General features: G+C 44.9%; 1 protein-coding gene across 1 annotated transcript; it reads right to left on the reverse strand.

Annotated features, from left to right (window-relative positions):
- Positions 1 to 1,453: 1,453 nt before the first annotated feature.
- rpl19 (ribosomal protein L19) lies at positions 1,454 to 11,257 on the reverse strand. The gene is made up of 6 exons (XM_070864681.1): positions 11,199 to 11,257; positions 7,688 to 7,794; positions 6,501 to 6,623; positions 3,238 to 3,358; positions 2,028 to 2,138; positions 1,454 to 1,633 (listed from the first exon to the last, which is right to left on the reverse strand). Exons 1-6 carry the CDS (start codon positions 11,201 to 11,203, stop codon positions 1,510 to 1,512), a joined length of 591 nt encoding a protein of 196 aa, XP_070720782.1. The 5' UTR covers positions 11,204 to 11,257; the 3' UTR covers positions 1,454 to 1,509.
- Between the last annotated feature and the right edge of the window lie 60,832 nt (positions 11,258 to 72,089).

A 72,089-nucleotide genomic window follows, 5' to 3' on the forward strand; every position in this document is an offset into this window, starting at 1 on the left:
AGCACGAGTATGGCATCTTCAGAACAGATGCAGCGGGGAGAAACGGAAGAATGCAATAGACCTTACAGAAAGCGGTGCGATAGGTAGTCCAGGTAGCTGTGAGCTTATAGTGGTGGTTGGTCAATAGCCTATCCCCAGAAATGGAGACAGAGAAGTCAAGGAAGGGAAGAGCCAAAGATGGATCATGTGAAGGTGAGGGGGGTGGAAATTGGAAGCAAAGAGAATTAAATTTTCCAGGTCTGGGCGAGAGCAGGAATGGCACCGTTATCAATGTACCAGAAAATGATCAGCAAGGGGACCAGAGTAGGAGTGGAACAAAGAACATTTCACATGCCACAAAAAGGCAGGCATAGCACGGAACCACAGCAACTTTAATGTGGAGGAAGTTAGGAGTCAAAGGAAAAGTTGTTCAACGCGGGAACAAGTTCAGCCAGGTGGAGAAGGGTGGTGGATGAGGACTGGTTGGGCCTCTGTTCAAGAAGCAGAGCACCCTCAAGCTGTTCTGGTGGGGGATGGAGGTATAGACTGATTGGACGTCCAGTGAAAAAGGAGATGATGGTTGGAGCCAGGAAACTGTTTGGTAGAGGGGTGAATGTAGGTGGGAAAACACTGGACAAGGGGAGTAAGAGTTGCAATTGAAAGCACTAAGTTCCATGGAGCACTCCACCAAGTTTCCAGGCTGAACACCAGGCCACATCCTCCGGTCCACTCAACAGCCATCACCGCCCTCCCCCCAGCACCTTCCCGTGTAAGCGAAGGAGATGCAACATTTGACCGTTTACCTCCATCCTTCCCACCGTCTCAGGCCCCAAACACTCCTTCCAGGTGAAACAGCAATTTACTTGTACTACTTGCAATTTAGTATACGGTATTCGCTGCTCACAATGGGAATACCAAACGCAGTTTGGGTGACCGATTTGAGTTACACCTACGTTCAGTCCGTAAGAGCGACCCTGAGCTTCCGGTCGCTTGTCACTTTCATTTCCCCGCTCCACTCCCACTCTGACCTCCCTGTTTTCAGCCTCTTACACTTCCAACGAAGCTCAAGGAATAGCACCTCATCTTTCGATTAGGCACTTTACAGTCTTCTGGACTCGAATTCAACAATTTCAGACCATAACTTCTGCCCCTATTTTTTTTTTCCAGGTGGCAGCTGTCTGATTCTGCCACCCCCATTTTCAACATGTAACCACTCCTGCCTTCCACCCCATCACAGACTGTCCCTTTTGTCTCCCCCCACCTCTGAAGCCAGTTAGCATCGGTCACATCTTACTTTTCCAGTTCTAACGAAGGGTCACAGACGCAAAACATTAACTCTTTCTCCACAGATCCTGCCTGACCCGCTGAGTGTTTCCAGTATTGTGTGTTTTCTAAGGGGCCCAAACGTTCATTGTATAATTGCACTTGAAACTGATATTAACTATTAGCACAAATACTTCAACAGCCAAGCTGGTACAATAACCAATTTTTTTTTTTTATTAGTTTGCAAGTCTGTACAAGGAGATCAGTTTATTTTTTCGACTCTTCTTCCTTGGACAGAGTCTTAATGATCTCTTCCTTCTTGGCCTGCAGACGCTCTTCACGGCGCTTACGAGCTTCCTTGGTCCTGGTCCTGCGAGCTTCAGCTTGGTCACTGCAACACAATGAACTCTGGTCAGCACTCGCACTAGTTTGAGTTCCTCTTAAAAATTGATACCATATTAAACATTCAATGTTTCTAAAGAGCAAAGCATCTAACTAGTTTAGGTTTTGGCTAGAATAGCATATGATCACAGATCAACACCCACAGCAATGCAAGTGTGAAGAGAATCAATTCTTAATTCAACCTCTCTGGAAGGTTGAGATTCACAATCACAAAATACTTAAAAAAATACACTCAATAAAGTGCACACGCTCAAAACACTCCAGTTAGAAAATAGGTAGAGTTAGTTGCATCAGTCTCAAGAGCCGAACACAATTAAGGCCCCAAATTGAACTCTGGACTGCAATTCCAAAATGCCTCTTGCAGATGTTTGCAAAGTACTTACGCCAGAAGCTTCTTGCGAGCCTTATCTGCCTTCAGCTTGTGAATGTGCTCCATCAAGATACGTTTATTCTTGAACACATTACCCTTCACCTTCAGATACAGGCTGTGGTACCTACAGAGGTGCAACAGGGAAAAATATAGTTCACACAATTGCATGTTAGTAGCATCATAATTGAACTCTGTTGTTGAAGGATGGAGCAACTCAGTTTATTTCATAAGTGAGGAATGCTCATTATCTACAAGATGAATGCATCCTAAGAAATTAAGTACAAATTTCCAATCTTGGTAAGAACTAGTCATGCAGGATTTCTGGAAGCAGGTCTGAAATATTTAACACAAGGACTAAGAATTTGCATTTCTGAAACCTAAATTTAGAAATTTGACCCATCACTGCCACATTACCCATCATAGGCCTTACCCTGGATTTCTAATTATTCAAATCAAAGGGGAATTCGAGCCATTTCAATGTCACTTACCAGAATAAGTTTTGAGCATGGAAGTGTTCTGAAGTAAATAAATCTACAAATATAAGCCACAGACTACCAGCAAATCCAGAGACTGGGCTACGCAAATGCATTAACTGACATCTCCACTTGGCTGCCTATCAGAGCTGCCAAATACACGACCATTTGAGGCGTAGAAGCAGAGATTTACATGGGCACACCATACGTCGAAACGGAAGCTGCCCGGGCTGTACCAGTAGATAACTAATTTGAAATGCAAAAACCAAGCAGGCTAGCCTGGTAAATTTGTGGAAAGACAAACCATAATTCAGCACATCACTAATAAACTCATGTTAAGCAATCTCAAAAGGCTATACAGAGCAGAGATCTCTGTTGCGAATGGAAGTGACTTTGTATTCAAAACCAGGACAATTCTATCGCACAAGATTGCAGGTAAATGGTTGTTGGGTAATTTTGCTTAGAACGTCCTGGTGAGAACGATTCCAGTGGACTCAGTTAGCTGATGTCAGTCAGGGACACAGTGGGGGCACATTATTAATTGTCCCAGCACCCCAGATTAGGGAGGAATTAAAGACAGACTGCCCAACAACTGATAGAAACAAACGTGGGTATCAGGTCAAGACAGGAGACATAAGATTCTTATGAGTAACTACTTGAGCAAGGTAGAAGTCGGCAGGCAGACCAAACCCAACCACCACCTTTGGGAAAGGAATCGCTCTGCCAGGGATAATCATCAAGGAACCTTACATGTGGCGATCGATCTTCTTAGACTCCCTGTATCTGCGAAGCAGACGCCTCAGAATTCTCATTCTCCTCATCCAGGACAGTTTCTCAGGCATACGGGCATTGGCTGTACCCTTTCTCTTACCTAATCAGAGACACACGAAGAGCACATTTAACAGACTAAACTTCAATCGCAGAAACACAATGCAACCAAAGCCAACCTACACAATTAATACCAAATTGAACTGGTAAGAAGTGGCGATCAAATGTCCCGTGCCCGTCAGACCGCACCTCGAGTACTGCGTCCAGTGAGAAACAAGATGCAAACACTGGAGGGCAAAGAGCTAAAAGGCCAATACCTAGTATATAAGTTATGAGGAAACGCAAGAGATACCTGGGCTTCTCAGTCTGTAAAAGGCACCCATGGTGTTCTTAGAGACATACAAGATAGTTCAGGGTATGGAAGAGGTACGGTTGGAATACAATTTGCATCTCTAACCAGCGTACTAAGCTCAAATAAAGGAGACTATGAAGATATGAGGGCAGAGTTGGCTAAAGTGGACTGGGAAAATAGATTAAAGTGTAGGACGATTGATGAACAGTGGTGTGTATTTAAGGAGATATTTTTCACAACTCTCAAGAAAAATATATTCCAGTGAGGAGGAAAGGGTGTAAGAGAAAAGATAGCCATCTGTGGCTAAGTAAAGAAATAAAGGACGGTATCCAATTAATAACAAGGGCATACAATGTGGCCAAAACTAGTGGGAGGACAGAAGACTGGGAAGCTTTTAAAAGCCAGCAAAGAATGACTAAAAAAATGATTAAGAAGAAAGGGAAGATAGACTATGAAAGTAAACTAGCACAAAATATAAAAACAGATAGCAAGAGTTTCTATAGGTATATAAAAAAGAAAAAAAAAAAGTGGCTAAAGTAAATGTTGGTCCCTTAGAGAGGACGAGACCAGGGAATTAGTAATGGGGAACAAGGAGATGGTAGAAATTCTGAACAAATATTTTGTATCAGTCTTTACGGCAGAGGACACTAACAATATCCCAACAGTGGATAGTCAAAGGGATCTTGGGGGGGGGGGGGGGGGGGGGGGTGGTGAAAGGAACTTAACACAACTAAGGAGGTGGTACTCAGTAAGATAATGGGACTAAAGGCAGATAAATTCCCTGGACCTGATGGCTTGCATCCTAGGGTCTTGAGAAGAAGCGGCAAGGAAAGTGCATGTATTGGTTGTAATTTACCAAAATTCCCTGGATTCTGGAGAGGTCCCAGCAGATTGGAAAACTGCAAATGTAACATCCCTAGTTAAAAAAGGAAGCAGACAAAAAGCAGGAAACTATAGACCAGTTAACCTAACATTTGTGATTGGGAAAATGTAGGAGTCCATTATTAAAGAAGCAGTAGCAGGACATTTGGAAAAGCATAATTTGGTCAGGCAGAGTCAGCGTGGATTTATGAAGGGGAAGTCATTTTTAACCAATCTGCTGGAATTCTTTGAGGATGTAATGGTCAGGGTGGATAAAGGGGAACCAGTGGATGGGGTGTATTTGGACTTCCAGAAGGCATTTGACAAGGTGCCACTTAAAAGGTTACTGCACAAGATAAAAGTTCACGGGGTTGGGGCTAATATATTAGCATGGACAGAGGATTGGCTAACTAACAGAAAACAGAGAATGGTTCAATCTCGGGTTGGCAATCAGTAACTAGTGGGGTGCCGCAGGGATCAGTGCTGGGATCCCAACTAACTATACACAATCTATATTAATGACTTGGAAGAAGGAACCAAGTGTAACAGACAAAGTTTGCTGATGATAGAAAGATGGGAGGAAAAGCAATGTGTGAGGACAAAAAAAATCTGCAAAAGAACAGATAGGCTATGAGCAGGCAGAAATTTGGCAGATGGGAGTATAATGTTGGAAAATGTGAGGTCATGCACTGTGGCAGAAAAAAAAAATCAAAGAGCAAGTTATTATTTAAATGAAGATTGCAAAGTGCTGCAGTGCAGCAGGACCTGGGGGTACTTGTGCATGAAACACAAAAGGTTAGTACGCAGGTACAGCAAAGGGGATGGAGTATAAAAGCAGGAAAGTCTTGCTACAGTTATACAGGGTATTGGCGAGGCCACACTTGGAATACTGCGTGCAGTTTTGGTTTCTATATTTACGAAAGGATATACTTGCTTTGGAGGCAGTTCAGAGAAGGCTCACTAGGTTGATTCCGGAGACGAGGGGGTTGACTTATGAGGAAAGGTTGAGGTGGTTGGGCCTCTACTCATTGGAATTCAGAAGAATGAGGGATGATCTTATCGAAATGTATAAGATTATGAGGGAGCTTGACAAGGTGGATGTAGAGAGGATGTTTCCAATGATAGGGGAGACTAGAACTAGGGGACATAATCTTAGAATAAGGGGCCGCCCGTTTAAAACTGAAATGAGGAGGAATTTCTTCTGAGGGTTGTAAATCTGTGGAATTCACTGCCTCAGAGAACTGTGGAAGCTGGGACATTGAATAAATTTAAGACAGAGATAGACAGTTTCTTAAACAATAAGAGAATAAGGGGTTATGGGGAGCGGGCAGGGAAGTGGACCAGAGTCCATGATCGGATCAGCCATGATTGTATTAAATGGCAGGCTCGAGGGGCCGTATGGCCTATTCCTGTTCCTATTTCTTATTTGGCACTTCACAAGAACATAGTCAGACAAACTTGTGAATTTCTAACCACTAACCTTGCATCTCATGTCACAAAGGATAGATCGTGTAGCAGATCTATAAAATTGTGTTATTGAGCACCCCTGTGCTAAATTTCACCAACTAAAAGCATCTTTGCTGGACTCACTTCGACTTGGCAGGAGTGAAGACTCTGCCGTAACCCACTGAGTGCCCTCCCCAGACTACAACGTCTTCTGGACAAGAGCGCCTCAATAAAACTCCCAGAAAAAAGGGGATTGAAGGCACCCAGAGACTAAGGCAGTTTATCTTGCAGGTACTTGACGGGTACTATCTACTGCATTTCTAAACTCTCTTTGGTGGTAGTGGTAGGTCACCCAGAGAACAGGGAGAAGGGTTAAGTTCATTGCTAAAAGTAGTCACTGGTAATCTTTTATTTGGCAACTGAAAAATTAAGTATTTTTAAATTTCACTGCACTAGACTGTTTATAGTTATTACAATCCATTCTCCACACACCACCAGAATAAGACTTACACAAAACAGGAGCCACACAAGATGAGATTCTCATGACATTTGTATTCCCTACAGTAACGGGAAAAGCATTATTTACCGATGCCCATGTGCCGGCCCTTCCTGCGTGCAAGGGTGTTCTTCCTGCATCGAGCACGCGAGTGCACGGTCACGGGCTTGCGGATAATCAGACCATCTTTGACCAATTTTCTGATCTGCTGGCCTGCAGAGGGGAAGAAAGTTTGTTGGACACAATAACTCCTCATGCTCCCTCAATGTACCCGGTAAGTAAACAACGTTTTATACATCAAGGTCGACACCAGAACACAAGTGAAATCGCTTGCCTAGATCATACTCAATATCTAAATCTGGATGCTCTAAGTTGTAGGATTTCCAAGCTAAAGCTGCAGTTTCAACTCTCAATGGCAAAGAGTCTCATTATACCCAATTGCAATAAACTTAGTGTACACATTCAAGGCTCCAAATTAAATACAGCCCCCTTGCTATAGATGTTAACATGGCAAAAATCTTAGAACACGAAGGGTTAGAAAACATAGACGATCCTTAATATAGATGAGTGGTAAAACAAAAAAAACTTGTATTTAGCTAACTTCTTTCACATCCTTAGGATGGCCTGAAACACTTCGCAATGAACAAAGCAGTTTTTGAAGTGCAGTCATTGCTGTAATGTAGGTAAATCGAGCAGCCGATTTGCACACAGAAAGGCCCCACGAAGAACAATAAGATAAGCGACCAGACAATTTGTTTTAGTGATACAGGTCGAGAGATAAATGTTAGCCAAGACACCAAGAGAACTCCCCTGCTTTTGAATCGTGCAATGGAATCTATTGCATCCACTAGAGGGAGCAGACAAGGTCTAGACTTGTCTGAACGATCATGCCTCAGACAGTACAGCATTCACTCAGTACTGCACCGAGATTCACTCAGTACTACACGCAGGCTGCACAGAATAGCTTTAAAAAAAAGCCATCCAGGCCTACCCGATCTGACACACCTAATGGGATGAACCACAAAGATTACTGGCAGAAGCAAAGACATTCATTGAATTTATTTAAGGTGGATAGATTTTTGAATGATGAGTCAAGGATTATGGGGAACGGGCAGGGAAGTGGAGCTGAGGCAAAGATCAGATCAGCCATGATCTTATTGAATGACAGAGCAGGCTCAAGGGGCCAAATAGCCTACTCCTGCTCCTATTTCTTGTGTTCTTATTGAGGAAAACAGCTGCAGACTTATCATCTTGGTTAGAATAAAACTCTTACTTACGAGAATTGGCATTGGCAATCTCATTGGTTTCATTGGGATCCAACCAAACCTTCTTTTTGCCACAGCGCAAAACGCTGGAGGCAAGTCTCTTCTGAAGCCTGAGCATACTGTATTCAAAAAGCACAACACTGATTGATTAGCTTTCTAAATACTTGACATTGATAGACACATTGTTTCTCGTTGCCCGGGTACATAACTGAATTCTGACAGTTGTAGGCTGAGCTACTGGCATAAAACAACAATTCAATCAATCAACAACCATCAAAGCACAGACCACTGACCTGCCCAAAGGCTAGCTGAATTGTACCAATGCAGAATATGCCGCTGGCCTTTCTCTCCCAATTCCCCTCTAGTTACACATTAGATACAATAAATTAACAGTTTTACCAGAGAAGCAAAGTGTTCATACATTACGTGTACTTTGAAACTGAGAAATCAGATAGTGAAGATATCAAGATCCAAGAGTTCTTAATATACAAAAATAGGGAAACTGGGATCCATCCAATCAGGAAATGTGCAGGAATTTGGAGGGCAAGGGAACAGCAGCGACAAGTACACAGAGCAAAGCTCTGGAAGAAAAAACTATTACTTGATCAGTGCCATTGGTTTACAGCAACTGAATAATCAAACCTCATTTATGTATTTTTATTAGTGATTTGAGAATCACATTCCATCCAATTTTCCATTAAAGTAAACAACAAAACCAATAATGTACATTGTAAGTCAGTTTCAAAAGATGGAAATTTTAATCTATAGCAGTAGGAATCAGAGATGGGATGCAGTACAGTAACTAGTACCCAGGGTTGAATTCACCCCCCCAGTAATGAGACGAAAGGCTCAAACAGCTGGAAGCATTGCAAGTGGAATGAACTTGGGCAGGTTTAAAGTGTTATTTTCCAGTCGACACTTGCTCACTGTAGAATTCCCCATAATTCATTACTGCATGAACAAGCTGGAGTACAAATAATAAAAATTCTATACTGTGGTGTAGGGATAGGGTGTGCATGGTTGAGAGCTTTGCACTGCATCGAACTAGCACTGACGGTAATCACTGCAGTACAAATATACTTTTAATTTCTTGGCTGCTACCCATAAAGAAATGCAACAATGTTGCACCAGTCCCAACCACTGCCACACTGGACAGATTTAAACTGGGTTTGTATAAAGACTCCCTCGTCAAATCAGTAAGCTGTTACTTGACGTGTTATCAAAAAATACCATTTGAAGCGTCATTCCGCCAGAGGTCACCCTGTAGAAACTAGGACACTTAACTGCCAGCTACCAAAACCTAAAACAAAATTAAACTGGAGATACTATTCAGTTTGTAAAGACACACTTTGCAGGAAAACGACAAAACAAATGAAATAACCGAACAGAAAACCTCTAATGTTACTGCAACTTCTTGTCAATATGAACATCTTTAAGCTTTACAAATGCAATCTGCCTAGTTTCCAGAGAGGAATGAACCATTTGTCACGTGTGACACCAACTCCATTTTAAAAGTGATAGGATAAGTTTATAAGGCCTTTATTGCAAGGGAGTTGGAATGCAAGAGTAAGGAAGTCCTGCTGCAATTGTAAGGGGCTTTGGTGAGACCACTCCTGGAGCACTGTGCACAGTTCTGGTTTCTGTACCCAAGGAAGGATATACTCATCTTAGAGAGGGTGCAATGCAGGTTCACTAGATTGATTCCTGGGATGTCCATTGAGAATGGAATAGAATGGGCCTAGACTCAAGGAATGAGGGGTGATCTCATTGAAACAAAATTCTTCAAGGGCTTGACAGGGTAGATGCTGAGGCGCTGTTTTTCCTGGCTGAAGAGTCTAGAACTAGGGGTCGTCTCAGGACAAGGGGTCAGCCATTTAGGACTGAGATGAGGGGTCAGCCATTTAGGACTGAGATGAGATAGAATTTCTTCACTCAGGGGGTCTTGAATGCCCCAAAGCTGTGGATGCTCAGTTGATATATATTCAAGACGGAGATCAGTAGATGTTTGGGCACGAAGGGATATGGGGATTGGGTGGGAAAGTAGGGTTGAGGTAAAAGTTCAACCATGATCTTACTGAATGGCAGAGCAGTCTTGAGCAGCCGTTTGGTCCACTCCTGCTCCTATTTCTTATGTTCTAATGACCAGTGATGTTGGTTGAGGGATAAATATTGGCCAGGACATCAGGGAGAACTCCCCTGGTTTTCTTTAAAATAGTGCCATGGGATCTGGGCATCAAGCAGTAAAGTGGAGTTGAGGGAGATCAGCCATTGAAAACCAGAGCAGGCTAGAGGGGTAGTATGGCCGACTCTCATCTGTTATGTTCTTATACAGGTACACCGTCTGAAATCCAGAATCCTCGGGACGGAGTCCGTGCCTGATTTGGGGTTTTTCTGGATTTGAGACAAGAAAATCAACACAGGTTGTACTTCCCTTATCCAGAACCCTTGGGACCTGGCCTGTTCTGGATAAGGGAATGTCAACCTGTAGTCTGAAATCCAGAATCCTAGGGATTGAATCCATGCAGGATTTTGGACCTCACCGCTCGCCAAAATGTCTGGTTTTCAGCGTTTCAATTCAGGACGTTGTACCTGTAACCTGAAATACGAGTTCCTTTGTTTTATGCATAGAGCCCTAGAGCAAGGAAGTTATACTCGACCATTATAGATCACTCATTAGCCCTCAGCTGGAATACTGTGGCCAATTCTGGGCACCACACTTTAGGAAGGTGCCAATGTTTTGGAGACGCAACAGAGGAGATGAAGTAGAATGATACCAGGATTGCAGGATTTCAGTTATATGGAGAGAGTGGAGAAGCTGGGATTATTCTTCCAAGAGCAGCAAAGGTGATGGGGAGATTTAACAGAAGTATTCAAAATCACAAAGAGTTAAGAGAAACTGGCAGAAGGCTTGGTAACCAGGGGACACAAATTTAAGGTATTCCTCACAGACATAATTGACAATCACGGGGAGATGATAACTTTCTACGTTTAAAAAAATAAATAATGATCTGAATGCACTGCCTGAAAGGGTGATGGAAGCAGATTCAATAGCAACTTTCAAAAAGGATTGGGATATTGAAAAATCTGCAGGGCTATGGGGAAAAGGGAGCAATTGGATAACTCAATGAATCAGCACGGGCACGATGGGCGGAATATAAAACCCAGTGTGTCCCACCCCTTCCCTCCAACTGGAACAGGAGCGGAGCGAACGGTTGCTGAGCCCAGCCCCAGAGTGTCTCCTTCCAGGCCCGGGAAGAGGGAGGCCGCGGAGTCCAGTTTATAGCCGAACCCAGCTCGGGTTTAGAGCCGAAGGGGGAGGGGAGCAGCGTCGGCCGCATGTTAGGCCCGGGTTGCCTGGATCACTAGGCCGCGAGCTCGGATCGCATTCCCGAGGCCTCGGCTTCGCACTCCCCGTCCCACGAGGCAAGGTGCGCGGCCGCCGAAAACTTGTTTTCCCCGAGCGTCCCTCTCTCCCCGGGCTGCCCGCCCTCTGGGCTCTCCGCTCCCCGCTTCGCCCGCTCACCTCATGGCGGCTCCGTGTCGCTGGCCGAAAAAGACCGAGCATGCGCAGAGCCCACCGCTCATACATCCCCCGGGAGAAACCAAGCGCTACGGAGATGGGTGGACAGACACCGCGATCACCTCGATCACAGCCCGCCAGCAGCCCTTACCTGCACGGAAATTTCACAATAACAAGAAATTAGAATCTAGCTACCTTTTTATATGTTTACTTTTATTCCACTTCTCGAATAGCGGCTTAAATTCCCAAAACTAACTTTCTGCACCCCCATAGAGCGAAATGCTACATTCTATCCACGTTTGACGTGATGCCGTCACGCCGCGCTGGTCCAAGCAGGAACCAAATGAGCTTCATGTTGTTGCAATTCTCATCAAAGGTGAATGAGGATGGCTGATGTGTTGAGTGTTCCAGCATTTTCAGTTCATATTTTAGATTTCCAGCATCCGCAGTATTTTGCCCTAGCTACAATACAGAAATGGCAAAATGCATCTATATATAAAAATATATATGGGGGAAGATATTTGGAGAGGACAAGAGGTGTCATCAAACAAAAGCGCCCAAATCATAAAAAAAAGCAAAGGAAACTTAACAAGTTTAATAATATTAACAACTTGTATTTATATCGTGCCTTTAACATAGTAAAATATTCCAAGGCATGTCATCATCATCATGGGCAGTCCCTCAGGATCGAGGATGATTTGCTTCCACACTAAAAATGAGTACTTAGGTGACTGATGAACTCATTTTAAATGGTGGAAGATGCCTGTGTGTGTATTCTTTTAACACCAGCCACCACACGGGCTTGACAGAGCAAGGTCTTGGTTCTGTGGCAAGGGGATCCAAATCGACTGGAGACCAGGCTCCGCCACACGTGCCAATGCATACACACAAATTCAAATATACTCCTACTCTCCTTCCACAGCACCTCTCTCTACGTGGAATTCATAGTGCACAATGTGAGTCTTCAAGGCATGTCTCAGGAGCATTATAAAACAAAATTTGACACCGAGCCACATAAGGAGATATTAGGACAGAATAGGTATTGAGGAGCGCCTTAAAGGAGGGTTGTGGGGTTGGAGGAGGTTACTGAGATATGGAAGGGCAAGGTCATGGAGGAATTTGAAAACAAGAATAAAAATTGAGCTGCTTAACCGGGAGCCAATGTAGGTCAGCGAGCACAGGGGTGATGGGTGAAATGGACTTTGTGCGAGTTAGGACACGGGCAGCTGAGTTAAGTTATATACTGCAGATGATGGAAATCTGAAATATAAACAGATAATGCTGGAAACACTCAGCAGGTCAGGTAGCATCTGTGGAGAGAGTGAGGCAGAGTTAACATTTCAGATTGATGAACTTTTGTCAACACAGGTAGTGGAAATTAAATAAAAATTTTACAACCCAAGTTCACTATGTACTCCAGACCCCATGGTGCCCAATGGTTGCAGACCGGTTGCATAGACTATTTCCCCCAGAACAAGGAGGCATAACTTTAAATTTAGAGCTAGGCCATTTAGGGGTGATGTCAGGAAGCACTTCTTCACAAAGGGTAGTAGAAATCTCCACCCAAAAAGCTGTTGAGGCTGGGGGTCAAAATTTCAAAACTGAGATTGATAGATTTTTGTTAGACAAGGGTAATAAAGGTTATGGAATCAAGGTGGGTAGATGGAGTTAAGATAAAGATCAGCCATGATCTAATTAAATGGTGGAACAGGCTCAAGAGGGAGGACATTTTTTTTAATTACAATGTAAATATTTGTTTCAATTATATAAATCTTACCACATACATTAGAAAGTACAAGAATAAGTAGTGTGAGCAATTGGAGTGTTAGCCAACCCTAGAGGTACAGAGAAGAAAATTGGTGGAGTCTATTAATAAACTAATTGACTGGCTACATGTTAACATAGCTGATTAACATAGACTGAGGGAAATAGCTGAAAAAATAAATGTCTTCTTCACCTCTAATCAAAAGATGCAGAGGTCACACTGGGGATAGTTTACAACAGAGCTCATTTTGAAAATGCAGTTACATGTTTTAAACTGCTCATACCATTTCCATTTGCAAACATACCAACTTTTAAGACAACAAATTAAAAAAAAGCCAAGCTCAAGATTCAGGACCGCTTGATGACTGGGTGGGTAAATGCATCAGTTCACCTGGCACAGAGCCATACAGAGCAGAAAGGGTTGTTCCGGGGTCTGATCTCAGTGCAGCAATGCAGAGGTGCAACAAAGAGCCTGAGTATGAGTAATAATCAGCAAAGGTTCTCACTTTGAACACTAAACAGTGACATGCCCCACTGTAAGGTGTTATCATTAGGCGAGGACTGGATCAGAATATACTCAGCTGTGGTGACTTTCACCATTAAGAATCTTGCCACTGCTCACTCTCCACACAGGATCAATAACCCACTTGTGTGAGATACTGAAAATCCATAGAAATAGACCCCAGCAAGAATCCCTGCTGACAGAAGAGGAAAGGAGAAATAGAAATTGAGACACAAAAACCCCACTGGAAAAGTGATCCGACCGTGGCTAACAAGAGAAGTTAAAGATAGTATTAGATCAAAGGAAGAGGCTTATAATGTTGCCAAAAATGAGCAGTAAGCCTGAGGATTGGGAGGATTTTAGAATTCAGCAAAGGAGGATCAAGAAATTGATAAAGAAAGGGAAAGTAGAATATGAGAGAGCGAGAGACATAAAAACAGACTGCAAAAGCTTCTATAGGTAAATAAAAAGGAAAAGATTAATGAAAGTAAATGTGGGTCCCCTGCAGGCTGAGACAGAAGAAATTATAATGCGGAATAAGAAATTGGGAGAGAAATTAAACAAATACTTTGTGTCTGTCTTCACAGAAGAAGACACAAAAAACCTCCCAGAAATCGTGTAGTACTAAGGGTCTAGCGAGAATGAGGAACTGAAAAAAATTTGTATTAGTTAAAAAATGGTAATGGGACTGAAAGCCGATAAATCCCCTGGACCTGATGGCCTACATCCTAGGGTATTGAAAGAGGTGCCGATAGAGATAGTGGATGATGCATTGGTTGTCATCTTCCAAAATTCTAGAACTGTTTCCGCAGATTGAAAGGTAGCAAATGTAACCCCACTATTTAAGAAAGGGAGAGAGAAAATGGAGAACTACAGACCAGTTAGCCTGACATCAGTAGTAAGGAAAATACTAGAATCTATTATTAAGGATGTGGTAACAGGGTACTTAGAAAATAATAATAGGATTGGGCAGAGTCAACACAGATTTATGAAAGGGAAATCATGTTTGACAAATCTGTTAAAGTTTTTTGAGGTTGTAGAATAGATAAGGGGGGACCACTGGATGTGATGTATTTGGATTTTCAGAAGGCATTCGATAAGGTTCCACACAAGAGGTTATTAAACAAAATTAGAGCTCTTGGGATTGGGGTAATATACTAGCATGGATTGAGGATTGGTTAATGGACAGTAAACAGAGAGTAGGAACCAAGGAATCATTTGTGGGTTGGCAGGCTGTAACTAGTCGGATGCCGCAAGGATCGGTGCTTGGGCCCCAGCTATTCACAATCTATATCAATGATGTGGATGGGGGGGACCAAATGTAATATATCCAAGTTTGTTGATGATACATAGAAACATAGAAACATAGAAAATAGGTGCAGGAGTAGGCCATTCAGCCCTTCTAGCCTGCACCGCCATTCAATGAGTTCATGGCTGAACATGCAACTTCAGTACCCTATTCCTGTTTTCTAGCCATACCCTTTGATCCCCCGAGTAGTAAGGACTTCATCTAGCTCCCTTTTGAATATATTTAGTGAATTGGCCTCAACTACTTTCTGTGGTAGAGAATTCCACAGGTTCACCACTCTCTGGGTGAAGAAGTTTTTCCTCATCTCGGTCCTAAATGGCTTACCCCTTATCCTTAGACTGTGACCCCTGGTTCTGGACTTCCCCAACATTGGGAACATTCTTCCTGCATCTAACCTGTCTAAACCCGTCAGAATTTTAAACGTTTCTATGAGGTCCCCTCTCATTCTTCTGAACTCCAGTGAATACAAGCCCAGTTGATCCAGTCTTTCTTGATAGGTCAGTCCCACCATCCCGGGAATCAGTCTGGTGAATCTTCGCTGCACTCCCTCAATAGCAAGAATGTCCTTCCTCAAGTTAGGAGACCAAAACTGTACACAATACTCCAGGTGTGGCCTCACCAAGGCCCTGTACAACTGTAGCAACACCTCCCTGCCCCTGTACTCAAATCCCCTCGCTATGAAGGCCAACATGCCATTTGCTTTCTTAACCGCCTGCTGTACCTGCATGCCAACCTTCAATGACTGATGTACCATGACACCCAGGTCTCGTTGCACCTCCCCTTTTCCTAATCTGTCACCATTCAGATAATAGTCTGTCTCTCTGTTTTTACCACCAAAGTGGATAACCTCACATTTATCCACATTTTACTTCATCTGCCATGCATTTGCCCACTCACCTAACCTATCCAAGTCACTCTGCAGCCTCATAGCATCCTCCTCGCAGCTCACACTGCCACCCAACTTAGTGTCATCCGCAAATTTGGAGATACTACATTTAATCCTCTCGTCTAAATCATTAATGTACAATGTAAACAGCTGGGACCCCTTGCACTGGGGCCCCTTGCACAGAACCTTGCGGTACCCCACTAGTCACTGCCTGCCATTCTGAAAACTCCGCATTTACTCCCACTCTTTGCTTCCTGTCTGACAACCAGTTCTCAATCCACTTCAGCACACTATCCCCAATCCCATGTGCTTTAACTTTGCACATTAATCTCTTGTGTGGGACCTTGTCGAAAGCCTTCTGAAAGTCCAAATATACCACATCAACTGGTTCTCCTTTGTCCACTTTACTGGAAACATCCTCAAAAAATTCCAGAAGATTTGTCAAGCATGATTTCCCTTTCACAAATCCATGCTGACTTGGACCTATCATGTCACCATTTTCCAAATGCGCTGCTATGACATCCTTAATAATTGATTCCATCATTTTACCCACTACTGAGGTCAGGCTGACCGGTCTATAATTCCCTGTTTTCTCTCTCCCTCCTTTTTTAAAAAGTGGGGTTACATTGGCTACCCTCCACTCCATAGGAACTGATCCAGAGTCAATGGAATGTTGGAAAATGACTGTCAATGCATCCGCTATTTCCAAGGCCACCTCCTTAAGTACTCTGGGATGCAGTCCATCAGGCCCTGGGGATTTATCGGCCTTCAATCCCATCAATTTCCCCAACACAATTTCCCGACTAATAAAGATTTCCCTCAGTTCCTCCTTCTTACTAGACTCTCTGACCCCTTTTATATCCGGAAGGTTGTTTGTGTCCTCCTTAGTGAATACCGAACCAAAGTACGTGTTCAATTGGTCTGCCATTTCTTTGTTCCCCGTTATAACTTCCCCTGATTCTGATTGCAGGGGACCTACGTTTGTCTTTACTAACCTTTTTCTCTTTACGTACCTATAGAACCTTTTGCAATCCGCCTTAATGTTCCCTGCAAGCTTCTTCTCGTACTCCATTTTCCCTGCCCTAATCAAACCCTTTGTCCTCCTCTGCTGAGTTCTAAATTTCTCCCAGTCCCCGGGTTCACTGCTATTTCTGGCCAATTTGTATGCCACTTCCTTGGCTTTAATACTATCCCTGATTTCCCTTGATAGCCACGGTTGAGCCACCTTCCCTTTTTTATTTTTACGCCAGACAGGAATGTACAATTGTTGTCGTTCATCCATGCGGTCTCTAAATGTCTGCCATTGCCCATCCACAGTCAACCCCTCAAGTATCATTCGCCAATCTATCCTAGCCAATTCACGCCTCATACCTTCAAAGTTACCCTTCTTTAAGTTCTGGACCATGGTCTCTGAATTAACTGTTTCATTCTCCATCCTAATGCAGAATTCCACCATATTATGGTCACTCTTCCCCAAGGGGCCTCGCACAATGAGCTTGCTAATTAATCCTCTCTCATTACACAACACCCAGTCTAAGATGGCCTCCCCCCTAGTTGGTTCCTCGACATATTGGTCTTGAAAACCATCCCTTATGCACTCCAGGAAATCCTCCTCCACCGTATTCCTTCCAGTTTGGCTAGCCCAATCTATGTGCATATTAAAGTCACCCATTATAACTGCTGCACCTTTATTTTATGCATCCCTAATTTCCTGTTTGATGCCCTCCCCAACATCACTACTACTGTTTGGAGGTCTGTACACAACTCCCACTAACTTTTTTGCCATTTGGTGTTCTGCAGCTCTACCCATATAGATTCCACATCATCCAAGCTAATGTCTTTCCTAACTATTGCATTAATCTCCTCTTTAACCAGCAATGCTACCCCACCTCCTTTTCCTTTTATTCTATCCTTCCTGAATGTTGAATACCCCTGGATGTTGAATTCCCAGCCCTGATCATCCTGGAGCCACGTCTCCGTAATCCCAATCACATCATATTTGTTAACATCTATTTGCACAGTTAATTCATCCACCTTATTGCGGATACTCCTTGCATTAAGACACAAAGCCTTCAGGCTTGTTTTTTTAACACCCTTTGTCCTTTTAGAATTTTGCTGTACAGTGGCCCTTTTTGTTCTTTGCCTTGGGTTTCTTTGCCCTCCACTTTTCCTCATCTCCTTTCTGTCTTTTGCTTTTGCCTCCTTTTTGTCTCCCTCTGTCTCCCTGCATTGGTTCCCATCCCCCTGCCATATTAGTTTAACTCCTCCCCAACAACACTAGCAAACACCCCCCCTAGGACATTGGTTCCGGTCCTGCCCAGGTGCAGACTGTCCGGTTTGTACTGGTCCCACCTCCCCCAGAACCGGTTCCAATGCCCCAGGAATTTGAATCCCTCCCTGCTGCACCACTGCTCAAGCCACGTATTCATCTGCGCTATCCTGCGATTCCTACTCTGACTAGCACGTGGCACTGGTAGCAATCCCGAGATTACTACTTTTGAGGTCCTACTTTGTAATTTAGCTCCTAGCTCCTTAAATTCGTTTCGTAGGACCTCATCCCTTTTTTTACCTATGTCGTTGGTACCAATGTGCACCACGACAACTGGCTGTTCTTCCTCCCTTTTCAGAATGTCCTGGACCCACTCCGAGACATCCTTGACCCTTGCACCAGGGAGGCAACATACCATCCTGGAGTCTCGGTTGCGGCCGCAGAACAAAGCTAGGTGGGAATGTAAGTAGTGAGGAGGATGCAAAGAGACTTCAAGGGGATATAGACAGGCTAAGTGAGTGGGCAAGAACATAGAAATTGGAATATAATATGGAGAAATGTGAAGATATCTGGTTTGGTGGGAAAAATAGAAAAGCAGAGTATTTTTTAAACGGTGAGAGATTGGGAAACGTTGGTGTTCAGAGGGACCTGGGTGTCCTTGTACATGAATCACTGAAAGTTAACATGCAGGTACAGCAAGCAATTAAGAAAAAAAATTGTATGTTGGCCTTTATTACAGGAGGATTTGAGTATAAGAGTAAAGACGTCTTACCGTACCTGGAGTACTGTGTACAGTTGGTCTCTTTACCTAAGGAAGGATATACTTGCCTTAGAGTGCAACAAAGGTTCACAGACTAATTCATGGGATTGGGGGAGGGGTGTTGTCCGATGAGGAGAGATTGAGCAGACTAAGCCTATATTCTCTAGAGTTTAGAAGAATGAGAGATGATCTTTACAGGGCTTCTTGGCAGGGTAGATGCAGGGAGGATGTTTCCTCTGGCTGGGGAGACTAGAACCAGGGGTCACAGTCTTAGAATAAGGGGTTAGCCATTTAGGACTGAGATGAGGAGAAACGTCTTCACTCAGAGGCTGGTAAATCTTTGGAATTCTCTACCCCAGAGGGCTATGGAGGCTCAGTCTTTGAGTATATTCAAGACAGAGATCGATAGATTTTTGGTAATTAAAGAAATCAAGGGAAATGGGAATAGTGCAGGAAAATGGAGTTGAGGTAGAAGATCAGCCATGATCTCATTGAATGGCAGAGCAGACTCGAGGGGCCGAATGGCTTAATCCTGCTCCTATTTCTTATGTTTTTATGAAACAATTAATAGAAATTGATCACATTAAAAGCAATCTGGACAAACTAGGTGGTTAGGCTAAGGAATGCCATTATGGTGTGCACTAACATAGAATTACATAGAATTTTACAGCACAGAGACAGGCTATTCGGCCCAACTGGTCTATGCCGGTGTTTATGCTCCACATGAGCCTCCTTGCACCCTATTTCATGTCACCCCATCAACATATCTTTCTATTTCTTTCTCCCTCATGTATTTATTTAGCTGCCTCTTAAATGCATCTGTGCGATACGCCTCAATACTCCATGTGGTAGTGAGTTCCAAATTCTCACCACTCTCTGGGTAAAGAAGTCCCTCCTGAATTCCTTATTGGATTTATTAGTGACTTTCTTATATTCATAGCCCCTAGCTTTGGCCTCCCCCACATGTGGAAACATTTTCTCTACTTCTACCCTATTAAACCCTTCATCATTTTGAAGGCCTCTATCAGGTCACCTCTCAGTCTTCTCTTTTAAAGAGAAAAGTGACCCCGCCTGTTGCTGTCTTTCCTGATAGTTGTACCCTCTCAGTTCTGATAGCATCCTTGCAAATCTTGTTTTCAGTTTCTCCAGCACTTCTATATCCTTTTTAAACATACCAGTGACATCTAGTGCCAAAGCATCCCCAGTGCAGCACCTTTATTTGTTATTATATCGATAGTGGCCTGGATTTGGTGGTAAGAATAACTGTGAGGCTATCGGCGCTCCCCGTTATTATGGAGTAAATCAGACAGCAAATTCTGGAGTTTGCACATGCGCAGATAAACGTGGAAATCAGGAAGTTGCTATCCGAGTTGCCCTGCTCCTCCAAAGGCTTCGCTACATCAGTTTCTCACTGAGAGACTCGGCATTGAAACTCATGAAGGGCGTGAAGTTGTGATATTTACCCATTAGATACCCACTAAATACACCAGAAAAAGTTAACACTTGTCCATTCAAGTGTACGTGACTTTTTAACGGCGTGATAAATCTTAATTACTGCCCAACAACCTCTCTGGCACTGAAAATTTACTTTAAAAGTGTAGAGTCTCATTCCATCAGATTTTAATTATTGTTGGAGATTTTGAAAAATGTAGCATTTAAAATTTTTTTAACTTGTTCTTTCTGACTCTTTTACCTCTCTTTCCAAACTTTCTTTTCCTCTCTTTATTTTGCTTTCTGTACAAGATTTGACATTGAATTCAATATTCGAACTGACACTTCCTGGTTCAGATATTGCGGGGCCGAAATTCCCCTCCGCCCCAAACATGGCGCACTTACCGACTTCCCAATCCATGGGGCGGAGATTAGAACAATATTGAGGTCTTTATTTTTTTTTGGTGTCAGTGCAGTGTTCCGGACGGCTGCAGAGGAAGTGCCCTAGCAGCGGGTCGGCCGCTGGTCTGACTCATCACCATTGCGCTGACGCGTCACAACACCCCTCCGCTTCAGTTAAAGGGGAAGGCCGCTGCGAACTCTGCAGCCACGTTAGTGACACCTACTGGGCCACCAGGGAGGATTTCGGCCGGGCCGGTACCCATGATGGGGTGCTGGGGCTGCCTGTTTGGCGGCCTAGCCGAACCCGTGGCCGCCATTGTCTAGCCAACTTTAGAGTCGGCCAACAATTAAAATAAAATGGCGGCCCCTTTAAGGGCGGACACGCCGGCCAGGCACACACAGCTTCCCGCCAGGGGACACCGAGCTGTCAGGGGACACCGTGCGGTGGCAGATCCGCTCCAGTGGGGCAATGTCTCACGCGGGGCGAAAAGGAGGGTCACCGCCGGTCGGAATGGGGTTGGCGCGTGCCCGACGGGGTGGCTACACGAATGGCGCTGTGACTACCACCGCTAGAAAATAAGTTGAGGGCAATTTATAAAACGTCAGTGATTCTAGGCCATGATTCGGCGGTGACTCCTTACCGACCCATGGCCGGTCATGGCTCTGAGAGAAAGGGACAATTTCCGCCCCTGCGTGTTTCAGATTCTTCAATCTGATTGGTTGAGGAGGCACACCATTGTTTTCCCTGTTTACACAGATCCCAGATCCCCTGTGGAGATCTGACTCTCTAATTGCCACAAGTCGCAGAGCAAAAGTCCAAGTGTAATGAAAGGCGAGAGCCGTTAGTCCGCAGCTGACCGCAAAATCCGGTCACCTTGCATCATCACCCCCGGCAACCAAATTTTAATTTGATTTTATGTTTTAAAGTTTAATTTGTTTTAATTGCCGGGGTTTTTAGTGTCCCCCTCCCCTTTTATAGGGGGCACTTGTAAAATATGGAATTTTAATGCCCTAAAAAAAAACACAAAAAAAACCCTACAAAAATACAAAAAAAAACAAAAAAAAAGAGGGCCTTGGGAATTGTTTGGAGTGTCCCCCAGATCGGGGGGCACGATTTAATGTTTATTTGTTTACTCCAAAAGAGTTGTGTCTACATTTGATCCTCTGTCCACAGATAGATTTGAATGAAGAAGGCCTACAGCCCATTTGGTATCATCCTTCCAGAATGCTGCATTACCATTCGCTGAACCTCAGTTATCCAAAGATCAGCGGCTCTATTTATGCATTCCTCAAAACTGAGGTGTCTGATGCTCATAAACCCTCACCTCTCTGACCGAGAGGATGGAGAGCTACAGACTGAGCTGCCACTCATTCCACCCATCATTCAGACACGTAGATGGCCGACACAGTCCTGCACATGCTCAATAGCACACGGTTTTTTAATGTAAAGATATCAGAACAGTGACATTATAAAGATTATAGCAGCCTTGAAAACTTTTCCCAATCTTGGATACAAGTAGGTGCTTTTTATTTTGTGTTCATTTTACAAGTTATATTATACCAATAGCGTCTCTTTAAAATCTCTAACCTCTAGTGAACCCAGAGTATTCAGACGTTGTCCAGACATGAGGACTATATGGTACTAAAATGTAATTGGATCAATTCCTATTTAATTTACTATCACTCTCTTGAGCATGTTGGCTTTCAGTGTCAATGCTGGCTTAGTGTAGATCCCAAACTACATTCCTTGTTCTTTACTGGAAGAAACGCATGAACAAAATCCATGTTCTTTTATGTATGAGGACACACAGCTTGGGATTTCTGTGTGCAGTGGAGCTGATGAAATACTGATAGAACTGGACCAGGAGAAAGATTCTCATGAATTCCTTGAAGCTTTCTATAATTAAAACGTTTAAATGTCCTTGTTTCTCAATTTGTTTAATTATTGCGCTTTCCACTTCAGTTGGAGAATGATTTTAATCTAATCTGCTTGTCAGGAAGCTGATGGGATCAGATGAAATGCTGCTTTTACACCCCGTCCGATTTTAATCTCCACTGAAGTCAATGGAGGGTAATATTGGGCGGGGTATAAAACCAGTGTCGGATCCAATCCCAGGGAGTTTTCTGCCCGGCGAATTAGCTTAACATTACCCTCATATTTCCTCCCAACCCCAGTTGAAGGAGGCCTTTTCTTTTCTTTTAATCAATCTCTAAAGTTAAGCTGAAAAAGACAGATGGCGGATTATGCGGATACCACGGAATCTGCACTGAGGTTAATTTGAGCAATCACGATAAACAAGAGTGGTGCATGAGTAGACCAGTTGCTGTGCAACACATCCAGCCAAGGTTCCCAGTTCAAATTTTATCACATTGCTGTTTGTTGGACCTTGCTGTGCACAAATTAGCTGCCACGATTTCCTACATTACGAGTGACTACACTTGTGAAAACTTCATTGGCTATAAAGCACCCTGAGGTTGTGAAAGGCGCTATATAAATGTAAATCTTCATTTGTTTCACAGCCAGCCTGAGATCATGAACTTCCCTTGATGCCCCATTATGCTATATCATTGAATCCCCCTCAATTTCTTTTTCTGATATTGTTTGCATTTTACACACTAAAATAAGGGTTAGAAGATTAATGGTGTGCACAGAACATAATTTGGTGTTCCCTTATTACAGCTTGTATCACAATGAACCTTGGCACCTTTCCAATACCTGATTTACCTATAGAGTAGGCTGCAATGCAACCCAAATTATCGCACAAAATCTCAATTCCTGTGGCAATAATCTTGAGAGCGTTGGGAACATTCAGGGGGTGGCAGTGGTTCTAGCTACTATCCAATACTGGCCCAGTTCAATCCCACAGTGACAAAACAGGAATCACATGGTGCAGTCGCGTAACTGTGGACACGCTCTGTATGAGTGCCCTGTTTAATGTAACCTACAATTCCCAGGATGACCTGGAGCTGTAGAAGTGAACAGCTGGGCTAAAGTGACTCATGAAATCCATGGCTCATTATGGGGATTGTAGGTATTGTAGTTTGCAAGGTGCGGGGTGGGGATGGGGGGGGGGGTGGTTGTGCGGGGGGGTGGAGGGGTGTGGAGGGGATGGGACACACACACACACACACACAGAGAAAGCGCATCCTGCATTCATGATTACTAAAGCTTATTGCAAGTCATACCATGTTTAAGTAAATCTATAAAAGACATGATATGGCTTAATTGCCTGGACAATAATAAAGCCTGGAGAGACAGCAGATGACATCATTATAGCAGCTTCACAGAGGGCATGTGGACTATTGATGTGATCATTGACCATCAGCTGGTGTGATACCAGAACTCCATAACAAGTGACTCGCCGAATAAGATGCAAAGAGCTGGACTGTAAAAGAAAAAGGTTCCATATCAGCACCCATTGGAAATTCTGTTTCAATCAGTGTTGGGCAATGTCGCCTTATTTAAGGAAGGATATATTAGTATTGGAGGCAGTTCAGAGAAGGTTCATGAGGTTGATTCCTGAGATGAGGGGGTTGTCTTATGAAGAAAGGTTGAGCAGGTTGGGCCGATACTCATTGGCGTTTAGAAGAATGAGAGACGATCTTATTGAAATATAAAAGATTCTGAGGGGGCTTGAAAGGGTAGATGCAGAGAGGATGTTTCCCCTCGTGGGGGAATCTAGAACTAGAGGGCATAATCTCAGAATAAGGGGTCACATATTTAAAAGGGAGGTGAGGAGGAATTTCTTCTCTCAGAGGATCATGAATCTTTAGAATTCTCTACCCCAGTGAGCTGTGGAGACTGGGTCATTGAATATATTTAAGGTGGAGATAGACACATTTCTGAACGACAAGGGAATCAAGGGTTATGGGGAGAGGACAGGGAAGTGGAGTTGAGGCCAAGATCAGATCAGCCATAATCTTATTGAAAGCTGGAGCAGGCTCGAGGGGCCAAATGACCTACTCCTGCTCCTATTTCTTATGTTCTTATGATCTTATTATGTCATTTAGACCTGTCTTCGATCTTCCGCGAAGCTTATGGGCAACCCCAAACCACATCCGCACAAACCACGGCAGATGTGGCTACTTGATGCAGTAATGGAGAATTAAAAACTCCCCAGTGTGCGACTGTGGTCACCCAGAACAGACCATGGAATATAGAACGACTCAATGCCCGATTCACAGGTACGAAGGGGGCATCACGGCGATACACTCTGCTACTCCTGACGCAATTATCTGACTGAATCACCCAAATGTAAAATTATAGTTGCTGCTCTGCATCCTACATCAGCTGCACAAAATAATAACAACTTATTCCTTTGATTCTGTCTTTTTCATTTAATTGTTCTTTCTTTCTGAGCTCAATTTTGGGGCAATGCTCAGTCCCATGTACTCTGATCAGATGCAGTTCACAGATATGATCCATTATTTGTTGTTGCTATTGGAATTTACATAAGTACATAAGAAATAGGAGCAGGAGTAGGCCATTTGGCCGCTTGAGCCTGCTCCGCCATTCAATAAGATCATGGCTGATCTGATCTTGGCCTCAGCTCCACTTCCCTGCCCGCTCCCCAGAACCCTTGACTCCTCTATTGTTCAAAAATCTGTCTATCTTCATCTTAAATACATTCAATGACCCAGCCTCCACAGCTCTCTGGGGTAGAGAATTCCACAGATTTCAAGTTTGCAGATGACACTAAACTGGGTGGCGGTGTGAGCTGTGAGGGGGACGCTAAGAGGCTGCAGGATGACTTGGACAGATTAGGTGAGTGGGCAAATGCATGGCAGATGCAGTATAATGTGGATAAATGTGCGTTTTTTCCACTTTGGGGGCAAAAACGCGAATACAGAATATTATCTGAATGGCAGCAGATTAGGAAAAGGGGAGGTGCAACGAGACCTGGGTATCATGGTTCATCAGTCATTGAAAGTTGGCATACAGGTACAGCAGACGGTGAAGAAGGCAAATGGTATGTTGGCCTTCAAAGCGAGGGGATTTGAGTATAGGAGCAGGGAGGTCTTACTGCAGTTGTACAGGGCCTTGGTGAGGTCTCACCTGGAATATTGTGTTCCGTTTTGGTCTCCTAATCTGAGGAAGGACATTCTTTCTATTGAGGGAGTGCAGCGAAGGTTCACCAGACTGATTCCCGGAATGGCTGGACTGACATATGAGGAGAGACTGGATTAACTGGGCCTTTATACATTGGAGTTTAGAAGGATGAGAGGGGATCTCATAGAAACATATAAGATTCTGACGGGACGGGACAGGTTAGATGCGGGAAGAATGTTCCCGATGTTGGGGAAGTCCAGAACCAGGGGACACAGTCTTAGGATAGGGGTAGGCCATTTAGGACTGAGATGAGGAGAAACTTCTTCACTCAGAGAGTTGTTAACCTGTGGAATTCCCTGCTGCAGAGAGTTGTTGATGCCAGTTCATTGGATATATTCAAGAGGGAGTTAGATGTGGCCCTTATGGCTAAAGACATCAAGGGGTATGGAGAGAAAGTAGGAAAGGGGTACTGATGGAATGATCAGCCATGATCTTATCGAATGGTGGTGCAGGCTCGAAGGGCCGAATGGCCTACTCCTGCACCTATTTTCTATGTTTCTATGTTTCTATTCACGGCCTTCTGAGAGAAGAAATTCCTCCTCATTTCCGTTTTAAATGGGCGACCCCTTATTCTAAAACTATACCCTCTAGTTCTAGATTCCCCCACGAGGGAAACATCCTCTCAGCATCAACCCTCTCAAGCTCCCCTCACAATCTTATACATTTCAATAAGATCACCTCTCATTCTTCGAAACTCCAATGAGTATAGGCCCAACCTGCTCAACCTTTCTTCATAAGACAACCCCCTCATCTCAGGAATCAGCCTCATGAACCTTCTCTGAACTGCCTCCAATGCAAGTATATCCCTCCTTAAATTTGTTACATTCCGATGAGACTTTGGGAGGGGGGGACAATCTTTTTATATCCAGCATAAATTGGGGCATCTGCTGTGCCTGCTCAATGGTGCTGGCAGGAGGTCCCATGGATTTTCTTGGTGGGGCCTCATTAGCATTGATGAGGGCTTAACATTGACTTTGGGTGATCATGGAAAATGGACATCAGATTGGCTTCCCATAATACATCTCTCCTGATCTTCGTTCCCATTGAAGTCAACGGAAATTAAAATCGGTTGAGATGTATAATGGGTGGCTGATCTGAAATCGCCGGTCTTACACTGTCTCCCACAGTCACCAACAGGCGAGCGTCCAGCGCTATTCGCGCTGCTTCTCGGCAGCTCACTGTTTGAGAGGGTGCGAGATCTAGGTGGGGCAGACACTAATCAGGAGCCTGCAGCGGCATCTTACAGGGGAGGACCGGAAGGATCAAGGAAGTCAATGGAGCAGCTTATTTCAGCATTGGAGACATTTAATGAGCACACCCAGCTGCAAGGAGGAGATGTGAAGGAAACCTCCGCGTAATCACACACAGAAACGGGGAAAAAATTACTTTTTGTGTCCAGTTTTCTTTTCAGAAATTTCTGGACAGTCCACTTAGAAACCACACTGTCCTTTTCAAAACTGGACAAGAGGCAATTGTACATAAGGAGAAAGACTTTTCTATGTTAGGCCCTAACCGGTGAATTTCCAATTTGGAGGATAGATCTAAGCTCCTACAAAATTCGTTGAATGAACAATAATAGCAGTGAGACCTTTCCAGCAGTTCCACTCAGCAGGCATATTAATACCAAGCAAACCATCTTCAATTTTACCGACAACATCTTTATGTTGTGTAAAGATGCATATCTGCATGAAAGCAGCAGAGGGCGCCATAATACAAATAAAAAGAACTGCAAATGCTGGAAATCTTAAAGAATAAACACAACAATTTGCATTTATATAGAGCCTTTAGCGTAGTAAAACATCCCGATGTGGGTGAGTTATCAGACACCGAGGGAATGAAGGAGACATTAAGACAGGCGACCAAAGGCTTGGTCAAAGAGGCAGGTGTTAACGAGCGTCTGACAGGAGGACAGCGAGGCGGACACGTTTAGGGAGAGAGCCTAGACGGCTGAAGGCACGGCCACCAATGATTGGACGAAGGAAGTGGAGGATGCGCAAGGGACCAGCGTTAGATGAACGCAGAGTTGTTGGAGGGTTGTAGGGCTGGAGGAAGTTACAGAGTTAGGGAGGGGCGAAGGCTGCCGATAGGCCAGGAAGGATGAGGAGGGACAGTGCTCCACAGTCTCATAGGATGTCAATTGTAACTGATTAGGGCTGTTTCTGTACAGTAGCAGGGGCGGAAACCAGATTGCAGAGGTTCAAACATGGAGTTGCGGAATGCGGAAATCTATAGCTGGTTAGTCAACATCTGTAAACACAAAAGACAGGCTACTGCTTTTAGCACGACAGTCGGGATGTTGTCGAGGCCCATATCCAGTGCGATCAGCCACTTTTTGATATCACGTGGAGTGAATCGAATTGGCTGAAGACTGGCTTCTGTGATGGTGGGGACCTCAGCAGGAGGCCGAGATGGATCACTTGCTTGGTACTTCTGGCTGAAGATGGTTACAAACGCTTCAGCCTTGCCTTTTGCACTTGCGTGCTGGACTCCACCATCATTGAGGATGGCAAGTGCATAAAGCCTCCTCCTCCCGTTAGTTGTTTAATGATCCATTGCCATTCATGGATGTGGCAGGACTGCAGAGCTTTGATCTGATCCGTTGATTGTGGGATCGCTTAGCCCTATCTATACCATGCTGCTTCCACTGATTAGCATGCATGTAGTCCTGTGTTGCAGATTCCTCAGGTTGGCTCCTCATTTTTAGGTACGCCTGGTGCTGCTCCTGGCATGCTCTTCTACACTCCTTATTGAAGCAGGATTGGTCCCCTGGCTTGCTGGTACTGGTCGAGTGAGGGATATGCCGGGCCATAAGTTAACAGATTGTGGTGGAATGCAATTCTGCTGCTGCTGATGGCCCACAGCACCTCATGGATGCCCAGTTTTGAGCTGCTAGATCTGTTCTGAATCTATCCCGTTTAGTACGTTGGTAGTGCCACACAACACGATGGAGGGTGTCCTCAGTGTGAAGATGGGATTTCGTCTCCCCAAGGACTGTGCGGTGGTCACTGCTACCAATGCTGTCATGGACAGATGCATATGCGACAGGTGAGGATGAGGTCAAGTATGTTTTTCCCTCGTTTTGGTTCTCTGACCACCTGCTGCCGGCCCAGTCTGGCAGCTGTGTCCTTCAGAACTCAGCCAGCTTGGTCAGTAGTGATGCTACCGAGCCACTCTTGGTGATGCATATTGAAGTCCCGTGCCCAGAATATAATGACGATAAGATGAGGTAAATCAAAGAATGAAAAGGAAGTCTCACATTTATATAGTGCCTCTGGTGTCCCCCAAGGATCTATCCTTGGCTCCTCCTATTTCTCATCTACATGCTGCCCCTTGGTGACATCATCCAAAAACACAGCGTCAGTTTCCACATGTACGCTGACGACACCCAGCTCTACCTCACCACCACTTCTCTCAACCCCTCCACGGTCTCTAAATTGTCAGACTGCTTGTCCGACATCCAGTTCTGGATGAGCAGGAATGCTCTCCAATTGAATATTGGGAAGACGGAAGCCACTGTTTTTGGTTCCTGCCATAAACTCCGTTACCTAGCCAATGACTATATCCCTCTCCCCAACTCCTGTCTGAGGCTGAACCACACTGTTCACAACCTTGGCATCATATTTGACCCTGAAATGAGCTTTAGACCACATAGCCGCACCATAACTAGGACCTCCTATTTCCACTTCCATAACATTGTCCGTCTCCGCCTTTGTCTCAGCTCATCTACTGCTGAAGCCCTCATCCATGCCGTTGTTACCTCTAGACTTGACTATTCCAATGCACTCTTAGCTGGCATCCCACATTCTACCCTATGATCCAAAACCCGGCTGCCCGTATCCTAACTTGCACCAAGTCCCGCTCACCCATTACCCCTATGCTCGCTGACCTACATTGGCTTCCGGTTAAGCACGCCTTGATTTCAAAATTCTCATCCTTATTTTCAAATCCCTCCATGGCCTCACCCCTCCCTATCTCTGTAATCTCCTCCAGCCCCACAACCCCCCAAGATGTCTGCGCTCCTCTAATTCTGCCCTCCTGAACATCCCTGATTATAATCGCTCAACCATTGGTGGCCGTGCCTTATGTTGCCTGAGCCCCAAGCTCTGGAACTCCCTGCCTAAACCTCTCCGCCTCTCTACCTCTCTGTCCCCCTTCAAAACGCTTCTTAAAACCTACCTCTTTGACCAAGCTTTTGGTCACCTGTGCTCATTTCTACTAATGCTGGTCGGTGTGAAATTTTTAATCTGATAATACTCCTGTGAAGCGACTTGGAATGTTTCACTATGTTAAATGCGCTATATATTGGTACAAGTTGTTGTTGTTGTTGTTGTTCACAACCACAGGATGTCCCAAAGCGCTTTACAGCCAATTAAATACTTTTGAAGTGTATTCATTGTTGTAAAGTGGGAAACGCGGCAGCCAATTTGCGCACAGCAAGCTACCACAAACAGCAATGTGATAGTGATCAGATAATCTGAGTTTTTTTGGTGATTGAGGGATAATTATTGTCCAGGACAAGATAACTCCCCTTCTCTTTTGCCATGGGATCTTTTACACCCACCTTAGAGAGCAGACGGGCCTCGGTTTAACGTCTCATCTGAAAGATGACACTACTGACAGTGCAGCACTCCCTCAGCACTGCCCTGCATTTTTATGCTCAAGTCAAGCTTATGTGGACTCAAGCAGGAAGATAAGATGAGGGGGACGTGAGGAATTCCAGTTTTTGAGGTCTCGCAAAAGAATGAGACGGTGCGAATTACATCTGGGAATAACATTAGTGTATAAATGTTTAATGCACCAGATACTTAACCTGACCAGCCATAAAAATACTGTGGCCTCAACAGCAGGTCAAACGCTGGGTATTCTGAGGCGAGTGACTCACCTCCTGATTCCCCAAAGCCTTTCCACACAAGGCACAAATCAGGAGTGTGATGGAATACTCCCCACTTGCCTGGATGAGTGCAGCTCCAACAACACTCAAAAAGCTCGACACCATCCAGGACAAAGCAGTCCGCTTGATTGGCACCCCATCCAGCACCTTCAACATTCACTCCCTCCATCACCAGCGCACCGTGGCTGCAGTGTGTACCATCTACACGATGCACTGCAGCAACTTGCCAAGGCTTCTTTGGCTGCACCTCCCAAACCCGCGACCTCTGCCACCTAGAAGGACAAGGGCAGCAGGCGCAGGAGGACACCGCCAATGGTCCCTATAAGGTGCGTGGCCCCATGCGGCCCGGGACCAGATTTTTAAATGTAAAGGGGCTGTGCACGCAAAAGAATTAAGCGGGACCATTTGACACCCCCATGTTCCCCTCCAAGTCACACACCATCCTGACTTGGAAATATATTGCCGTTCCTTCATTGTCGCTGGGTCAAAATCCTGGAATTCCCTCCGTAGCAGCACTGTGGGAGTACCTTCACCACACAGACTGCAGCGGTTCAAGAAGGCGGCTCACCACCACCTTCTCAAGGACAACTAGGGATGGGCAATAAATGCCGGCATCAGCGACGTCCACATCCCATAAATGAATTAAAAAAATCAATTTGTATGAAATTACCATGTCTGCTATTTTAACTGAGGTCAAATAATCCACTTATTTTATACTGTTTTATAGTTCCCATTGAAATACATTCTTATGACTGTGCGAAGATGCTCTAACACCGTGCAGCATGCGTTTGAAGCTTTGCCATCTTAGACGAGGAGTATTCGGTTCTTTTCCTCACTGGCTGACTTCAAACTGTTTTTATGGGAGGCTGTAATAATTTTGAGCTTTCGTTTGAATAAATAAATGTTTTCTTTTTCCAGAAGTAAAACACATTTATCACATTCCAACCCACTTGCATTTTCTAGCCCTGCAACAGACTAAATTAGAAATTATATGAGTGATTGAAAGGCTGATGGCTCAATGAGGCTCAGCGTAAAAACTACTTCAATAAAAAGAAGCATAATAAAAGTTGCCAATGGTTATGTCAGCAGTGGTTCAGTGGGCCTGCAGTATGTTCAGCAAAATACTAAACACATTGATTAAGAGGCCAGAGCAGTAAAAAGAAATGTACCATGTCGTTTGGACAGAAACCAGGGCTGGGAATGCATTTATGTCTCATTCTACATGGAGGGTATAGGTCTGTCCTCTGTCACGCACACACTCACACACACGTGCACACACACGCACACACTCACACATACATGCACATGCATGCACACACTCGCACATGCGCCCACACGCATGCACACACTCACACACACATATGCACACACACACACGCATGCACACACTCACTCACATGCACACATGCACTCAGACACATGCACATGCTCACACACGCACACTCACATGCACACACTCACACATCCACACACACTCACACATACACCCACACACACATGCACACAGACACTCACACGCATCCATTCATATAACCCGTGTGTGGTTTCATCACAAGTGTGGTCCTCCAAGTTGGCTTGTCCACAAGGTGGAAGATGTTCTCTGAGTGGGTAAGGGATCATCCCCTAATTGTATGGTCTGAAGTTGGGCTTAGCATAAATTTCTCTTCAGTAAGGGGCTGTCGTCAGCTGGGGTCCTGTTCCTATCTAGGGTGGCCTCATGTTCAGTTATGGGCCATACTGTCTGGTTTACAAGTGGGCTGTCTAGAAATTTCTTCAATGTAAACTGGATGTCCAAGTCTGTTTTTTTAATATAAATAGAAGTTATTTTTTCCACTTAACAAAAAGTCCTGTGTTAAGATTTTTGACAAAACTTCATCTGCAGAAAACAAAATACTGGTAGTCTCTCCCTGTGCCACCTCTGTGCTGCCCACTGGCACAGGGAGAGACTTGGACTTGGCAGCAGGTGCGGATCCTAGTCCCAACGTCAATGGGAGTTTGATGCACGTCGATATCAGAAAAAAGCCAGGGCGTTGCAAGCGTTGGGTGGAATAGTTCCCAACATGTAAACCACTTCATAGTGGAATTAATTTTCATTTGCTATTTGTAGACTGCAGGATAATTCAAGGCTTACAGTTTATACAAGGAGCCAACTGTGTGTAAGTTAGCCTGTAAACACAGTTGAATGAGAAAGACTTACATTTATATAGCGCTTTTCACGACCACCGGACGTCTCAAAGCGCTTTACAGCCAATGAGGTACTTTTGGAGTGTACTCACTGTTGTAATGTGGGAAATGCGGCAGCCAATTTGCGCACAGCAAGCTCCCACAAGCAGCAATGTGACAATGACCAGATAATCTGTTTTTGCTGTATTGATTGAGGGATAAATACTGGCCAGGACACTGGGGATAACTCTCCTGCTTTTCTTCAAAATAATGCCATGGGATCTTTTACATCCACCTGAGAGAGCAGACGGGGCCTTGGTTTAACATCTCATCCGAAAGATGGCACCTCCGACAGTGCAGCACTCCCTCAGCACTGCACTGGAAGGTTAGCCTAGATTTCAGTGGGACTTCAGTGGTGAGTGTGCTACCCACTGAGCCACAGTTGAATGAGCAACCTTGGCTGTAAATACCTGTATACACTTAAACAGAAGTAAGCAGCTAAAGTAATCCAGTCAACATGAAATAATGCTGTTGGGGCAGGCGGAAGATGAGGCTGGATTTTCAATTTAACAGCAATATTTAGTTGTGCAAATTTCAGTAATATAGAACCAACAGCAAACCATTCAAAATAAGAGCAACTCCTTGTTTATTGCATTGCACTGATACATTCAAACCCAGTTGGTCAGAGTTTCATTCAGTCGCACAGATCAGGTATGTTTAATCTCCACTCTGTGTAACATTACCGAAGCTCAGGGAGAGCGTCACTGGATTTGGCCTCAGCGCTCGGAAGAGGAAAGCTAAAGCAGCCAAATCAGTCTTGGAAAGGCAGCCTTAAACAGACGCTAGGGCCCCTTCTTTGCAAGGCAACTGACCAAAGCCCTGTTGCAGGTGTGAGTAAACGGCACCTATTTTTCTCCACTTATCCTTGAGGTATGCTAGCTTAGTGGTTATGTTACTGGACTAATAATCCAGAGGCCTGGAATAATGATCCAGAGATGTGAACTCAAATCCCACCATGGCAGCTGGGGAATTTAAATTCAGTTAATTAAATAAATCTGGATTAAATAAAGCTAGTATCAGTAATGGTGACCATGAAACTATCGAATTGTTTGGTTCACTAATGCCCTTGAGGGAAGAAAAATAACCTATGTTGTGACTCCTGACCCCCAGCAATGTGGTTGGCTCTGAAATGATGGCTTGTCACCACCTTCTCAAGGGCAATTAAGGATGGGCAATAAATGCTGGCCTTGCCAATGACGTCCACATCCCAGGAATAAATAAAATGGTGGGCGGGGCACTTCAGATTGGAATTGAACATGCGCTGTATTGGGGCCTTAGTTATTGGATGCAGCAACTCTAGGCCAATATGTTTAGTCACTATAGGAACATAGGTACAGGAGTAGGCCATTCAGCACCTCGAGCCTGTTCCGCCATTCAATTAGATCGTAGCTGAACTGTATCTTAACTCCATTTACCCGTCTTGGTTCTGTACCCTTACCTAACAAAATTCTATCAATCGCGGTTTTGGAGTTTTCAATTGACCCCGAACTTCAACATCTTTTTGGGAGAGGGAGTTCAAGATTTCCACTACCCTCTGTGCGAAAAAGTGCTCACTGACATCACGCCTGAGCAGCCTAGCTCTAATTTTAAGATGATTGTTCTGGACTCCCCCCACCAGAGGAAATAGTTTCTCTCGGTCTACCCTGTCACATTTTTTGATCATCTTAAACACTTTAATTAGAGCACCCCTTTGTCTTTTATATTCAAGGGAATTCATGCCTCGTCTATGCAAGCTGTCAGCATAATTTAACCCTTTTAGCCTCGGTACCAATCTGGTGAATCTGCGCTGCACCCGCTCCATACAGTGCCCAGAAGTGAATGCTGTACTCCAAATGGGGTCTAACCAGAACTCTGTACAGGTGTAAAATCACTTCCACCAAGTGCAGCAATGAAGAAAATGAATAGAATGCTGTGTTTTACCGCTAATTCAGAGGAGTATAAATTGGAGTATGTCATGGTGAAACAGTCGAACATTATGGTCAGACTGTACCTTGACTACTGTGTTCCGTTTTGGTCATTGAGACACAAGGGAAACATTTAAGCCCTGGGGGCAGTGCAGGAAATAGCAGAAGGCTGGTCCTTGGTGTCATATGATTAATGAATAAGGAAAGGCTGGAGAAACTTGGACTCTTTAGGCTTGAAAGGAAGTGACTGAGAGAAGACTTTATAGCGAAATATGAAATGTATATATCAATGTGATCCATGCAAGTAGGCCAAGTGGCACAGGTTCAAGCTGGTGAAAGGAAAATGTATGACCAACGTCAAGCAGCTCTTCACATAAATATTGATCAACACTTGGCCTGGACTACCAGGTAGGGAAGTGGAAGCAAATCTTTGGAGTCCTTTATTCTACCCTACGTAAACTAGAGGTGATCCAAAACTCAACTGCCCGTGTCCTGACTCGCACCAAGTCCCACTCACCCATCACCCCTGTGCTCGCTGACCTACATCGGCTTCCGGTTCAGCAATGCCTCAATTTCAAAATTCTCATGCTTATTTTCAAATCCTCCATGGCCTCGTCCCCTCCCTATCTCTGTAATCTCCTCCAGCCCCTCAACCCCCCCCGAGATATCTGTGCTCCTCAATTCTGTCCTCTTGAGCATCCCTGATTATAATTGCTCAACCATTGGTAGCCGTGCCTTCTGTTGCCTGGGCCCCAAGCTCTGGAACTCCCTGCCTAAACCTCTCCGCCTCTCTACCTCTCTTTCGTGTTTCAAGGTGCTCCTTAACAGCTACCTTTTATACCAAGCTTTTGGTCACCTACTCTAATTTTGACTTATGTGGCTCAGTATCAAATTTTTTAAATGTCATAATACTCCTGTGATGCAGTTTAGGACATTTCACTATGTTAAAGGTGCTATATAAATACAAGTTGTTGTTGTTGTTTAAGAGAAAGTTGAGTACTATTTGGGGGAATTGTAAGTTTTCTGAACAGATGAGCTAAAATAGGCCAAATGGTCTTTGTCTTCCATTTTTATCTTGTGGTTTTCATGTGAAAGGGTGCATGTCAGCCTACTTGTGTAGATGGGCACAGCGGGATATTGAACTCATTTTCATGCAAAAACTATTCTCCAATTTATTTATTTAAGGACGTGCTTATTTGTACTGCAAAAACGGCCAACATGCTCCATCCTTTGTTTCTAATTGGTCCCCTTGGAGGATAAGCCACATCCTGAAGTTTCACAGGAATGTGTAACTGGAACCGTCCATCCAAAGTCTCACTGACTTTGCACAGTGTAACTCGATCCACTTTGACTTCCATAAGTGACAGAGGACAGAGCGCCCCAGAAAACAGAAAGGGCCAGCCAAAGTGCCTTCCCCAGTCCAAGTACATCCCTCCCCCAGCTGAAGTGCCTTAGTCTAGTCCAAGTACATCCCTCCTCCCTGCCCCCCCCCCCCCCCCCATAGCTGGGGCATTGTGCACGGATTGTTAACAGGTTTATTGAGTATGACGTGAATAGTGACAGTGTCGTGACTTCTGGATATCATCCACTCCAACGATGTCCCTTGTAGGGGGTTGGAAGAACATGATCCGTCTTCCCCTCACCTGTGTCTCTCCCACCCCGCCCCCTCCTCCGTGTCTCTCTCTCTCTGCCCTCCAGCCTCTCTCACCCCCTCAGCCTCTCTTCCCCCCCAGCCTCTCTCTCTCCCCTCCAGCCTCTCTCTCTCTCCCCTCCAGCCTCTCTGCCCCCCCAGCCTCTCTCTTGTTATCAGGCCCAGCCTCGTCGCTGCCGGGCCCACACTAGCCGGGGGGAGAGAGAATCGAAACCTCAGGGCTTGCTTCTCGGCACCATGCGCATGGAATGATTTGGGCCGGAAGGAGGGTGGAGCTTGACAGGGGGCGGGGCTTGTTGCCTGTCGATCAAAAAAGTGCAGTACGGGCAGAGGGGCGGGGCTTAACAGATGTCTGTCTATCAAAAAAAGTGCAGTACAAATAGTTACATCGTTTATTTAAATGAAAAAGTGAGCTGCACTTTTGGCTGAGTGAGTAATTGCATTGCCTGATGTGATATCTCTGTAACCTCCTCCAGCCCAACAACCCTCCAAGATCTCTGCGCTCCTCCAATTCTGGCCTCTTGAGCATCCCTGGTTAAGGCCCTAAGCTCTGGAATTCCCTCCCTAAATACCCCAAAATCTCTCTACCTCTCTCTCCTCCTAAAAGATGCTCCTTAAAACCTACCTCTTCCTGTCCTTACATCTTCTATGTGATACGTTGTCAAATTTTGTTTGATAATGCTCCTGTGAAATGCCTTGGGACGATTTACTGCGGTAAAGGTGCTATATAAATGCAAGCTGTTGCTGTTATAGAGAGAAGGAAGGATACAATTAAATGTTTCTGTTTATTCCGAGTTAGCTCAGCTTAGCCCAGCTGGCAGCAATGGTGCCACGCTTGTCCTCAATGCATCTGTACCAGGGCAAACAGCCAGGGTTCAAACTACTGGTTTCCAACCAGCAATCCCTGCAGGAAAGTGAATATTTGCAGACGTCAGATGATCCAGCTTAAGAACATAAGAAATAGGAGCAGGAGTAGGCCATTTGGCCCCTCGAGCCTGCTCCACCATTTAATAAGATCATGGCTGATCTGATCATGGACTCAGCTCCACTTCCCTGCCCGCTCCCCATAACCCTTTATTCCCTTATCGCTCGAAAATCTGTCTATTTCCACCTTAAATATATTCAATGTCCCAGCCTCCAAAGCTCTCTGGGGCAGAGAATTCCACAGATTTACAACCCTCCGAGAGAAGAAATTCCTCCTCAACTCAGTTTTAAATGGGCGGTCCCTTATTCTGAGACTATGCCCCCTAGTTCTAGTTTCTCCTATGACTGGAAATATCCTCTCTGCATCCACCTTGTCAAGCCCTCTCATTATCTTATATGTTTTGATAAGATCACTTCTCATTCTTCTGAATTCCAGTGAGTATAGGCCCAACCTACTCAAACTATCTTCATAAGTCAACCCCCTCATCTCCGGAATCAACCTAGTGAACCTTCTCTGAACAGCCTCCAATGCAAGCATATCCTTCCTTAAATACGCAGGCCAAAACTGTACACTTGGTATAGACGTCCCCCACTCTCCGGGGCCTTTTAGGTGGCTGATTGACACTTTTGGAGGAATTTTAGCCCTCCCTCCCATGGTGGGTCGGCAGTAAAAATAGAGTGGGGAACTTACCCATTCGTTTCCCACCCTGATCTGGCCCACTGCAATTTTAACTCGCAGGTGGCAGGGACACCAGCTGAAACAGGCGGGGCCCCTTTTTAAATACAGAGATCGGATTCCGATAATGTCCAACTGCTATTTTTACCTGAGGTCTAAGTGCTGTTCCGGGCTCTACAGTGAAACCTTGGGCCTCCCCCTACCTGGGCTATCCTGCGCTCCCCCCCCTCCCCCATCCACTCCTGGGCCAACTCCGATCAACCTAGCTTGTGCCCCCTGGAACATGGCAGCGGCCTCTGAACCACTCGATTTTACCTGTGGACAGCTGCTTCCTGCGACTTTTGGTGGGGAAATCGGCATGCTGCATGCTAATGAGAGCTGGCCAATAAAATCCGCTGAGCCTCCCTCGCTACCACTCATGGACGAGCTTGCCACTCACATTCCTGCCAAGGGGTTTAAAGGCACCGATTACTGTCCCGGTTCAGGTGAAGCGATGTGTGGGGCGGTGGGGGGGGGAGGCGGAGAGCTGCCAACATTGTGGAACTGAACCTATTTTCAGAAAGAAGAGGGAAGAAAATTGGGGAGAGGGACAAAAAAAGTAGCTAAAAGTGGAGATGAGATTATCTGGAACATGTAATGGGCTGCATTTTCGACTTGTTGCCGCCCCTGTTTTTGCCCTGGAGAGGTGGCAATGGCGGTGGCGAGCTCTTCCGGGCTGGCAGCCAGCTTCTAGCGCCCCGCCGGGATTTTCGGGGCCGGTTTCAGCGGGGCGCGGAACATTACCACCGGGAGAGGCGAGCTGGTGTGCAACGCCCCTGGTTGCGACACCGGCTCGATTTTTGGCTTCCACCCGATCCATAACGCTCCATAGAGCGACGTGCTGGGACCGCCTGTGAAAGCGGGCGGTCCGACCTGTAGCGGCTGCAACGAAGTAGGTAATGCCGACCTCAGGTAAGTGTTATTGTGTCTGTAAGCACTCTAGTAATGACTCCACGAGGCAAGGTAATGTACTTGAACTGTGGTGACTTTAGTCCATATTTTACAGCTCCTGAGTGAGGGTACAGTAAGGTAAGCTCCCTTTTATACCTGGTTACCTGTCGTGTACAGGTGACCCCTAGGTCTGCACCTCTGGTGGTACAAGCATAGTGTATACAGTGTGAAGGTACATCCAGTGGTCTTATGTAACTGTACATTGAGTGTACAGGGAGTATACTTATATTATACATACACAACAAGTGTGATTGTTTCTTCGGTTTCTTTTTGCGGGTTATGTTGTGGTGGCGTGGGCTATGCCTTGGGAATGTTTTTTGGTGTTATTTTTTCAGGTTTTTTTCCCCAGGCCTTTCTTAGAGTGCTCCGAGGACGGCTGTTTAGCTCGGGATTTTCACGTGCTCAGCCGGCCTAGCGTCCTGAGATGTGCAATGCCTCCCTTAGCACTCCACCCCACACTCAGGGCCCAGCTGATGAATTTTGCTGACTGAGGCACAAACTGTTCCCGGGCACAAACTTTATCGCCCCGCCGCCATTAATATTACCTCCAGGAATATACCCAGCCAAAGTTGGCAACCCTAGATCCGTTACCCGCCATGTTTTGGCCTGGAAGGGAAGCCACCAGTGTGCCCCCTGCTCAGGGCTGGAGTTAATACTGCAACCAAGCCTCGGTGACTTCATCGGATCCCAATCTGCATATTTAAAGAAAAACCCCACCAGCTTCGGGCAGGGAGGGGCTTTAAGAGTAACCCCACCCCATCGTGTATAGTTTGTCATAATAATAATAAGTAGAGTGAGCAAGTGAGCAGATTCAAAGAACATAAGAAATAGGAGCAGGCATAGGCCATTTGGCCCCTCGAGCCTGCTCCGTCATTCAATAAGATCATGGCTGATCTGATCCTGGCCTCAACTCCACTTCCCTGCCTGCTCCCCATAACCCTTGACTCCCATAAAAACATTACCACCAAAAATGAGCAGAAACGAAAATGTAGCCCATTAATGGGATTGAACAATGTTGTCATTGCTTCAGCTACCCTCCAAGTTTCCATTAAAGTATATGTTCCTCAAGTTAAGAAACAAGTCCCCGGTGAAAGCAAAAGCTCCACCGATATTTAAGGGCTGTTTCCCTTTTTGTTCTGTGCAGTCCCTCATATGTGCAATTGTGTGGAATTCTATAAACTAAGACGACACAAACCAGATGCAGTGCCAGAAAGCGCTCAGTGAATGCAAGTGAACTTTAAACATATGTACAGCAGCCAGACCTCCACCGCAGCTCTGCCAACATCAAACAAAAAATGAGGCAGGAAAAGCAGGCCAGGGTCGGAGCCTACGCAGGGGCTTTAAAGCTCAGCATGTTTGAGGGAAGGAAGGTGAGGAGAAAGAGAAAAAGTGAGATAAAACCAGGAGTGAATTTTCACCCCTCCGCAGGAGCCCGTTCACCTTTCATCAAGGAGCTTTCCCTTTAATGGAAACTCATGCGATTGGCCGAGCAAAGCCCACATTGTGATCAAATCTCCTGGAAAGAATCTGCACTTGAATAATTCCACCCCAAAAATTATCAGTTCCCTAAAGGCCTATTGGGAAGCCAATCCAACTCAAGTAAATAGTAAGTAAGTGGGGTGTGGTTAACTCCTTCAATAGAAACCCAGCCCAAATTATTACTGTCACTATAGAAGTGGTGCTTTGAGTTGCAGTTAACTGTCCCTGAGGTGGGTATCACAGCAAGGAGATAATGTTCTTTAAACTGCTATTGGAGATAACTCAATTTGCTTGCATATTAATCTCTTTTTGTACTTTGGAAGTTCAGTGAGAACTTTTAGTTTTACTTAATTCTGCTCAAAATACTGCTTTGCAATGGGTCATAGCTTTTCATGTCAGCTGTGGCTACATTGGTAGCACTCTTGCCTCTGAGTCAGAATGGTATATGTCATTTTTTATAGTGCAGATCAATTCGCTGCAATTACTGTTCAGTTGGAAGGCAACAGCCGAGAATGGCCGGTGAAAAATTAACATTTACCAGTAGCTTTTCAAGTAGAACAGAATCCCCATCAATCTGTGAGCTGGTGTAATCAACATGTTTTTATTTTGGTTTGTTTTCCAAGCTGTCATGTAATCAGCTGGAGCAATGGCCGCGGCACTCACGCCTCATTCCCGACGTCATTCCCGAGCTGTGTGAATCCCTTGGCCATGCAGGGAAATTTAAAAAGCAGGGGGAAAAAGGCTCTGTAAAGTACCTCATAATGATCTCAATTGGGTCCCCTGCTGCTGCAGGTCAGGTCGGCTCCACGATGACAGACGGGCCTGGGGGAAAGGCACATGGGAGCGAGTTGACAGTGGGTACATGACTTGCTGTCAAAAATAACAACTTTCCCACCTGACCCGCCACCAATCGCACCCACTACCACCACAGAAAATCCAGCCCTCTGTGTCCATTTATCAAAACTTTCATAATTTAAAAGACCTCTATTAGGTCATCCTCAGCCTTCTCTTTTCAAGAGAAAAGAAATCCTGTCTGTTCATTATTTCCTGATAGGTATAACCTTGCAATTCTGGCATCATCTTTGTACATTTTTGTAAAATTGTAAAATTCCCTATTTGGATTTATTAGTAACTATTATATTTATGCCTTCTTTACATTTACCCTGAGACCTTAATCAGGTCACACCCTACGAAGCCTGTTCAGCCTTTTCTGATAAGTATAACCTCTTAGTTCTGACATCCTGCTTATAAATCTTTTTTGAACCTTCTCCAGTGCCTTTATATCCGTTATATAATATGGAGACCAGAACTATGCACAGTACTCTAAGTAATTGGAGGCAGTGTGTGAAGCTGGAAGAAGAACAAGGAAGAATATGAATAAAAAGAACCTAAGTTTTATAGGCTGTTACCTTCCTGTCTGTCTCGTCGTGTTTATTTAGTAGCTGGAGTGAAGTGTCTTTGATTTGTTATGGCTTATGAAGCAATGTGGTGGCATTGGTGATCTCTGTGATATAATGGCTGAGAAATGAGTGCTGTTCTCTGCAGTTTTCCTATCAGGCCTGTTGGGGACTCACATATTAAGATGTGGATAAAACAATAAAAACAGCCAGGGGTCTCCCGCTTACATTAAATTACATCGAATTTACAGCAAAGGAACAGGCCATTCAGCCCAACAGGTCTATGACTGTTTATGCTCCACATGAGCCTCCTCCCACTCTATTTACTTCATCTCACCCTATCAACAAATTCTTCTATTCCTTTCTCCCTCATGTACTTATCTAGCTTACCCTCAGCTTCTTCAAAATCATGTCAGGTTCCACATGTACCCTGAAAACACCCAGCTGTACCATCATCATAGGCAGCCCACTCTAAAAATGAGTTCTCAGGTGATTGTGCAGTCCAATGCAGGAGTTACAGTCTCTGTCACAGGTAGGACAGTCGTTGAAGGAAAGGATGGGTGGGGAGTCTGGTTTGCCGCACGCTCCTTCTGCGATTGTTTTTTGCATGCTTTCAGCAACAGCGACGAAACTCGAGGTGCTCAGCGCCCGCCTGGATGCTCTTCCTCCACTTCGGGTGGTCTTGGGCCAGGGATTCCCAGGTGTCTGTGAGGATGTTGCACTCACCCCCTCTCTCTACCCCGCCACTGTCTCTAATTTGTCAGACTGCTTGTCTGAAATCCAGCACTGGATGAGCAGAAATTTTCTCCAAATAAATATTGGGAAGACCGAAGCCATTGCGCTCATCCGAAACTCTGCTGCCCATGTGTTAACTCGCACCAAGCCCCTCCCTGTCTCTGAAACCTCCTGCAGCCCAACAACCCTCCGAGATCTCTGCACTCCTCCAACTCCGGTCTCATGCTGTGTTTTGCTGTTTCTTTCAGTAATGCATTACTAGATGCTACATCTGTCTGACCGTCTGATAGTGGTCTGATAAAGGAATTTAGCAAGGGCCTCGATGTAGGTGATGCTCATCTGTTCCGGAGTAATCTTGCCTGCCGTTATGTAGAATGTCCCATTGGCTGATTACCACCCACCATAGTGACCACTGTATGGCCTTGTTTAATGTACCTTGGCTCCATTCTGGTTCCATTCCATTTAATTGGACCATCTTGCTTGAAATTCACCTGCCTTACACTGTTAGGGAACTTGATAGAAGGACGACCACACGAGTGCAGCTAATGGCAAGTCATCAATGTAAAACCACCTTGTAAATTACTCATTGGAAAACTGGCATCACACTGCCCTAATAACCGATGCATAAACCAATGTAACAAATTCTCAGCTGTATTTTCTGAAATAATTTCATGTATGTTGCTTATCATTTTTCTATAATTTTACATCTCTATTTTGCTGTCATGTCTGTGACAACACATGCCTTTTGTGCTCCAGTACTGACACGTTATTTACCTGTGCAATGACTGCTGTTTGATCTGATGCTCAGCTCTTTTCAGGAATAGAATCGGGGGGGGGGGGGGAAATCCACCTTGTACATATCATAGAAACCAACAGATGGTGAAGGATTGGATTACAGTGGGATACGGAGCCCCCCATCAGCTGTGGGGATGTACGTGCCATAAATATAAACAGGAAATGCTGGAAATACACAGCAGGCGATCAAAATCCACAAAGAGAAAAGGCAGATCAACATTACAGGTAGCAAATCTTTGTCGGAAGCTCTGTATGTATCACGGCCATTATGCAATTCAGGCAAATTATTAACTCCCAAACCAACCAAAAACTTCAAATAAGTCTTATCATCTTTCTGTATGATAGTTTTGCCTCCAACTGTGTTTGTCACTCTTCAGTTTGTCATGGTGATTATCATGGCAACGCTCTAACCTGAGTTGGAAGGTTGTGGGTTCAAGTCCCGCTCCAGCGACTGGAGCACAAAATCTAACCTGACTTTTTTTAAATTTCAAAATATACTTTATTCATATAAAAATTTGTACAGTACATTCAAAAGCAGTTCAGTACATTTAGCTGCGGTCAGCAATCCCATACACTACATTTGGGTGCTGAGGGCAATTCCGTTCGATACATTTCCTTGCTTTTCAGTTCAAGTACAATTCGTTACAATACGGGATACATTGTAGTACATTCAACAAATTACATTACATGTGTCACTGTACAGTACACGGAATGGGTGACGGTACATTTACATTTTTCTTTTCAATGTGCATTACGAAACAGACCTTGCATTGTACATGGCACTACATAGGTGTTTACAGATCATGGTGCTCCATGTACACAAAAAGGAAGTTACAAGTACAGCCCGAGGGGAGTTTTGTACTGATTCCTGCCCCCGGGTTTACCGTGGCAGAAGGGCTTTAAACTGTGGCCCTTCCCCACCGTGCTTTTGCGGCGAATGCACCAATTTTAAGTGCGTCCCTCAGCACATAATCCTGGATCTTGGATTGCGCCAGTCTGCAACACGCAGACATGGACATCTCCTTGCTCTGGAAGACCAGCAAGTTTCGGCAAGACCAAAGAGCGTCTTTGATGGCCCTCCAGCAGCAGGTGATGTCTGTCTCGGTGTGTGTCGCTGGGAACAGCCCGTAGAGCACAGAGTCCTGTGTTACGGAGCTGCTCGGGATGAACCTCGACAGCAACCACTGCATCTCTTTCCAAACCTGCCTTGCGAAGGCGCAATCCTGAAGGAGATGAGTGACAGTCTCGTCTGCCCCGCAGCCGACTCGGGGGCACCGTGCCGTGCTGCTGAGACGTCGGCTGTGCATGAACGCTCTGACAGGTAAGGCCCTCCTCACCGCCAACCAAGCTACGTCTTGGTGCTTGTGTGACAGCTCTGGCGATGAGACGTTCTGCCAAACGAGTTCGACAGTCCGCTCTAACCTGACACTTCAGTGCAGTGCTAAGGGAATGCTGCACTGTGGGAGGTGCCAGCTTTTGGATGAACCTTTAAACTGAGGCCCCGTCTGCCTTCTCAGGTGCATGTCAAAGATCCCATGGCACTGTTTTGAAGAACAGCAAGGAAGTTCTCCCTGGTGTCCTGATCAATATTTACACCTCAACCAGAGTCACAAAAAAAAACTGATTGCTGTTTGTGGGAACTTGCTGTGTGCAATTTTCCTACATTATAACAGTGACTACTGAAGTACTTAACTGGCTGCAAAGCGCTTTGGTCCGTATTGAAGTCATGAAAGGTGCTATATAAATGCAAGTCTCTCATTCTTTCAGATGTCGAAAGGGTAAAATACTTTGGGGGAGAAATTTATTTTAGCCAGTGAAGTTGCCGGTATGACCGGCATCTGGAGTTACCGGCCGCTGAAAATGGCTGCAATGCTAACGGATCAAAATTCGACTGTGGGGATGGGGATTGTTGGTGCAGCGCTGACCTGCCGTGCAACGCGGTGCAATGCTGTCCTGGTGGAATTACTGGAGGACTCAAGAGTGGCATTGGAGCTTTGCACAGCCTTTGGAAGCGAGACTGTGGTGCTCGCAAGGAATTGTGGGCAATGAAGAATTCCGAGAATTAAAGGGACCATGCACACAAGCAATGCAAATGAAAATGAAGTGAAACAATGCTGTTTTCAGCCCCTTCTGCCTTTTACCAAAAAAATTACATTAAAAAGAAATCCCAAATGTGAATATTCAGCCCTGGAATTCCCTTTCCCAACCTCAAAAAATGGGAAAAATGCCTCAGCACTGACACAAGTGGCTCAGCAAACCAGGGAAGGGGCACCCAGGGTCTCGCACGCAGCACTCTATCTTTGTGCAGGGGGGTCAACACTGCAAGACAGGCCCTCTACCCACTGGGGCCAGGAGGCCCTCCAAAAAGAACGATGTGGGACTACATCACCGAGGCTATCACTGCAGTAGTTTTGCCCCCGCCACCTGGCTCCAGTGCCCAAAGAAGCTTCATGACCTCAGGCCACTGGTCAGGGTCAGAGAATGCACCTTCAAAGACAGTCTCCTACCAACGGCACCACTAGTCTCGCACACTGCTCAATGCATGAACCCCACCCTTAATCATTTACCTACCAATAATTTACACAAATCACAAGGCACATCTCCCAGTCCTAGCCTCACCTTACTTTTTGGAGGAGACAGTGCAGGCCATTCTTGGCAGGGGCATGGCTGAGCCCTTGGCCAGCAGGGGGGCTGGAAGGATACAAGATGCTGGTATCCTCATACATTATCCTCCTTCTGACATACACCTCATGCTTTCCTGCCCTCCCATCACCACAAATCCACCCTTGTGCCTTCCTCATTTCACACACCCAAGAAATTCAGCCCGGCCAGCCAGCGGGTGTGTGTGACCAAAAAGAGAGAGAGAGTGAAGCAGAGCAAGAAGAAGATTGATTTGACACTCTCAGGCACCAGCTCCTCAAGGTCAACCAACAAATACATTTGCAGTGTCCCCCTCTGAAAATCAGCAACCTTGCACTAGTCATGCTGCAGCTGCTGGGGCAGCACTGTGTGACATCAGTAGGGTGGACCAAGGCTCACACAAGACACTCACTAATGGAATACGTATGGGTGATGAGTTGATATTTTGATTTCACATTGGATGGATAGACGTATATAGGTGGATTGGAAAGTTTGCTTTGTGTAAGAATTCGGCGAAAACATCGACAGCAAAAGCATATACTTTTGGACTTAAGTTTTGGACATTGCTTGGGCACATTTGCTGTTACTGCAGAGAAGCAGGCAGCCTGATGTTGGACGGGTCCAAACGTGTCCCACAGGAATACACATCATGTGGGCAGGAATCAATGGTTGATGGACGGGCTCTTTTGTCATGCAATCAGTGAGGGATTGGTCGGTGCTCAAGACACAAAGGAAGCTATTCAACCACCCAGACCTACTGGAGCCTTTTGAAGGAAACAGCCCAGTAACAAAGGAACAGGCCGAAGACATGATTTTGCTCTTTTAGCTGTACTGCCTCAGGCGAAGGACAGTTGAACTTTTGGTGCGAGAAGAAGCATTTTACAGGTATAAGAGTGGCAGATTTCGGCTGCCATCTCTCTCGGTCTCGCTCTCCCCTCTTCTACACCTGCTTGCTTCATTCAACGCACAAGGACTGAGCACTCTGTCTGGGATGGAGAGAAGAAACACCATCAACGAGCAAAGAGAGTCTCGCTATTTTGACTGGGAAGCTGACCTTGAGACTGGACTTGAATACCACAGATTGATACAGAACCAGAATACCCCTCATCGGGAAAAGCCGCGAGTAAGCCAGAGGGGTAATTGGTGAGCATTTATCCCAGCCCACACATCGTTAAGACCATCGCATAGTGCGAAAGAGTGTCGTGTGTCCCAACTAAGCCTAAGTTTAGTGGAGAAGTTTTAGCATGGATCGTAAGCGTACGCACAATTCTGTGGGACAGATTCGTTGGTGCACTTTTGAATCCGAGCAGGGGTGCTTTATTCATGGGAACGTCGCGTTAGGGGCCTGTTCAGACAGGCTAGGGTTGTGTGTTGTACTGTGTTTTGTTTGTTTTACACCATCAGGTTGTTTTACTGAGTGCAGGTGTGTGCTTTAACTTGAATAAAAACATTGTGACGGTTGAGACCGAAAGATCCGGCTATAACTGTGTATTTCTGTTCATCACTATAATTCCGGGGTCTAGAACTGTTGTAAGGGGGGTGATTTGAAACCACCAAGGGCAAAACCACTTACACTGTGGTGGCTTTTAATTCAGTACCATGGCCAAGAGAATGCTGTGATGATCAGTAATAGAGAGGAGGTAAGGTGTGGGACTAATGTTGAAAGGGGAATTGGGGTTGTGGTCACGGGGTCCGTTTGCGGATGATTCCATCCCGGATATCACGGCCACAAACAGTCTGTTTGGGTTGCATCCTTCCGTCTGATTCCTCCTCTTCGGTTTCCTCCTCTTCTGTGTCCTCCTCTTCACTCTGTGAATGGATGCTGTAAATGTGAAATGGCAGCATAAAATGCTGGAAATAACCAGCTGGTCCGGCAGCATCTCGACCTGAGACATGGACTCTGTTTTTCTCTCCACGGATGTTGTGTGACCTGCTGAGTATTTGCAGCATGTTATATCTTCTCAAAGGCCTTCATTTACAATCCGAGCCCTTGCAAGCATCCAGCGGCAATCCCTACACACTTAAAAAAATCATTTCACATCTATTCACATCACAGTGGAAGACACAAAAACCATGCTAAAAATTGCTGGTCACAGGAATGTGGGAAGGGAAGACCTTGAGACAATCACTATCACTTGAGGGGTAGTGCTGGACAGTCTAATGGGACTCAAGGTAGACAAGTCCCCTGGTCCTGATGAAATGCATCCCAGGGTATTAAAAGAGATGGCGGAAGTTATAGCAGATGCATTCGTTATAATCTACCAAAATTCTCTGGACTCTGGAGAGATACCAGCGGATTGGAAAGCAGCTAATGTAACGCCTCTGTTTAAAAAAGGGGGCAGACAAAAGGCAGGTAACTATAGGCTGGTTAGTTTAACATCTGTAGTGGGGAAAATGCTTGAAGCTATCATTAAGGAAGAAATAGCGGGACATTTAGATAGGAATAGTGCAATCAAGCAGACGCAGCATGGATTCATGAAGGAGAAATCATGTTTAACTAATTTACTGAAATTCTTTGAGGATATAATGAGCATGGTGGATAGAGGTGTACCGATGGATGTGGTGAATTTAGATTTCCAAAAGGCATTCGATAAGGTGCCACACAAAAGGTTACTGCAGAAGATAAAGGTACGCGGAGTCAGAGGAAATGTATTAGCATGGATAGAGAATTGGCTGGCGAACAGAAAGCAGAGAGTCGGGATAAATGGGTCCTTTTCGGGTTGGAAATCAGTGGTTAGTGGTGTGCCAAAGGGATCGGTGCTGGGACCACAACTGTTTACAATATACATAGATGACCTGGAAGAGGGGACAGAGTGTAGTGTAACAAAATTTGCAGATGACACAAAGATTAGTGGGAAAGCGGGTTGTGTAGAGGACACTGAGAGGCTGCAAAGAGATTTAGATAGGTTAAGTGAATGGGCTAAGGTTTGGCAGATGGAATACAATGTCGGAAAGTGTGAGGTCATCCACTTTGGGGAAAAAAAACAGTAAAAGGGAATATTATTTGAATGGGGAGAAATTACAACATGCTGCGGTGCAGAGGGACCTGGAGGTCCTTGTGCATGAAACTCTTTTGATGAATCCCAAAAAGTTAGTTTGCAGGTGCAGCAGGTAATCAGGAAGGCGAATGGAATGTTGGCCTTCATTGCGAGAGGGATGGAGTACAAAAGCAGAGAGGTCCTTCTGCAACTGTATAGGGTATTGGTGAGGCCGCACCTGGAGTACTGCGTGCAGTTTTGGTCACCTTACTTAAGGAAGGATATACTAGCTTTGGAGGGGGTACAGAGACGATTCACGAGGCTGATTCCGGAGATGAGGGGGTTACCGTATGATGATAGATTAAGTAGACTGGGTCTTTACTCGTTGGAGTTCAGAAGGATGAGGGGTGATCTTATAGAAACATTTAAAATAATGAAAGGGATAGACAAGATAGAGGCAGAGATGTTGTTTCCACTAGTCGGGGAGACTAGAACTAGGGGGCACAGCCTCAAAATACGGGGGAGCCAATTTAAAACCGAGTTGAGAAGGAATTTCTTCTCCCAGAGAGTTGTGAATCTGTGGAATTCTCTGCCTAATGAAGCAGTTGAGGCTAGCTCATTGAATGTATTTAAGTCACAGATAGATTTTTAACCAATAAGGGAATTAAGGGTTACGGGGAGCGGGCAGGTAAGTCTGAGTCCACGGCCAGATCAGCCATGATCTTGTTGAATGGCGGAGCAGGCTTGAGTGGCTAGATGGCCTACCCCTGTTCCTAATTCTTATGTTCTTATTGCAGCAAAATTAAAAAGAAACCCAGTCCGAAACCTTAAATCCAAACTTACCTGAACGATGTGTGTGTCCCTTTAAGAGTTGCAGACACCGCCACTGTCAGCCTGCTTGCACCGTTAACCTGGCGTGCTTAGGACCCAGCGCTGAATTCAGAGCTAGGGTCAAAGTTTGTGTTTGTGACATTAAGTCGGCGTTGTACACCAATTTACACATCACAATGCCGCCATTTTTTTCAGGATGGTGGCAGCGCAAAGGTAAGGACGAAAGCGCCGGACGCCACAGCACCTGCCAGCTGCTGGTGAAGGAGCGCGTCTGCCGTTTTAACGCCATTTAATGGTGCTACAGAGTGGCACTAAGGCCACGAATTTGTAGTCCAAGAAAGCCAATCATTTCCTGCTAGCTTTTCGTATCTTGATAACCTGGCCTCTGCTGTACAACTCTTTTGATTGGAGAAAAAAATAAACATTAATTCAAGTGCCCCCTGATCTGGGAAACATTCCAAACACTTTCAAACAAGTGCCCTTTTTTTATTTCCTCTGCTGTACAACTCTTTTGGAGGGAACAAAATAAACGTTAGATCAAGTGCCCCCCGATCTGGGGGTCACTCCAGACACTTAACTGCCCCTTTTTTTTAATAAATGTTTTTTTAAAATTTTTTTGTGTTTTTTTGTGATTTTTTGGGGGCATTAAAACCATATATTTTACAAGTGCCCCCTATAAAAGGGGAGGGGGACACTAAAAATCCAGCAATTAAAGCAAATTAAACTTTAAAACATATAAAATCAAATTAAAATTTGTTTGCCGGGGGTAACGATGCACTCCAGTCCCTCCGGTGCCCACCTCTCGCGGAAGGCCACGAGCGTACCGGTGGACACCGCGTGCTCCATCTCCAAGGACACCCTGGCGATGATGCCTCTGCTGTACAACTCTTTTGAGGGGAGGGAACAAAATAAACGTTCGATCAAGTGCCCCCTGATCTGGGGGACACTCCAGACACTTAACTGCCCCTTTTTTTAATAAATGTTTTTTTTTTGTTTGTTTTTTGTGATTTTTTGGGGGCATTAAAACCATATATTTTACAAGTGCCCCCTATTAAAGGAGAGGGCGGACACTAAAAATCTGGCAATTAAAGAAAATTAAACTTTAAAACCAACAGCTCTATAACTCTTTTGGGGAAAACATAATAAATTAAATCAAGTGCCCCCCAATCTGGGGGACACTCCAAACACTTTTCACGTGCCCTTTTTTTTTGTATTTTTTGGTGATTTTTGTGTTTTTTTTTGTTTTTTTGGGCACTAAAATCATAATTTTACAAGTGTCCCCTATAAAAGGGGAGGGGGACACCAAAACCAGCATTTAAAATAAATTAAACTTTAAAACATATAAAATCAAATTAAAATTTGGTTGCCGGGGGTAACGATGCACTCCAGTCCCTCCGGCGCCCACCTCTCGCGGAAGGCCACGAGCGTACCGATGGACACCGCGTGCTCCATCTCCAGGGACACCCTGGTGCGGATGCCTCTGTTGTACAAAGCCAGGGATTTATGAGCAGCTGCCAAATCTACTCAGCAATTCTAGTTGATATCTGGATGCAGCGATTTAGACTTCACCACAGTGAGCACTTGAGCAGTGGCCATAAAGGGGACGAGCCAGGTTAAATGTAACTCCACCTCAGGAGCTAAACATTACAACTCTGTTCCAGATCGGCAGCTACCCATAAACCACTCTACGGTCCAATAGAACGAAAAGAAAGAACTTGCATTTCTCTAACACATTTACTAACCTCAGGACGCCCTATAGCATTTTACACCCAATGACATGCTATTTGAAGTGTTGTCACCGTTGTGAAACGCAGCAGCCAATCTGTGCACAGCAAGGCCTCACATACAACAATGAGATAATGACCAAATCATTTGAAATAAAAATAGAAAAACCACTGGAAATGCACAGAGAGAAGGGTCTGAAAGGTTAACCTGTCTTTTCGAGGGGCTGCCCATTGCCAGCATTTTCTGTTTTGTATTTAAGATATGCTGTTTAAAAAAAAAATCACCCACAAGCTTCTGTAATGCTGCATGGAGCTCTGTACCATGCTCTCAATAACCATATAATTCTACTTGCAAACTACAGAATAATTCCTTTATTACACCCTCTTGCGAATTCTGTGACTATTATTATATAGCAGTGACATTGTAATAGCCTCTTGCGGTTTTCTTTCACTGTAATTTCAGTGTTACTTTGTTGTTTTTGTAATTATTTATTTGTTTCCACGGTTACCTTCGTATCTACACAGCAGGAGCAGTCCACTGAATGACAACTGGTGGAAAGTGGAGCACACATCCTTTGGGCAGCAATGCTGCTGTGTTTTAATGCAGACAATCCATTCTTGTATAGTCTTACATCGTATTTGCAGCACAGAATCAGGCCATTCAGCCCAACAGGTGTTTATGCTCCACACGGGCCTCCTCCCTGGTATCCTGAGGGGGTCTACCATCACAAAACTCATATCCTTAGGGGCTCCTGCAATGTAGGCCTGATATTCTGACTGCTCTTCATCACAGAACTTATAGCTTTTTGGGGAAGGGGCTCCTGTGCCATAGGCCTGATATCCTGGGGCTTTCCTATGCAACAGGCCCGAGATCCTAGAGGAACTCTGCGTTGCAGGCTTGATATCCTTGGTGGGAGAGGAGGGGGGTGGGGTGGGTTAACGGCTGCTAACTCACAGGCATATTTCCCTCACGAATTCCCTAAAGGGAAACGGTGTGTGGTGACAAAAATGTTTTACTTCATAACAAGTATTGGTAAGTGAATACTGTTAGTAATCTCAGCTTTCAAGTAACAAGCAGACTGGTTAAAACATCGCTCTTCCTGTTTATGCTGTCATCCGAATCCCTCAGTTGTAATAGTATTTTTTAGTCCGCTACCAGCCATCCAGTATGCTCCCCCACTCCATGCTGTTCTGTTTTTTGCTTTATAATCACTCCCCGGGTATCCTTTATTTCATAAAGAAATCATATTAATTCCTTGAATGCATTACTGTTTCAGTATCACCCGCAGTTATCCATTCTACATCTGTCTATTAAACATCTGATCCAGGGAATCAGATGGTGCAGTGGGCCAGACACTTGCCTTTTATTTTTTGGATACAATGAATTATTGTTGCAATGACAACGCAAAAATATACAATGTTCATTTATATGTGATAAGTAATGTATTGAAAAACTCTACATTCTAAAATTATTTTTTCATGTATTCTCCCAGTTGGACGTAACCCTTGGCTCTGTGAATGTTTAATGTATAGTTTCATCTAAATTTATAGAACTGCATAAGTACTTATTATTATGTTCATAATGAACAATTCTCATCCTTGTTTTCAAATCCCTACATGGCCTCGCCCCTCCCTATCTCTGTAATCTCCTCTAGCCCCACAAGCCTCCCTCAGATACCTGTGCTCCTCAATTCTGCCCTCTTGAGCATTCCTGATTGTAATCGCTCAACCATCATTGGCCATGCCTTCTGTTGCCTAGGCCCAAAGCTCTGGAATTCCCTTCTCTCTCTACCTCTTTCCTCTTTCAAGATGCTCCTTAAAACCTACCTCCTTGACCAAGCTTTTGGTCACCTGCCCTAATTTCTCCTTATGTGGCTCGGTGACAATTTTTTGTCTCATAATTATCCTGTGAAGCACCTTGGGACGTTTCATGACGTTAAAGGTGATATATAAATATAAGTTGTTGCTGTTATTGAATCTACCTATGTGCAAGACCTCCTGTATGGCTCAGAGACGTGGACCATATAAAGTAGACACCTCAAATCGCTGGAGAAATACCACCAATGATGTCTCCGCAAGATCCTGCAAATCCCCTGGGAGGACAGCTGCACCAACGTTAGCGTCCTCGATCAGGCCAGCATCCCCAGCATCAAAGCACTGACCGCACTCGACCAGCTCCGTTGGGCCGGCCACATTGTTCGCATGCCTGACACAAGACTCCCAAAGCAAGCACTCTACTCGGAACTCCTACATGGCAAGTGAGGCCAAGGTGGGCAGAGATAACGTTGCAAGGACACCCTCAAAGCCTCCTTGATAAAGTGCAACATCCCCACTGACACCTGGGAATCCCTGGCCAAAGACTGCCCTAAGTGGAGGTGCATCCGGGAGGGCGCTGAGCACCTCGAGTCTCGTCGCCGAGAGCAAGCGCAGGCAGCAGAAGGAGTGTGCGGCAAACCTGTCCCACCCACCCCTTCCCTCAACGACTGTCTGTTCCACCTGTGACAGGGACTGTGGTTCTCGTATTGGACTGTTCAGCCACCTAAGTACTCACTTTTAGAGTGGAAGCAAATCTTCCTCGATTCCGAGGGACTGCCTATAATGATGATGATGATATGTGCAAGTACTGTGTAATCTAATGCAGCATAATTCAATACAGCATGGAAACTTTGCTAATTCAATATAATTTCAAAAGAAAAGTAGGAGATATCGATTACAAGTAGTAGATTTAATCAGAAGCGATTACAGAATTGCATTTCATTTTCTTTCTAAACCTCCACCACCTCTCACATAGGACAGACTAAACATGATTAGTGTTTCAGTGAAGCAGTTACTGAAACATCTGAGATTCAGCCATTCTGTCCCAAAGACATTTTTTAACCAACTAAAACCTCTTTTTTCTCAAGTGAAGGTGAAAGCACAGGAGAGATGAACCTATCCTGATTATGCACAGCTCACACTGCCTTTTCTGCTATTGGTACATTTGCCACATCTTCAACCAATTAGCAAGGCGCCAGGCTGCCCGTCTATTTCCGATTGGTTCGGTGGCCTGCCAATCACAGCACTCTTGAAGTTCGGTGGCGACGTATTGGGCTGGAGGAGAGACGGGATTCATTGTCTGAGCGAAAGAGGAGAGGAAAGCAACATATTGAAGAGCTAGAGAAAGAAAGAGAGCGAGAAAGAACGAAGGGAAATGAATAGTAACCTCTATTTCAAAATGTGCTACCTGTGACTGGGAGCACTCTCCAATGGTACAAAACAGCATGTCCAGAACACCTTCAACTTCCCAGGAGATACAGATGGACGTGTTTGACATGCCACCCGTCCAGGTACAGGAGACACATTCTTGGTGTGGGAGGGGGGACATATCTGTCCTTTATCTTGCATTTTATTTATTGTGTGCATTGCCATATTTATATGTGTGTTTTGCTGCGCCTATGTGTATATTTTTAATCAAACTTGGTTGTAATGGGTAGTGCTCACAGTTCCTGCTGCTTGCTGCTTGGCGCTGGCGAGATGCAGACAGTGGTCCCCAGACCTGTTACACCTCGCTCTGCCGAAACCTAGCAAACACCAGCGCTGTCTCTCCGACTTCACTCGTAGCCTGGTGCCATCCTTCCTCCTCCCCTCGTTAAATGCTTTGACTGCATAGCAACCATATCTTGGAAATATGTTTATGGATACGAACGTAGGTGCTGCAGATTTTTGTTTTGACATTTTCCTACAAATATATGTCGTGTTTTCTACATATTCCGGTGTATATTTACTGAGGTTTATTTTTCCATGCTTCAGGTCAATTTCGTTTTTTTTTAATGCAAACTTCTGATTTTTTTTTAGAGGCGATGGTCTGATGATTTTTGCATTCTGGAGATTGTTAATCCTGCTTTTATATTTTGCAATTCTATATATGGAGTGCAATAATATAGGAGTCAGCACAAAAGGAAATTGTGGGCACGATTTTCTTTATCTGAATGTCTGCCTAGTTCTGTGTGTATGTGCCTGTCTACCTATCTGTCTGCCTTTGTATGTACAGTAACCCTTCATCAAGACCGGAGCACTCATTTACCATGACTTTTAGTACAATACCCGGGTCTGATTTTATTCTACCTTGTGGTCACACAAGTACAAATTTGGCTGCTAAGCTGTACAATCGTATACAGGTGCACATCTTTTCCCCTCCCCCTCCCCGTGCATTTGTTTTCATTTTAACTCTTTCTGCGCTGGTAACTTTTTGATTGTTTAAGTTGATTTTTATGAGTAAAGTCCTTAAATTATTGGAACAGTTACTTGGATAATATGGCATGCACAGGTGTGTGTTCTGAGACAAATGCTTAATTGATAAGTCAACAGGATTACAATTTAAAAAATGATGAAAAAAACCCTGTGAAGGCAGGAAAAGCATTGAGTTTGTCAGCATCCGAGAAAGAAAAGTCTGATTAATGTTTTGGATAGGGACCTTTCACCAGAACAAGGCCACACCTAAAATGTTAGCCTGCCATTTTTCCTTCAAACAGTGCTGTGTATAATAAACATTTCATGTATTTATTTTTTAAAGGTTTTCTGTGGCCAAAATGTGCATTTTGTTGCTGGTTCATTATATATTTTCCAGGAGAGGTTTGCCAGAGCAATCCTATATGGGAGATATGCTGTCTGGCCATATGAATACTGCCTAGACACAATTGCAGTTTCTTCTCTTATCCATTTCTGTTCACAAACCCTGCCCATCCCCTTTACTTCTGTTTCCTGTGCTAATCATGGGTGGAATGGATAGATGGATTGTCCATTCCTCCAACCTTGGAAAAAAGTATTTTTCTTAAATAGATGTTTCTTCCATCTCATTTGAGGAGATAAGGGCTGGATTTTCGTTTGGATTGCGCCTCGGTTAGTGTCCCGGAGGGGCGGTAATGGATCTTGAAATATTTACCGCCCAGGCAGCCAGCTTCCAGCGCCCTAATTTGCGGTTTTGCAGCGGCGCTGAGTGGTACCGCCCGGGAGCATCGCGCCGATGTACAACACTCCCTGGTTTCGACAGCGATACGATATTTGCTTGGAACAGCACCCGTAGTGCCCTGTGGTCAGACCGCCAGAGAAAGCGGGCATGCAGAGCTGTCCCAGGGTGCTAAGCGAAGGAATGATTGAAGATTAGTGAAATTGAACTATTTTGTTTTTTTTTTTTGCGATTCACCTTTACTTGGGGAGAGTACTTTATCGGGAATGTTGCTTGTGTTTGTCCCGATTTTTTTTTTTGTTGAAGAGAGGTATTTCTTGGGGTACTCCGAAGCTGGCTCTTTAGCTCGGTGTTTTCAGTTGCTCACCCGGCCTAGCGCCCTAAGAGAGGTGTGGAACGCCTTCCATAGCGCTCCACTCCAGTCTCGGGGCGCAGCAACCACAGTTTTTCACTGCCGTTGCAAATTATTTTCTGGCGCAAAAGAAGCCTCCAACCAAATTTCCAGCCCCATTGTTTTTTAAAAAGAGAAAAGAGGCCATTGCACCCTTTGTTTGAGGCCTGCTTCTTCTTGGGGTTCCTACATGTTTGGGATGAGCTGAGGGAGAGAGGATGGGCGGCCGACCAGGAGAGCGTTGGAATAGTCGAGTCATAGGTGGCAAAGGCAGATGGCTTAAGAACATAAGAACATAAGAATATAAGAATTAGGAACAGGAGTAGGCCATCTAGCCCCTCAAGCCTGCTCCGCCATTTAAAAAGATCTTGGCTGATCTGGCTGTGGACTCAGCTCCACTTACCCACCCGCACCCCATAACCCTAAATTCCATTATTGGTTAAAAAACTATCTATCTGTGATTTGAATACATTCAATGAGCTAGCCTCAACTGCTTCCTTGGGCAGAGAATTCCACAGATTCACAACCCTCTGGGAGAAGAAATTCCTTCTCAACTCGGTTTTAAATTGGCTCCCCTGTATTTTGAGGCTGTGCCCCCTAGTTCTAGTCTCCCCGACCAGTGGAAACAACCTCTCTGCCTCTATCTTGTCTATCCCTTTCATTATTTTAAATGTTTCTATAAGATCACCCCTCATCTTTCTGAACTCCGAGTGAAGACTCAGTCTACTCAATCTATCATCATAAGGTAACCCCCTCATCTCCGGAATCAGCCTAGTGAATCGTCTCTGTACCCCCTCCAAGGCTAGTATATCCTTCCTTAAGTAAGGTGACCAAAACTGCTCGCAATACTCCAGGTGCGGCCTCACCAATACCCTGTACAGTTGCAGCAGGACATCCCTGCTTTTGTACTCCATCCCTCTCGCAATGAAGGCCAACATTCCATTTGCCTTCCTGATTACCTGCTGTACCTGCAAACTAACTTTTTGGGATTCATGCACAAGGACCCCCCAGGTCCCTCTGCACCGCAGCATGTTGTAGTTTCTCCCCATTCAAATAATATTCCCTTTTACTGTTTTTTTTTTCCAAGGTGGATGACCTCACATTTTCTGACATTGTATTCCATCTGCCAAACCTTAGCCCATTCGCTTAACCTATCTAAATCTCTTTGCAGCCTCTCTGTGTCCTCTACACAACCCGCTTTCCCACTAATCTTTGTGTCATCTGCAAATTTTGTTACACTACACTCTGTCCCCTCTTCCAGGTCATCTATGTATATTGTAAACAGTTGTGGTCCCAGTACCAATCCCTGTGGCACACCACTAACCACCGATTTCCAACCTGAAAAAGACCCATTTATCCCGACTCTCTGCTTTCTGTTCGCCAGCCAATTCTCTATCCATGCTAATACATTTCCGCTGACTCCGCGTACCTTTATCTTCTGCAGTAACCTTTTGTGTGGCACCTTATCGAATGCATTTTGGAAATCTAAATACACCACATCCATCGGTACACCTCTATCCACCATGCTCGTTATATCCTCAAAGAATTCCAGTAAATTAGTTAAATATGATTTCCCCTTCATGAATCCATGTTGCGTCTGCTTGATTGCACTATTCCTATCTAGATGTCCCGCTATTTCTTCCTTAATGATAGCTTCAAGCATTTTCCCCACTACAGATGTTAAACTAACCGGCCTATAGCTACCTGCTTTTTGTAGCACCTCTGTTTAAAAAAGGGGGCAGACATTAGCTGCTTTCCAATCCACTTGTACCTCCCCAGAGTCCAGAGAATTTTGGTAGATTATAACGAATGCATCTGCTATAACTTCCGCCATCTCTTTTAATACCCTGGGATGCATTTCATCAAGACCAGGGAACTTTTCTACCTTGAGTCCCATTAGCCTGTCCAGCACTACCTCCCTCGTGATAGTGATGGTCTCAAGGTCCTCCCTTCCCACATTCCCGTGACCAGCAATTTTTGGCATGGTTTTTGTGTCTTCCACTGTGAAGACCAAAGCAAAATAATTGTTTAAAGTCTCAGCCATTTTTACATTTCCCATTACTAAATCCCCCTTCTTATCTTCTAAAGGACCAACATTTACTTTAGTCACTCTTTTCCTTTTTATATATCGATAAAAGCTTTTACTATCTGTTTTTATGTTTTGTGCAAGTTTACTTTCGTAATCTATCTTTCCTTTCTTTATTGCTTTCTTAGTCATACTTTGCTGTCGTTTAAAATTTTCCCAATCTTCTCGTTTCCCACTAACCTTGGCCACCTTATACGCATTGGTTTTTAATTTGATACTCTCCTTTATTTCCTTGGTTATCCATGGCTGGTTATCCCTTCTCTTACCACCCTTCTTTTTCACTGGAATATATTTTTGTTGAGCACTATGAAAGAACTCCTTAAAAGTCCTCCACTGTTCCTCAATTGTGCCACCGTTTAGTCTATGTTCCCAGTCTATTTTAGCTAACTCTGCCCTCATCCCACTATAGTCCCCTTTGTTTAAGCATAGTATGCTCGTTTGAGACACTACTTCCTCACCCTCAATCTGTATTCTGCTTGAGGCAGAAGCGGAGACGGGTAATATTAAGGAGAAAAAAGTCGCTGTTCTTTGTGATGGTAAGGACATGGCTGCTTCCTAGAGCAATGTGGGACTAAGCATGAATGTTCTTTGAAGTTTAAAAGAGCCAGCACAGGCAAGATGGTCCGAATGGCCTCCATGTGCCTTAGGTTTCTATGATTCTATGATACATTTGCAGCTGAAATGTAAAGGAAAATGGGTTAGTTATGTGCACAGTATGCTAACCTGCCTGAGTTCACCTGAACTGCTCCCTTCCCAAATTCACACGCCAGTCTCCTAAACCTCATAGTGAGCAAAAACTCTGAAATATGGGCAAAATCATTCAGTGCTTGTCTTAACCACAAATACTACTTTCCCTTATGCACATGCTGTATTGCCACTGACTGGCGACGGACTAAATTCAACCCTCGCTGCCTCCGCTTTGTTTGGATTGAAGCTAAAATAGAACTAGGGCGGAATGATAAAATGTCATAAACACCAGATTTGTTTTTCTCTGAGAATTTGAATCGAACTTGTATCATGAGCTGTGCTGTGAATGACGCATTCCCCTGGGTTTGGGGCAACAACCGGAGTAGCAGTGAGAGAGCATCTTGTGTGAGAGGTGGTGAAACAGAGAGAATCTATTTTAGTCGGTTGCAAAGCGGATCGGTATTAAAGAAGAAAAGTTTGCAGGGCCTTGGGAAAAGAGCAGAGAGTGAGACTTTTTGGATAACTCTACCACAGAGTCAGCACAGACATGATGGGCCGAATGACCTCCTTCTGCACTGTATCAATTTATGACTGGATCCCTTGCTAAATTGTTCTTGTACTCTAGATCATTTGGACAAATGCGTCATTGAAGGTTGGCATGCAGGTACAGCAGGCGGTTAAGAAAGCAAATGGCATGTTGGCCTTCATAGCGAGGGGATTTGAGTACAGGGGCAGGGAGGTGTTGCCACAGTTGTACAGGGCCTTGGTGAGGCCACACCTGGAGTATTGTGTACAGTTTTGGTCTCCTAACTTGAGGAAGGACATTCTTGCTATTGAGGGAGTGCAGCGAAGATTCACCAGACTGATTCCCGGGATGGTGGGACTGACCTATCAAGAAAGACTGGATCAACTGGGCTTGTATTCACTGGAGTTCAGAAGAATGAGAGGGTATCTCATGGAAACGTTTAAAATTCTGACGGGTTTAGACAGGTTAGATGCAGGAAGAATGTTCCCAATGTTGGGGAAGTCCAGAACCAGGGGTCACAGTCTGAGGATAAGGGGTAAGCCATTTAGGACCGAGATGAGGAGAAACTTCTTCACCCAGAGAGTGGTGAACCTGTGGAATTCTCTACCACAGAAAGTAGTTGAGGCCAATTCACTAAATATATTCAAAAGGGAGTTAGATGAAGTCCTTACTACTCGGGGGATCAAGAGGTATGGCGAGAAAGCAGGAAGGGGGTACTGAAGTTGCATGTTCAGCCATGAACTCATTGAATGGCAGTGCAGGCTAGAAGGGCCGAATGGCCTACTCCTGCACCTATTTTCTATGTTTCTATGTTCTTAAGTTTTGGCTAATTTGGTGAGGACACAAACTGACTGGTTGTTGATTCACTGTCCGTTATACATCCAGTTCAATTTGTCTTTTCATTTATTTCAAAAGAAAGGAAAATCGAAACTGGGTGGTGATCTGCTATCACTGGATTTGTGCCCTCACCAGAGTTTCATTTTACCCAGCTCCCTGGTCCCCCTCTGCAAAGAATGAACAATAGATGGCAGTCACCAGTAGATTTGGCATTGGCCTGGGAGCAGGGTGCCTGCGCAAGGTGGATTAATAAGTGGGGGTGGGGACTGGGTGGGTGGGGTGGGGGGGTTGTCGGGAGAAAGGAAGGAAGGAAGAAAGAAATGGAGGGTAAATAGATAATATATATCCTCAACCAGAACTCAACCCCACATGCATTTGATTGGCGCTTTCGCAACTCTACCAACGCTGATCAAAGGAGAGTCAAACATTGTAACCACTCCACTCACCAGCTGCTCCTTCAGCCTGTTTCATTTTACACACTGTGGAAGGAGTATTGAAGAGACAAGCTTGCATTTTATATGGAAAATAATAGATCTAAGTGAACATTCTTAGTCAATTTTGCAATCAAATCATCAGGCTCAGTTGACACTGTGAACAATATGCATTTATCATTTTAAAAACTCCAATATTAAATTACTGCCTTAAGAACATAAGAAGCAGGAGTAGGCCATTTGGCCCTTCGAGCCTGTTCTGCCAATCAATAAGATCATAGCTGATCTAATCATGGACTCAACTCCACTTCCCTGCCTGTTCCCCATAACCCTTTATTCCATTATCGCTCAAAAATCTGTCTATCTCTGCCTCAAATATATTCAATGACCCAGCCTCCACGGCTTCTGGGGCAGAGAATTCCTCAGATTTACAACTCTCTGAGAAAAGAAATTCCTCCTCATCTCAGTATTAAATGGGCAGCCCCTTATTCTGAGACTATGTCCCCTAATTTTAGTTTCCCCTATGAGTGGAAATATTCTCTCTGCATCCACCTTGTCGAGACCCCTCATTATCTTATATGTTTCAATAAGATCACCTCTCATTCTTCTGAACTCCAATGTGGATAGGCCCAACCTATTCAACCTATCTTCATAAGTCAACCCCCTCATCTCCAGGATCAACCTAGTGAACCTTCTCTGAACAGCCTCCAATGCAAGTATATCCTTAAATACGGCAACAAAAACTGTACGTAATACTCCAGGTGTGGCCTTACCAATACCTTGTACAGTTGTAGCAGTACTTCTTTGCTGTTATACTCTATCCCCCTTGCAATAAAGGCCAATATTCCATTTACCTTCCTGATTACTTGCTGTACCTGCATACTAACTTTTTATGTTTCATGCACATTGACCCCCAGGTCCCTCTGTACTGCAGCACTTTGCAATTTTTCTCCATTTAAATCATCATTTGTTTTTCTGTTACTTCTGCCAAAGTAGATAATCTCACATTTTCTCACATTATACTTCATCTACCAAATTTTTGCCCACTCACTTAGCCTGTCTATATCCCTTTGCAGATTTTTTGTGTCCTCCTCACAATTTGCTTTCCCACCCACCTTTGTATCATCAGCAAACTTGGCAGCATTACACTCTGTCCCTTCATCCATCATTAATATAGATTGTAAATAGTTGAGGAACCAGCACTGATCCCTGCGGCACCCCACTAGTCATTGTTTGCCAATAGGAAAATGACCCATTTATCCCGACTCTCTGTTTTCTGTTAGTTAGCCAATCCTCTATCCATGCTAATATATTACCCCCCCAATTCCGTGAGATTTTATCTTGTGCAGTAACCTCTTATGTGACACCTTATCGAATGCCTTCTCGAAATCCAAATACACCACATCCACTGGTTCCCCCTTATCCACCATGCTCGTTACATCCTCAAAGAATTGCAGCAAATTTGTCAAACATGATTTCCCTTTCATAAAACCATGCTGACTCTGCTTGATTTGAATTCAAAAGGAAATGCATGTTGCTCCTCATAATAAACAGTGACACTTCTCTGCAGTTATCTTGTTACTGCTTTTGTTATTTCTCTCCTTGTGCAGTATCTACTTTGAATATTTGATCTCTGATGTGGATTCTGACCATCTACCAGGCAATTGTTTTGCAGTGTCTGTAGGAAAGCTCACTGCTCTCTGCCTGTTGCATATAGAATATTGATCAATGCTGAATTATAGTCCAAAGTGAAGCCAGTCTTGAGGTGGCTTTAGGCCAGTGTGTATGAGTGTTGGTGCCACAGGTGCGTGTACACAGGCTAAGAAGGGACTCCCCTAGCCATCTGTAATTTTCCCTCCTCTGACCATCTGTTTCCATATTTTTCTTGTTTGGCTTTTTGGAAATGGCAGTCCAGAAGACACTTGGCAGCGATGAACAATGGGAGTACAATCCACAGGGCCAAGTAATCATCTTGCATCAGAGGTGCAAAAACTACAGGAAATCGGCTGCCGATTCAGATCATTTGCTCTCAGTAAAGGAAGAAAATAAAGCACTTTGTGTAGCGAGTAATGGATGGGCGGAAACAGCGACAAGGGAAAATGTCAACTGAAGGTTTCAGAGAAAGGCATAAAAGGTTTATTGCCCTCTGAACCCCATGATTACGTTCTTTCCATTATATTTACTCGAAAATAGCAACAATAATAATTTGCATTTATTTAGTGCGATAGTAACGTCGTAAAATATCTAAAGAAGCATCACAGGACCGTTACACAAAATTTGACACCGAGCCACATAAGGAGAAATGAGGGCGATGACCCAAAGGTTTGTTGAAGAGGTATAATTAAAGGAGGAGAGAGAGGCGGAGAGGTTTAGGGTGGGAATTCCAAAGCTTAGGGCCTAGGCAGCTGAAGGCACGGACAGCACTGGTGGAGCAATTTAAAATCGGGGATGCTCAAGAGGCCAGAATTGGAGGAGTGCAGATATCTCGGAGGGTTGTGGGACTGGAGGAGGTTACAGAAATGGGGGGGAAGCGAGGCCATGGAGGGATTTGAAAACAAATTTTAAAATTGAGACGTTGCTGGACCGGGAGCCAAAGCAGGTCAGCGAGCACAGGGGTGATGGGTGAACGGGGCTTGGTGCGAGTCAAGATACGGGCAGCCGAGTTTCGGATGAGTTGAAGTTAATGTAGGGTGAGAGATGGGAGAACTTGCAGATTGGGCACAGTTGGATGAATACTAATTGTTGCTGAAGAGTAGAAGGAGCTTTACTACGCACCTAGCTCGCCTCAGATGGCCTGAAGCCGTCTGTAAGGTTCTCTCTGCTCCTCAGCACTCACGTCGCTTACCTCGAGGACCTCGAATGTTTACCAAAAATGCAAATTATAAACAAAAAAATCCAACCCTTGAATATAGAAGATTAAGGGGTGATTTAATTGAGGTGTTTAAGATGATTAAAGGATTTGATAGAGGAGAAACTATTTCCTCTGATGACGGAGTCTAGTACAAGGGGGAGTAACCTTAAAATTAGAGCTAGGCCATACAGGGGTGATGTCAGGAAGGACTTCTTCAGACAAAAGGTAGTGGAAATCTGGAAATCTCTTCCCTCAAAAAGCTGTTGTGGCTAGTGGTCAATTGAAAATGTCAGAACATAGATTTTTGTTAGGCAAGGGTATTAAGGTTTCAGAAGCAAGATGCCGCAACCAGGAGCGTTCTACACCGGCGCAGCTCCTCCGGGCGGTGCTGCTCTGCATTGCCGCAAAACCGGGCCTGAGGATCGCTGCGAGGTGCTGGAGATTGACTGCCCGGCAAAAACACCTCACCGACGCCAATGCCGCTGCTCCGGGGTGAAAAATGGTGCGGAGAGGAGCCGAAAATCCGCTCCCTTGTGTCTCCCCTTGCCCCGCCCTTCCCATGCCCTCTGGTCCTGTTAGCAGCCTCCTGCAGCACGATTATAGCAGCAATGATCGAATGGTGAAACAAGCTCGAGGGGCTGAATGGCCTACTCCTGATCCTATGTTCCGAACCAAGCAAAAGCACAAAGGGGGCAGTAAAAGTGCATCATGTGGATGGTATAACATCTCCCTGAGGGAGATGACTTATGAGGAAAGGTTGAGTAGGTTGGGCCTCTACTCATTGGAATTCAGAAGAATGAGAGGGGATCATATCGAAACGTATAAGATTATGAGGGTGCTTGACCAGGTGGATGCAGAGAGAATGGTTCCACTGATAGGGAAGACTAGAACTAAGGGGCATAATCTTAGAATAAGGGGTTGCCCATTTAAAACTAAGATGAGGAGGAATTTCTTTTCTGAGTTGTAAATCTGTGGAATTCATTGCCTCAGAGTGCTGTGGAAGCTGGGACATTGAATGGATTTAAGACAGAGATAGACAGTCTCTTAACTGATAAGGGAATGAGGGGTTATGGGGAACGGGTAGTGAAGTGGACCTGAGTCCATGATCGGATCAGCCATGATCATATTAACTGGCGGAGCAGGCTCGAGGGGACGTATGGCCTACTCCTGCTCCTATTTCTTCTGTTCTCCCATCGTACAAAGTTTGCCAATCTATGCCATTCTGCTATGCCTACTAACACAGCGGTGTAAGTGTGGCTGAGAACGGTGATGGTGTTGATGATTGTGGGGGAGGGGTAGGCATCCACGCAATTCTTGGCAGCTTTAGAGGAAGTGTTTGGCAATGTTCCTAGAAGACCTGGGACACTTGGATCCCAACTCGAATGATCTGGATTCACACTCGCCTCAGTTACATCAACCATGAACTAATTGAATGGCAGAACATGCTCGAGGGGCTGAATGGATTATTGTTCCTCTGTTCCAGAGAACACAGCAACATTAATTTTTTTTTTAGTCCCCTTCCAGGTGAAATGTGAAATAAGAAACTGTTTTATCTCACTAACCTGGGAATATAATGTGACAAATTATCATGTTCTCGGAGATGTAGAGGTCGATTTGACATATCAGTTGGGAAAGTGGCCAAGCGATCCTCATTAGCCTGCCACTGTTGGCATTCCAACAAAAACAACCGGAACGTCAACGGGATGGGGCTAAAAGGCCATTAACATCTTGAAGCAGGAAGCTGCTGACGGGACCAAAAGGCACAAGAAGGGCAGGGAAGCCCGGGGCCAAGGGGAGACACGAGGGCGGATTTTCAGCTCCCTTCCGCTCCGTTTTTCGCCCTGGAGCAGTGGCAATGACGGCGGTGAGGTGTTCTGGGTGGGCGGTCAGCCTCCAGCGTGCCGCAGCGATCCTCGGGTTTGGTTTCACGACGGCGCGGAGCAGCACCGCCCGGCAGAGCTGCACCGGTGCAGAACGCCCCTGCTTGCGACACCGGCGTGAGTTTTGACTCTTGTCTGACCCATTCGCCCCACAGCGCGCCCCGCAGTGACAAGGTGGTCCAATGATACCGACAGCGGAGAGGCAAGTAATGGACTCCTAAGGTAAGTGTGATTGTTTTTTCTTTTTTTTTGCGATTTGTGTTGTGGCGGCGTGTATTGGGAATGTTTTTTTTTAGGTCTCCCCCTCGCCACTCCAGGCGTCTCTCAGAGCGCTCCCGGCTCGGCACTTTAGCTCGGGAGTTTCCCATGCTAACGCCCAAGAGAGGTGTACAACGTCTCCCTTAGCGCTGTGCCCCAGACTCAGGGTCCAGCTGCCCAATATTACTGAGGAGCAAACTGCTCCCGGGCGCAAGCTTTACCGCCCCCAAAAACATCAAAGCCGAAACTCCAGCCCCATGTAACCTTAAAAGTACAAACAACTTGTCTTTCTGGGTAAATCCTGGCCCCGGATCCACTTCGGGTTGCCAACCCTCCAGGATTGTCCTGGAGTCTCCAGCAATTGAAGATTAATTTCCATGCAACTCAGGAGAAAAATCATCAGGGCATTAAAAAAACTTTTGTTTATTAGCTATAAAAATGATGGAGTAGGGAAAGAAAAGGCTGTTTGACAGTCAAGGCTCATCCATTCTGGTATTGAAGAGATTGTTCGCTTTCCAATTGGCGCAGGAAGGCAGTCCAGCATGAGGATGGGCGCATTGGGTGAGCAATGGCAGGAGAGTAGTGGCGGGGCAGTTAGAGGGAGGATATCATGTGACGAAAACTCCAGGAATACACCCAGCCAGAGTTGGCAACCCTAGATCTGCTACTCGCCATGTTTTGGCCTGGAAGGGAAGCCACCAGTGTGCCCCCTGCTCAGGGCTGGAGTTAATACTGCAACCAAGCCTCGGTAACTTCATCGGATCCCGATCTGCATATTTAAAGAAGAACCCCACCAGCTTCGGGCAGGGAGGGCTTTAAGAGTAACCCCACCCCATCGTCTATAGTTTGTCATAACAAGTAGACTGAGCAAGTGAGCAGATTCAAAAAACATAAGAACATAAGAAATAGGAGCAGGAGTAGGCCATTTGGCCCCTCGAGCCTGCTCCGTCATTCAATAAGATCATGGCTGATCTGATCTTGGCACAACTCCACTTCCCTGCCCGCTCCCCATAACCCTTGCCTCCCTTATTGCTTCGAAAATTCCAAAGATTCACGATCATCTGAGAGAAGGAATTCCTCCTCATCTCCATTTTAAATGGGCGACCCTTTATTCTGAAACTATGTCCCCTAGTTCTAGATTCCCCCACGAGGGGAAACATCTTCTCTGTCAAGCCCCCTCAGAATCTTCTACTTTTCAATAAGATCACCTTTCATTCTTCTAAACTCCATGAGTATAGGCCCAACCTGCTCAACCCTTCTTCATAAGCCAACCTCTTCATCTCAGGAATCAATCTCGTGAACCTTCTCTGAATTGCCTCCAATGCAAGTATATCCCTTCTTAAATAATGTGACCCAAACTGTACACAGTACCCCAGGTGTGGTCTCAGCAACGCCCTGTACAGTTGTAGCAGGGCCTCCCTACTTTTATACTCCATCCTCCTTGCAATAAAGGCCAACAGGGGAAGCAGACGGGGGTACTTTTTGCAATTAAAAGCATTTCACCACCAACATTGAAAGATAAAATGCTCATTATAATGAAAGCTAACAACCAGTAAAGGAAAATAACATTAAAAAAAAATATATAGCGGGTGTTTATTATGCTGTGCGTGCTCTAGCAGTCTGCTTCATTTTAAATTCTGTACAAATTGAAGCACAGGCTTGCTTTTGCAGCCTGAGCCTTGTATAAGGAGCCACACACACAGAAACAGCCTCTGTAATTCTGAGAATTTGATGGACTTTGACACAGTAAAGCAGGACACTGAAATATGAGCTGGTTATAACGATTAGGCTACCTCCGATTTCTATATTTATTTATTTATTTATTTATTGAAAGCAAAGGGAGCTGAGCAAATTATGTTCCTCAATCCACAAAAACCAATAATGCTGTAATATAACACCACGGCAACGGGCCTGTGTTTGCTTTTAATTTAATACACGGCCTCAGTAAAAAGATTGCAGTCACTCGCAGAAGATGAAAAAAAAAGCGGAGGCACGAGGCCGAATCCAACCAGCTGTAGGATAAATTCACGCTTAACACAAATAATGACCAATAACCCTTCCGTGCAGAATCCATTCACTGCTTATTTTATATCAATTTATTTTATTACATTCAAACTCAATGTGACTACTGAGTCGTTGAGCACATTCAAGGCTGAGAGAGATAGATTTTTAGAGTCAAGGGATATGGGGATTGGGTGGGAAAGTGGAGTTAAGGTCAAAGGTCAGCCGTGATCTTATTGAATGATGGAGCAGGCTCGAGGGGCCGTATGGCCTACTCCTGCTCCTAATTCTTTTGTTTTTTCAAGTATATTCATTATGTATGAGCATGGCAAGTGAGTGTCAACAGGTTGTTCAACTTTGGCAGAAATCACAGACATGCCCGATCATATTCCCCCCACCCCCGCCAAATACCCAACAAGCCTCACTGACTGGTGATTGTGAGGGTGAACCTGAGATGATTCATAAGAATATAAGAAATAGGAGCAGGAGTAGGCCATATGACTCCTCAAGCCTGCTCCCCCATTTAATACGATTGTGATTGATCCAATCCTGGACTTGGGTCCACTTCCCTGCCCGTGCCCCATAACCCCTTATTCCCTTATCAGTTAAGAAACTGTCTATTTCTGTCTTAAATTTTTTTTCAATGACCCAGCTTCCACAGCTCTCTGACACAGAGAATTCCACAGATTTACAACCCTCTGAGCGAAGAAATTTCTCCTCATCTCAGTTTTAAATGGGCGGCCCCTTATTCTAAGATTATGCCCCCTAGTTCTAATCTCCCCTATCTGTGGAAACATCCTCTCTGCATCCACCTGTCAAGTCCCCTCATTATCTTATACATTTCGATAAGATCACCTCTCATTCTTCTGAATTCCAATGAGTAGAGGCCCAACCTGCTCAACCTTTCTTCATAAGTCAACCCCCTCATCTCCGGAATCGACATTGAACCTTCTCTGAACTACCTGCAAAGCAAGTATATCCTTTCTTAAATATGGAAACCAAAACTGCACGCAGTATTCCAGATGCGGCCTCACCAATACCCTGTATAACTGTTAGCAAAATTTCCTTGCTTTTATACTCCATCTCCTTTGCAATAAAGGCTAAGATCTCCGCCCCCCCTACCCCCTTCTCCTTGGCTCAGATATGATTCGGCTGATTGCAGCACCCTAACTACCACCCTGACAGATACCAGCTCTCTCAGCACAGGCTGGGGATCGAGCCTGCGACTTTCTTGTCTGTGTGACACAGCTCCACAACAGACCGACCCAGGCGACCTACATATTGGGAGGGGATGGGATTTTTTTTAATGGGATCACAAAGTGTTGGCCTCCAAAATTGTAACAATGTTCAGAATAACAATGGAAAGATAATGAAAAATAAGTTGTCTCCTCTCAGAACGTGAACTGAAACATGGCTAAAACTTGGGAATGGTCGAGCAGACCAAAGCGGGCGCAGAATTTCTTCTGAAGACTTGAACAAAATAAAACCGAAATTGAGATCCACAGATGGGGAGTAGAAGGGCCAATTACTGGGAGGGGGGAAAGGTTGGTTACTGGGAGGGGGCAGGGGTTGGTTACTGGGAGGGGGCAGGGGTTGGTTACTGGGAGGGGGCAGGGGTTGGTTACTGGGAGGGGGTTGGTTACTGAGAGGGGGGAGGGGGTTGGTTACTGGGAGGTAGATAAGACCATAAGAACATAAGAAATAGGAACAGGAGTAGGCCATACGGCCCCTCGAGCCTGCTCCACCATTCAATAGAAAATAGGAGTAGGCCATTCAATGAGTTCATGGCTGAACATGCAACTTCAGCACCCCATTCCTGCTTTCTCGCCATACCCCTTGATTCCCCTAGTAGTAAGGACTTCATCTAACTCCTTTTTGAATATATTTAGTGAATTGGCCTCAACAACTTTCTTTGGTAGAGAATTCCATGTGATCACTGGGAGGGAGCAGAGGGTTGGTTCCTGTGAGGGAGCAGCAGGTTCATTAATTATTGTACTGTAAGAGCTGACTTTGTCTCAGACACCAGCTACTTGTGCAGTGAATCACGGAGTCGGTATGATTTTTTTTTAACTTCATCATCATTATGTGATACCAACAGAAAAAAATGTAAATATTTTTTCCAAATTTATTGAAAGCCTGCTGCACTAAAAATGAAGCATCCTTCCAAACAGTTTTGTTTCCCTGCGACAGGACGTTTATCATCAGCATGGCAAAGCTCCCAAATTTGGGCAGAAGAGTGACTCTGAGCATCCTTTTGTTCCCAGCGACATTCCTGGGATGACGTGATAACTGTGCTAATGTGATTTAAAACAAATATTTCCAGAGATGCCAATCTGTCCAAATATTATTATAAAGAAGGAAAATAAGACCATCTCAGGACTAACGAGATAAAATTGTTACTAGGAGGTTGTACACGGGAGTGATTAAGTTCATTACTCTGTTATTTCTCAATAGGTATCGAGGGGTGATGGATGAATGGGACTTGATCCGAGTTACATATATGCATTTTGTGAATTCATTGTACAGTTTTGTTACATACGTTCAGGAGAATGCATGCGCATTGGGGTTGCCGACACACTTGTGCACAGGCAGCACCTTGTGCTTTATGGAATGGGTTCATTTGACGACAGTGTTTGGGGTTTTGCGGAGCCTGGGGGATGTGGATTGTCTTGTCTAGGTGATGAAGATTTTCAGTCTTTGCTCACATGACCAGTTTTCATACTTGTCTTAAAATTTCTTTGCATGGGTTTAACAGGTTATACAACAGGATTACTTCAGTTACATCAAAATGCCCTCCTTTACACAAACCTGGCTACCAGGTGACCATGGTCCTCTTAGTGTTCAGTGGTCTGTGTTAGGAGTTGCAGAGTTTGTAAACATTTGCCCATAAAGTACAAATATTAATACTAGGAACGGGAGTAGGCCATTCAGACCTTTGAGCCTGTTCTGCTATTCATGGCTGATCTGCGACCTAACCCCATAGACCTGCCTTTGGCCCATATCCCTTAATACCTTTATTAATAAAAAGCTGCCATCTCAAATATAAAATTAACAATTGATCTAGCATCAATTGCCATTTGTGGAAGAGAGTTCCAAACTTCTACCGCCCGTTGTATTTAATTTATTTAGCACCATATCATGTTGCAACATCGCAAAGCATTCCACACAAGGAATCCCTGCTGAAATATTGTGACTCTTGTTGTGCAGGTAAATTTGGGACCCGGCAATGGACATCATAGGCAGTCCCTTGGATTCGAAGAGGACTTGCTTCCACTCTTAAAATGAGTCCTTAGGTGGCTGAAAAGTCCAATATGAGAACCACAGTCCTATATGAGAACCACAGTCCTGTCACAGGTGGGACAGATAGTCGTTGAGGGAAGGGGTGGGTGGGACTGGTTTGCTGCACACTCCGCTGCCTGCGCTTGATTTCTGCATGTTCTCGGCGATGAGACTCGAGGTGCTCAGCGCCCTCCTGGATCCACTCCCTCCACTTTAGTCTTTGGCCAGGGACTCCCAATTGTCAGTGGGGATGTTGCACTTTTTCAGGGAGGTTTTGAAGGTGTCCCTGTAACGTTTCCTCTGCCCACCTTTGGTTCATTTGATATGAAGGAGTTCCGAGTAGAGCGCTTGCTTTGGGAGCCTCGTGTCTGGCATGCTAACGATGTGGCCTGCCCTGCGGAGCTGATCAAGTGTGGTCAGTGCTTCAATGCTGGGGATGTTGGCCTGGTCG

This window comes from Pristiophorus japonicus, chromosome 21 (assembly GCF_044704955.1).
Source record: "Pristiophorus japonicus isolate sPriJap1 chromosome 21, sPriJap1.hap1, whole genome shotgun sequence".
Classification (NCBI taxonomy): Eukaryota; Metazoa; Chordata; class Chondrichthyes; family Pristiophoridae; genus Pristiophorus; species Pristiophorus japonicus.

Bases quoted from the DNA above. Each gene is read 5' to 3' on its own strand.
- rpl19 (XM_070864681.1), bottom strand. The intron at 6,624-7,687 runs GTAAGTAAGAGT...TCCCCTCTGCAG, and splicing joins GATTGCCAATGCCAATTCTC to GCCAGCAGATCAGAAAATTG. The intron at 2,139-3,237 runs GTAAGGTTCCTT...GCACCTCTGTAG, and splicing joins AAGAAGATCGATCGCCACAT to GTACCACAGCCTGTATCTGA.